We start from the raw sequence: 50504 nt of genomic DNA, 5'->3' as shown, positions 1-50504 counted from the left end.
ACAGAAAAGTGAAACAACTTGTCCAGAATTATACAGCTAAGCGGCCAAGCCAGGAACTGAACCCACATGGAGTATTTTTTTCAATCAATTTTATTCAGTTCAGTTCAGGCGCTCAGTGGTGTCCGACTCTTTGTGACCCCGTGGACTGCAGCATGCCAGGCTTCCCTGTCCATCACCAACTCCCGGAGCTTGCTCAAACTCATGTCCATCAAGTCTGTGATGCCATCCAACCATTTCATCCTCACCCACTCCGGTGTTCTTGCCTGGAGAATCCCAGGAACGGGGGAGCCTGGTGGGCTGCCGTCTATGGGGTCGCAGAGTCGGACACGACTGAGGCGACTTAGCAGCAGCAGCAGCAGCAGCAGCAGCAGCATCTCATCCTCTATCATCCCCTTCTCCTCCTGCCTTCAATCTTTCCCAACATCAGGGTCTTTTCCAATGAGTCAGTTCTTTGCATCAGGTGGCCAAAGTATTGGAGTATCAGCTTCAGCATCAGGCCTTCCAATGATTATTGGGCTACAGTAAAAACACTCCAGTATAGATATAACCATTTTTGTTCCCCCGAATTTTCTCTCTTGCCCTTTGCAGTTAATCCTCCTGGGCCCTGCTCCAGGAAATCTCTGATTTGCTTTCTGTGACTATAGATTTTTGCTTTGTCTGTTCTAGGACTTCATATAAATGAAACCATACAGTGTGTCCTTTTTTGTAACTTGCTTCTTTTTTGTTTAGTTTTATTTGTTGTTGCACTGGGTCTTTGTTGCTGTATGCAGGCCTTCTCTGGTTGCAGCGAGCCGGGGGCTACTATTCTTCATTGTGGTGGGCAGGCTTTCTCATTGCAGTGGTTTCTCTTGCTGAAGAGCACAGGCTCTCTAGGGCGCACAGGCTTAGTTGCTCTGCGGCATGTGAAATCTTTCCAAACTAGGGATGGAACCCGTGTCCCCCGCATTGGCAGGTGGATTCTTAACCACTGGACAACAAGAGAAGTCCAACTTGCTTCTTTTGTTGAACTAAAATGTTTATGAGATACCTCTACCTTGTTACATCTATTGGTAATTCTTTTGTAAATTGCTGAGTAGTATTCCACTGCATAGATATGATGTAAATCTTTTATCCAATTCTCCTGTTCAGTGGCATTTGGGTTGTTTCCAGTTTGGGGCTATTATGAATAAAGACGCTATGAACTTCATGTAAATGTCTTTGTATGGACATATGTTTTTTTGTTTATTTCAGGTAAATAGGTAGGAGTAGAATAGCCAAACCATATGGTAAGTTTATATTTAATGTCATAAGAAGCTGCCGAACTTTTCCAACGTAATTCTACCGTCTTATACTCCCACTAGAAGTATATGTGAGTTCCAGTTACTCCATATTCTCACCAACACTTTGTATCATCAGTCATGTTAATTTTAGCCCTTCCATCTGTGTGTAGTGTTCCTTATTGTGGTTAAAGTTTGTACTTCCCTGTCAACCACTGAGCATCTTTTCACATGCATATTGACCATTTGTTTGTCTTCTTTCAGAAAGTATTTGTTTAATTCTTTGGCCTACCTGGAGAAGGAAATGGCAACCCACTCCAGTATTCCTGCCTGGGAAAGCCCATGGACAGAGGAGCTTGCTGGTCTACCGTCCATGGGGTCACCAAAGAGTCAGACACGACTCAGTGACTAAACGACGACAAATGTGTCTTATACACTGGGCTATAACTTCCTTGAAATAAAAAACTACTCATTCATTTAACATATTTAAAAATAATAATAATTCTTTTGCCTATGTTTTATTGGGTTATTTGTCTTCTTGTTATTTAGTTGTAAGATTTCTTTATATATTCTGGATAGAGAAGTACTTTGTGAGAGACACACGTAATATTTTTGCTTAGTCTGTGGCTTACAGTTTCATTTTTTAATAGTCGTTTTTTGAAGAACAGAAGTTTGAAATTTTAAGTTCTACTTATCAATCAATTACTTTTATTGTTTACTCTTTTTTGTGTTCTAAGCAATTTTTGCCTACCCTTAGGTCACAAGTTTTTTCTTACATTTTCTCCTAAAAGTTTTTATGTATGATATGACGCAGGGGTCATAGCTCTTTTTTTTTCCTTCTGTGTTGATATATTTCAATACTAGCTTCCTTTTTCCACTAAATCATCGTGGCATTTCAGTAAAATAATCAATTGATTGTATATATGTGGATTTACTTTTGGACTTCATTCTGTTTTGTTGATCTATATGTGTATTCTTATATTAATACTACATTGTCTTGATTACTACAGATTTATAGTAATTCTTAAAATCAAGTAGCATTAAGTGCTGCAAATTCATTCCTGTTTTCAAAAATTGTTTTGGCTACCCTTTATTTTCATACGTATTTTATAATCTACTTGATAATTTCTACAAAAAAAATAAACTCTGCTGGAATTTTGATCAGGATTGTATTGAATCTATAAATCAATATGGAGAGAATGACATTTTACACATGAATGTGGTATATCTCTCCGTTTATTTAGCTCTTTAATTTCTCTCAGGAAGGTTTTGTCGTTTTCAGACTGCAGATCTTACATGTTGTGTTAAATGTATCCCTAAATATTCTTTATTTTTTCATGCTATTGGAAATGTTTTTATATATTTAACTTCTCAATTGTTTGTTACTAGTATAGTCTGCCCTCCTGTATCCATATGTTCTGCGGCTGCAAATAGGGAGAGCTGGCTGTATTATCTCATTTTTGTATAAGGGACTTGAGCATCTGTGGATTTCAGTATCCATGGGCAGGTGATTCCCAGAACCAGTCCCCCATGGATACCAAGGGATGACTATATAGAGAATTACATTTTTATATAGTTACCTTGTATCCTTTGATCTTGTTAAATAAAATGATTAATTCTAGTTTTGTTTTGTAAATTCTTTAGGGTTTTCTACACACATCATCATGTCATCTGCAAATAAAGATCATTTCACTTTGCCCCTTGTCCCTTTTTTTCCTTGTCTTATTGTCTTGGCTAGGACCTCCCAGTGTTGCATGAAGCGGTAAGAGCAGATATTCTTGCCTTGTTCCCAATCTCAGGGAGGAAAAATGAAAGTGAAAGTCACTCAGTGGTGTCCAGCTCTTTGTGACCCCATGGACTATATGGTCCATGGAATTCTCCAGGCCAGAATACTGGAGTGGGTAGCCTTTCCCTTCTCCAGGGGATCTTCCCAACCCAGAGATCAAACCCAGGTTTCCCGCATTGCAGGGGGATTCTTTACCAGCTGAGCCACCAGGGAAGCCCCCAGGGAGGAAAATGTGTAGATTTTCAGCATTATATACGTGAGGTATTTTGCAATAGGTTAAGGAGGTTCTCTTCTGACACTGCTCAAGTTTGTTTGTTTTTAAATAATGACGAGGCATTAACTTTTACCAAATGTTTTGTCATATCAATACCATGTAGTCAGCCACTCTGTGTGTGTGTGTGTGTGTGTGTGTGCGTGTATATATGTAAATTGAGATGAACATAAGATTAACACACAATTAACCTTTTATTTATATTTTTGGCTGCACCACACAGCATTCCAGATCTTTGTTCCCCAACCAGGGATCAAACCTGTGGCCCCTGCAGTGGAAGCATGGAGTCCTAACCTCTGGACTGCCAGGGAAGTCCCAAACAATGACTAATTTTAAAGCAAACAGTTCAGCGGCATTGCATGACCACCATCTCTCTCCAGTCTATAAAGACAAAATATCTTTAGTCAATACAAAAGGAAACCCTGCACCCAGTAAATGGTCGTTATGTCCCATTCCGTCTCCCCAGGGATGTGGTAACCATCAATTTGCATTCTGTCTCTATGGGTTTGCCTATCCTGGAACTTCATATAAATGGAATATCCGACCTTTCATGTCTGGCTTCTTTCACTTAGGACGTTTTTGAGGTCTATCCACATTGTAGCATGGTCAGTACTTCACTCCTTTTCATGGATGAATAATATTCCATTATATGGACCACCACAATTCTTTTACAATTGAAGTATAGTTGACCTATAATACTGTGTGAATGGCTTCTGTATAGCATAGGGATTGAGTTATATGTACATTCTTTTTTATATTCCTTCCATTATGGTTTATCATAGGATGTTGAATATAGTTTCCTGGGCTCTGTAGTAGGGTCTTGTTGTTTATCCATTCTATGTATAACAGCTTGCATCTGCGAACCCCATCTCCCCACTCCAGCCCTCCCCTAGTATCTGGGCAACTACCAGTCTGCTCTCCATGTCTATGATTCTGCTCCTGTTTCACAGACAGGTTCATCTATGTCATATTTAGATCCTACATATATGCGATATCATATATTTGTCTTTTTCTTTCTGACTCACTTCACTTGGTATGATAATCTCTGGGTCCATCCTTGTTGCTGCAAGTGGTATTATTTTGTTCTTTTTATGGCTGAGTAGTATTCCACTGTATATATGCACTACACCTTCTTTACCCATTCACCTGTCAATGGACATTCAAGTTGTTTCTATGTCTTGGTTATTGCGAATAGTGTTTCTGTAAACCTAGGGCTGCGTGTCTACCTAGACAGATTTTTATTTGTTATTTATTGGGTTGCATTGAGTCTTAGTTGCAGCAATCAGGATCTTCGTTGGATCATGAGGGATCTTTCACTGCGGTGCATAGACTCTAGTTATGGTGCACAAGCCTTTGTTGCTTTGTGGCATGTTGGATCTTAGATCTCTGACCAGGGATAGAACCCATGTCCCCTCCATTGCAGGGTGGATTCTTAACCTCTGGACCATCAGGAAGCCCCTCCCAGGTAGATCCTTAACCACTCTTCTATGCTGTCTCTCAATGTGCCAGGTGGTGTCTTTAGCTCTACAGTTATAGTGGGAAACAAAGGAAAGCCGCTGGTGCTGCTGCTGAGTCGCTTCAGTCGTGTCCGACTCTGTGCGACCCCATAGACGGCAGACCACCAGGCTCTCCCGTCCCTGGGATTCTCCAGGCAAGAACACTGGAGTGGGTTGCCATTTTCTTCTCCAATGCAAGAAAGTGAAAACTAGCTTTGCCCAAAGGGAGCTTAAGAATTTTTTGGAATTAAAAAAAAAAAAAAAGAATCTTCTGGAACGTAGTCCTCTCTGTGGCAATTATGTGTGTCCATCTTTGATCACACTGCGGGCCCCAAGTGTTCTTGCTCATTTGTCTCCATAGCCCCAGTGTCTAACCCAGTGCTGTCACCTGAAAAGACAAGTTTTAATCTGGGAAGGCTTCATGGAGGAAGCAGCTTTTGTGGGGAGTCTTAAAGTTTGAGGAGTTGAGAGGTTTCCTTCAGCCCACAGAGACTGATAATGACAGCCACTATTTGTGTGCTGGGCATGGTAATGAGCACATCAACCTCCCGGGGGGCAGCCAGCTCCTGAGGGGCAGAGGAGAGACTGGATGTGAACCCAGACCCCCACTCTTAATAAGTGCCTTACACAGTCTTTCCAAACCTGGTTCCAGATTAAGGCTGGGGTCTTTCTTCTCCATATTCCGTCCCCTCGTCTTTTCTTCTGGGGATACCTGGACGGGACTAGAGAGTGAGAGGATGATGGGCAAAGCCTGGACTTGGATCACCCCAAGTCCTGGAAAGAGTTCAGCTCCTACCCTTCCAGGTCCTTCGGACTTGGCGGAGACCCGGGTCCCCAGGAGACGGCACTGTCTGTCCCTGCCATGGCTCTTTCTTCCCCTACCCCTGTCCTCCTCCTTCCTTAGCCCCTCTAGCTCATCGGGCTGTGCCGGAATCTGTGGGGAAAGGAGCAGGATTTCAGCTAAATATAAACCAGGCTGTTCCAGTTTCCAAATAGAACAAAGGAGCAGGGTGTTAAGTTGATTTTTATAAATAAAGAGAGAGGGAGTGAGAGAATATTTTTTCGAGATGTTTAATAAGATCGCCTTGTGAGAGGCAGGAAAATCACTGGGCTGCGGTGGGAGGGTTTTTTTTTTTTGGTGGGGGGGATTGAGAAGGAGAACGGGGAATGCTTCCTCCTTCCTGCTGTGACACTTGCCAACTCCCGGTCCTTTTCCTGGGACCAGGGAGAGACGGTGGGGGAAACGGGGGTAAGATGCAGGGGAAGGACATGAGGGTCCCTAGGAGGAGGAGGAGGAGGAGGGCGAGGAACACTCATCATCATGATAGTGACTGCGTATTGAGCGCCCACTGTATGCCAGGCCCTGTGCTAGATCTATGCATCATCTCCCCAAAATGCAGACAAGCGTGAGGAGTTGGGATACTCGTCACCGCGAGCTCTGCGAACTAGCCCCTACCTACCTCTCTGACCTCACCTCCCTCTCTCCCCACCCTGGCTCACTCCAGTCCCACCACACAAGCTCCATACATCAAGCTTATTCCCTTCTCGAGGTCTCCCTGCCTCCTCTTTCCTTGCCTCTAGGTCTCTCAGCTAGCCAGGTCTCTAGGTCTTCTCATCATTTGGGTCTCAGAATAAACGTCACTTCCTGCCTGACCACGTTGCTAAATATGCATTAGCATATTGGCAAATGATTGAGGCTCAGAGAGGTGAAGTGACTTGCCCAAGGTCACACAGCTAGGAAGTGACAGAGACAGGAAGGAGCCCAGATTTACCTCACTGCCAAATGCGTGCCCTTTCTGCTATTTTATAAGGCTCCTAATATGGTGGGGGTGGGGGAATGGGGACTTAAGGAGATTTTTCTGGAACTTGGAGGTTTTGGAGGATGACCAGACAAAACCCTGGGGGATCAAAGTTAGGGGGTGGTGTCAGGGAAGTCGGAACGTCACCATCACCTTCATCCTTAATGTGTGTAACATATAAAAATTATTAAGCAGATAATCTTTTGGCAACCGTTAGGCAGAGAAGACTTTTATTCAGTATCACCCAAAGGAGGGCTAGTCCAGGCTTTGGGGAGGTGGCACAGAGATGGCTTCTCATCTCAGGAGGTGGGAGGGATGGTCAGAGAAGCAGAGATATCTTGCACCCCTGCCCACCTGCCCTTTTTCTTTCCCTTGACCCCTCCACTTCTGCTCACTGGCATATCACATGTGGGGTGGGCTAGGAGAAAGTGTCTGCACATGTCCCCAGAGTCAGAGGGGGCTGGGTAAGCCTTTCTGCTGACGTCAGATGCTGCCTCACCAGGGCCCATGGGGCTTGGACAAGTCATCCAGCTCTCTCTGAGTCTCAGTTTCTTCCTGTGTGACATGGAGATGGTGAAATTTGCTTGGTTATGAAGATGAGAGATACGGCATTATATGTCAGGAACCCATACTACAAACACCTGGAAGGTGTTCTGTAGACTAGATGAAAGCTGTCATTTTCTAATTTATTATTACCCTTCTCCAGATTAGAATCTAATTGAGCACAGCAACAGTCACTCCGTTAATTGATGGCCACTATGTGCCAGGCTCTGGGCTAGCACCCTATGTGGAGTATCTTGTTGAATTCCCCATATCAGTTCCATGAAGTAGGTGCAGTTATTAGCATCATAATATCACAGTAGTATTATTACCATAATACAATTACTGTTATTATTCCTCATTATTGAATGAGGAATATGGGGCTCCCAGAGTGAAGTGACTTGCCAAAGGTCATACAGCCAGGAAGTAGCTGAGTCGGGCCTGAAATCTAGGTAAGCCCAAGTGCAGATCCTGAGCTTTTAAATATTATACAATCCTGCTTCCCAGAACTAATGAACCAGTGGGCCTTCTGGTGCTCCAGGCAGGTTGAGCTGGGGTCAGGGGAGAGTGACAGGGTCAGAGAGAGTCATGGTAAAAAGCAGAGGCCAGGCCTTGATTAGGAGGTCAGCAGGGGAGCCTGGGATGGAACGGTGGGATCCAGGAGTAATGCTGCAGTTTGGGGGGCTGTGGCTCTGAGCCTCTGACTCATTCAGACTGAGCAGCTTGACTCCCAGCCGTAGGAGATACTATTTATAACCTGCAGGTTCTAGCAGCCTCCGGATCACGGAGCCCTGCAGCTACCTGGGGCCCTTGGCCCTGGCCTGCAGGGCAGAGAGGGAAGGCAAGTGGTCGGGGAAGGCCATGGCCCGGCCTCCCTTCTCCTTGCTCTGGACTCTCCAGTCAGCATAAAATACACCCTCAAGTGTCCTGTGGTTCACTCTGGGGGTGTCTGGCTTGTCATCAGCAGAGTGCCTGGTACCTAAGAGGCTTGAATGAATGAATTAACGAATGAGCAATCATCGCTTCAGACTTTTTTCTTGGGTCAGATGATGTCATTTCTCTGCCCCAGACTCTCCAGTGGTTTTCCATCTCATCTGGAGTAAAAGCCACAGTCCTTACCAGCAGCCTACAAAGCTCCTACCTGGCGTGGCTCCTTTCCTTCTCCTGGGAGCACGGGTGGAACGTCCCTGCCTTGGGGTCTCGCTCTGCTTCCTCCTCCTGGGACTCTCTTCCCTAGATCCTGGCCCGTCTTCCTCCCTCACCTCCTTCAGGTCTTTGCTTCAATGCCAGCTTCTTAGTGATGCTTTCCTTGACCCTTCGACTTTAAACTGCACCTACACAGAATACTCCTGATCACTTCTCCTGCTTCATTTCTCTCCGTGGTGGTTGCCATCATCCAACACATTACATACATTACTAATTTATCATTTTATTGTCTGTTTCCTTCCATTAGAACATCAGCTTCAGGGGAACAGATATGTTTGTCCATTTTGACTACTGCCGTAACCCTAGTGCCTGGCACATATATGGCATTCAGAGTATTCGTTGGCAGTATGAATTCACTGGGATTTTTCACAGACTTGCTGTGTGACCTTGGACAGCTAATTTCACCCCTCTGGGCCTCAGTCAGTAGCCCCCCAGTTTGGACAGTCATTGGGCTCTATTCCATCATCTTGGTTCCTGTGATATACTTTTTTTAAAAAAACAAGTGTGCTGAAAGGAGAGCTGGCCAAGGCCGGCTTGATATTTTTCTCCCAGACTAGGCTTCTCTCTGCAGAGCTCTGGGGCCTGGAAGCAGGCATACACCAGCACTCTTGAACCTACATTAGGGACTTTGAGCAGATGCATCTGTGTGAATGAGCCTCTACGTGTTTGGGCTGAGATGGGACATGGCAGCAAAATGTCGGCACAGGCTGACATCTTCCTGCTTCTTTTTGTTTTCCATGGAGCAAAAATCAGACATTTACAAGGGCATGTCAGCAGACCCGTCTGCAATTCACTGATGGGAACACTCACTTCTCTGGAGATGCAAGGGAAAGACCTTGTTGGTTGTGAATCCTCGTACGTGTAACAGGCTGTGGGTACTTCCTCAGGAGCCAGCTGAGAGGAACCCACTGCAGCGCTGCCCACTGTTGGATGGCGGAGGCCCACTGGTGCACGGCAGGCTTCATGGGGACTCCAGGGCCCGTTTAGATCTCATCTGTTCTTAAGGGGAAATGGATCCAAACTTGCCCAGTTTTCTTCTCTCATCTCCTCAGGTTTTATTTTTTTTTCTCAAATCCCAATGTCTCAGGAGAGACCTAGCCCTGACCCTTCTACTTAAAATCTTACCCATGCAACACACTCCTTATTCCCTCTCCTTGCTTCATTTTTCTGCATGGTACTTGCTATCGTCTAACTCACTACACATACTGGCAGAACCCCTTTTTGAAATTCATTTTTGGCTGTGCTGGGTCTCCGCTGATGCATGGGCTTTTGCTCTAGTTGCAGCAAGTGGGGGCTACTCCCCAGTGGTGGTGTGCAGGCTTCTCACTGAGGGGGCTTCCCTTGTTGTGGAGATCAGACTCTAGGGCACACAGACTTAGTGGCTGTGGCTCTCGGGTTCTAGAGCACTGACTCAGCAGTAGCTTTGCGCACGGGCTTAGTTGCTCTGTGGCATGTGGGATCTTCCCAGATCAGGGATCAAACCTGTGTCTCTTTCATTGGCAGGTGGATTCTTCATTCACCAGGAAAGCCCCCCTTTTTTCTGGCTACAGTTCAGTTCAGTCACTCAGTCGTGTCCGACTTGTTGCAACCCCATGGACTGCAGCACGTCAGGCTTCCCTGTCCATCACCAACCCCCTAGCCTACTCAATCTCATGTCCATCGCGTTGGTGATGCCATCCAACCATCTCATCCTCTGTCGTCCCCTTCTCCTCCTGCCTTCAATCTTTCCCAGATCAGGGTCTTTTCAAATGAGTTAGTTCTTCGCAGGTGGCCAAAGTATTGTTGTTTCAGCTTCAGCATCGGTCCTTCCAATGAATATTACACCAAGGGGCATTCAGGAATCTCTGTTTCCCAGCTAGGGATGAAACCTGCATTCCCTGCCACAGAAGCACAGAGTCTTGATCACTAGACTGCCAAGGAAGTCCCAGAGCCCGTTTCATATATTACTAAAGGGCTTTGGAGTTTAATAGCCTGTTCATACAATATCTCATTTACTCACCCATCGCTTCTGCTTTTTGCACACCCCGAAATTACCTAGCACAGTATCTGGCATCTGGTGGGTAGAATTCATTTTTCTGAGTAGTGGAAGGCAGGCAGGAGTGTCATTTTATAACAATGATGAGGCTCAGTGGTGACATGACTAGTTCAAAGTCATACAGGTAAGACATGAACCCAGGCAGGCAGGTGGCTCTGCGTTACTAGGGAAGGAGAGCAGGAACTCCTTCCCAGTGATGACCACACTTCAGGAAAACAACCTCTACTTTTGAAGAAGGAACAAGGGCCTAAGAGAGCTTGGGTGTTGAGGATCTAGAGAAACTTGGGTTCAAATCCCAGGACTGTCATTACTGGTGGCTGTGGTCAAGTCCCCCAAGCCACAGGAGCCTCATTTTCTCTATCTGTAAAACGGACACGTTGGTCCCTACTACACAAAGTCCTTGGGGCCATTTAGTGCAATGCCTGTCACTGGGCGGTGCTCACTACAGCCCAAGCCCACCCTGACCGCCTCAGTGACCTTCTGAATCTCTCTCCCATTCCAACACTGCCTCCTGTTTTCAATCGGACCAGGCTGAAATGTGCAGCGGCAACAACTGGGCGAGGGTTGCGAGATAACAGGGTAAGTCATCCTCTCGAGCACCCGCAGCATCCACAAGCCATGGGGCCGGAAGCCAGACGAGTCCAAGGCGCCGAGCCGGAGGAATGTTATGCTCCCCCTGGGGCTCTGGGCACTGTCGTGTTCTCCCCTCATCTCAGATCTTGGAGTGCCTGGGTATATGCCTGAGGGGAAGAGAGAAAGCAAACACCTTGTAGAACCTCAGAGGTGCTTTTGACCTTTTTCATTATCGAGGAATGCTTTGCCGGGCCCCGGGGACCAAAGGAAACCTGGGTCCAAAGAATTGGTAGAGAAATGGCCATCATCGGGCAGGGCAGGCCTCCTGGGTTCAGTTAGGCAATAACTGAGCATTCAGCTCTTCACTGGTGTTCCGATCTGGGGGTGCAGTGACACCCCCAGCTGGGGAGACACACATTCCCTGGCAAGTGTCAGGCGAGTGGAAACCGGACGGATGCGTCTCAGTCTGGAGGAGGGGAGAGGGAGGCTGCCGACAGATCTGGGAACAGAGCACAGGGCCTTCGAGTGGGGAGAAGCCGGGATGGTTGAGAGAACTGAGGCGGAACGGAGGCACGCTGAAGAATTTTGGACTTGATCCTGAGAGCAATGGGAAGCCATTGAGGTTGGGGAATAACGCAGTGTTTATGGCCCTGCACTGGACAATATTTCTGCCTTGTTTTCTCATTAAAAAAAAAAAAAGTAGATTTTTCAATTCTGTACCTGCCAAAATAATTTTTTTTTTTCAGAAGGAGAAAATAAGGGAATGATAGAATATGCATTTACCTCCAGGATTAAATGTGCTAACAGATGCAAATTGCCTAGCATTCTATGTGGTCTATAAATGGTAGTTCCCTTATCTTTCCTCTGAATTCCATTTCACAAATTCTGCTATTCCGAGAGCACGGAAGGAGACCAAGTCTCCCTACAGACTAAAGATAAATTTCATTTGAAGTACTCTGGATGGATGAAAAAAGTGGAATTGGTTCATAAGATCAAAGGGTGATTATTTTACAAAATGATTATTCAAATCGTGAGGTCCCCCTGATCCAACTTTATTACTTGATTTATGGAAATACAGTCCCTATTCAACTTTTTAGGAACACATTTGTTGCATAAAACAGGACCACATTTCACCATGTCAGAGCCCATGGCGATGTTATTCCTCACTGTGAGATTTCCATCTTTCTGGCCATGTAGTAGACATTTGAGTACTTGCGTGGTTGATTTAAATACTGGGATAAATCTGCTAAATCTCAAGTCGGGGGCATCAGTTCTATAGCTCTCTCTTTATAGTTGTTCACATGAATTTTGATGGCATGAAAAAGCTTGTTCTCGATTTATTTTTAGCTCATACAAACGCTACTGCACAATTATGTTGTAAGGAGGAATTAGGTTTTATCTTTAAGTTGTTATTATAGCGTTGTGAAAAGGTGAACATTGAGAATAACTATAAAGTAGTAGCATATTGTATTATTCATTTTGCTACTCTTTTTAAAAAAAAAAAAACAACTGTGGGCCTGGAACAAACTGACACGTGTGGTAGGTGTATCAGTCAGGTTCTGTATAAGGAGCAGATGGTATGTTCAAATTAGATAATTAGAGGAGGGTTTAATAAAGCGACTATTTACAAAGGCTTGGGTAAAGTGTAGGGAAATCATAGGGGTAGTGCAGTGTCCATAAAGCTGAGCACCAAAAAGCTGATCCTTTTGAACTGTGGTGTTGGAGAAGACTCTTGAGAGTCCCTTGGACTGCAAGGAGATCCAACTAGTCCATCCTAAAGGAAATCAGTCCTGAATGTTCACAGGAAGGACTGATGCTGAAGCTGAAACTCTTAATACTTTGGCCACCTGATTCGAAGAACTGACTCCTTAGAAAAGACCCTGATGCTGGGAAAGGTTGAAGGCGGGAGGAGAAGGAGACGACAGAGGATGAGATGGTTGGATGGACATGAGTTTGAGCAAGCTCCGGGAGTTGGTGATGGACAGGGAAGCCTGGCGTGCTGCAGTCCATGGGGTCGCAAACAGTTGGACAGTACTGAACTGAGTGCAGTATCCAGGGGGCTAGGAATAACTGGGGTCTATGGCACCCCACTCCAGTACTCTTGCCTGGAAAATCCCATGGATGGAGGAGCCTGGTAGGCTGCAGTCCATGGGGTCGCGAAGAGTCGGACACAACTGAGTGACTTCACTTTGACTTTTCACTTTCATGCATTGCAGAAGGAAATGGCAACCCACTCCAGTGTTCTTGCCTGGAGAATCCCAGGGATGGCGGAGCCTGGTAGGCTGCCGTCTATGGGGTCGCACAGAGTCGGACATGACTGAAGTGACTTAGCAGCTTACCATTCCTAGAGCTAAAAGTTAAAAGAGAGGGAGAAATTCTAGAACCCAGGAAGAGAGCTGTGTGGAAAGGGCTGCCTTGAGAGGGAGCAGTGACCTTTTATCAAAAGACATAACCAACCTGAGGCCACTGGCAGGGAGGGAAGCAAGGAAATAAATACATCACCCTCAGTGTCCTTCTGCCCTCCAGTCTGCTGCTGCCACCTCCCACTGGCTGTACTTAAATGGAAGCTAGAGTGTCAAGTCCATGGCGTCTGTACAGGGGAGCATCCCAGGTCAGACAGTAGATCAGGAAGGTCAAATGGAAAAGTATCTGGTACATACCTGACATTTAAATCTTGATGTCTTAGACAATGAAACCTTTAGGGATGGCCCTGTGGCAGGAGGTTCAAGGTTATCATGTGTTTATTCTTTGGATCTACTGAACATTCTATAAAAAGTATTAAGCTGGACATTTTGAAAGAAGCCCAGCTTTGACCAAAGAATCCCAGAAATGCAAGGGATTCTTCCCGGTGCACATATTTTTCAGAACACCTCCCCACCCTATCAAAGAAGCACTTGCTTAGAGCTTGGAATATACCTATGACCCTACTGGACTCAAAAGTAGATGCTGCTTCCCTCCCCAGAAGCGAGCGAGTTCAGTTCAGGCAAAGCGCCCAGGTTCTGAATCTCATGGCTGGCAACTGGCAATTATGTTCCTTGCGTGTTGGTACCTTTTAGGTAGTGGCTGAATAGTCATTTTTCAGGCCTGAGGACCAGAAGCGGGTTTGTCAGTGCAGTTCCGGAAACTGGACTTGCTCTTGTGAATGGAGTCCATCGTGGTCTCACATTTTCTGATTCTGTGAAATCATCCCCCTCTTTAATGAAGTCCTCTTGGAAGAGGAGGGAATGGGTCTCCTTTACTGACATGACTCTGACAAGCAAATCAATTTGTTCCATTTGTTTCCTCTTTGAAAACAGCAATCCTCGAGCATTACATAATCTAATCTTCATGCCTCGCCGGTTTGTTCTGTCCTCCTAAGGAATTGGCAGATGGTGCCAACGCAGAGACCCGCACACATGCCTCGCGAGCCTCATGGTAACCGGAGAGTTGCTCATGGTGTCTGTCTCTTTGCTGTGGGGTCCCTCGCTGGCATTTGTTTCCCTGGCTCAGTCTGCTCTTTAGCATTCCTCAGGCACCGCTGGCTTCTTGCCTGGGGCTCTCATTCCAAGATTAATTGGAAATACTGAAAGCAGATAAAAAGAGAACAGAAAGTGAAGTTGCCAGGGCAGAGACTTTGCCGCATCTCTTCTAAACGCCCTCCTCCATTAACGTCTGAAGCATCTTTGGCAATTTTAGCTCCAGACCTTCCTCACCCAGCCTGGTCCCCGGTCCATCCTTGTTGCTGGGTTACACATAGCCTGGGGATAGGGCTGGCTGTGTCAGAGTGCAGGAGAGCAGAGATCTGCTTGATAAGGTCTCTGAAATTCTTTTTTTCTCTCTCTTGCTCCAATGAGTCACATACCTGCAGGAATGATTGTTCCCCAGATAGGGCAGTTGCCTGGATCCGCCTTCAGGTCAGTGATGTCATCTTTGCTTAAGGAAAATTATCTCAGCACTCTGTAAGGGAAGGAGCTTCCCAGCAAGGCCCTGTCAGTGAAACCACAATGTTCAGATGTCCAGGCAAAGATGCTGCCCATGTAGCTCATCTAAAAGGGAACAAAGCCTTCTCAAGCAGCCTGTGGTGGGTACAGTTCTGCTGATATTAATACTTAGGACCGGAAATGAGCTGATATGCTCCAGTTGTGAAAATATTGAAATCCTTCCATATCAATTGGTAAATAGTTCTACCTCTGCGTTTCCAAGTGCCTCACATCCTTCTGCTAATTTTTAAGTCTGTTGAGAGGCTGTTATTTTAGGAGATTGCATGAGCAAGCTCTATCTTTCCATGCAGCACTGTGAGTGGCCATTGCTACTTCATTTTCAACCGTGCAGAACCAGGAGGTCTGCTCGGGTGTCGAGCCAGGCTCGACTCCAAGTGCCGCAGATGTAACCGCCCTGCTCACAGACCGCACTGTTGGCTGATTCGAATTTTGGGTGGAACCTCCAGGCAATTAAAGCATAGAACCCTCCTGCCTGCGGCAAAAACACGCCTGGTCCTTAAAAGGTCACGTGTACCTTTACGCTGGCTGGTCACTCAGGATCCAGGCTGCACATACAGACGACAGACACGATCTGTCTGATGGAGGAAAACAAAGCAAACCACGTGGAATCTTCTTCAGTTCCATTTCCCCACCACTGAGTCCAAACAGAGGGAACTAATTTCTCTAAAAACAACAAATGTTTTGCTGCTTTCAATTTGTGACTCGTTCACTCAATGTCAGGTGCGCACCTATGGTGCTATTATGTGTCGGCCACCTTGCTAGATGCTGGATGTCCAGTAGTGAATAAAACCCTGTCTCTGCTTTCATGGAACACACAGTCTAGTCGGGGAGACAGATAATAAAGGAGGCCAGCATGGTTGGAATGTCCTTAGGTCATCTCAACGTGGGCTGCATTTCAGCTGATGGAAACTGTATGGATGTAATGGTGATTTCTGGTGTGTTGTATATGGAGTGTTCGTGTCTGCGCAGTGTAGGGGTGTGCCAGGGGTGTGTGGCAATCGTATTAAAGGAATAACACATGGCAGGGCGAGGGTGGGGGGTGAGATCACTTCCTGTATCCAGTCAAGATCTCAGAGAGGCTGAGAACTGCTTTGGGTTAGGGGAAGACAAAGAGGAATGCTCTGAATAAGAATGTTGGTGATGATATGTTAATCCTTGGAGATCAGATAGGCTGTCCTTAAAAGAAAATGGTAACCTCTGACCAGTCATCTGTTCAGTTCAGTTCAGTTGCTCAGTTGTGTCCGACTCTTTGCGACCCCATGAATTCCCCTCATCTATGCTTTTTATCTCCTTTGCCCTTGAAACAAGGGAACAAGTAAACAAAGAATCTGCTAGCTAGGAGGAGGGGTACAAACAAACTGCACCCTCAAAACCATGCATGGCTAATGGCCTACATAGGAATCAGTTGGTGAAAACCCTGGCCTCACCGTCAGAGCCTCTTCCAATGGAATTCAGTCCCCCCTATTTTGAAAATCATAATTCGTGTCCCTAAGACAGTCTGGTAGTTGGTTCTACTTGTCAGTGTTAATTATTTTTGCTCTGTCTGTCCTGCTTGCTTGATTTTTCTCTGTATTGAGTTATAATTTATACACAGCAGGAAGTCTAGTTTCAAACATACAGTTCAGTTCTGCATATATATTCTTATAATCCACATCCCTTTTCATTTTATTTTAAAAATCTTGGAATCCTCTTAAGTGATGAACATTCGGGTGCAAAGGCAGATATCCAAAAAGGAATCCCCTATTCAGTTCACTGACTGTCCCTTCCCCGCCGACCTCTTGAAAAAAAAATTCTCATCTAATCCTTTCTCGAGTTCTCCAATCACCACAGAGGACTTAAAGCCATAAGAACATTTTGTAATCCCAGCTTTCTGAAACCTAACAGAGAGATTTTGTCATCTGAAAACAAGGGAGAGATTAAGTACAAAATTTGATTCTGACAGTGGCAGAAACGAGCCAGCTCGACAGGAAACGTCAGGGGAATTAATCCGAGCACCGCTGTCCACCTTTTTCATGACTCTCAACATAAGTTCTGGTCAGGACAGAACAGTTTTTAAAGGAGTTTGCTACAGGGACATGACATCATCAGACTGAGGCATTTTAAATGAGAAATTCATGTACATTTAAAAAACTTTGCCCTTAATCCTGCCTTACTCCTCTGAATGCATGCTGCTAGAAATGAGACACCAAGACAGCTAAACACACTGTTCTCTCTACAGTAATGTGGTCCCAGACCCATCTCTTTTTAACTGTCCTTTTGTCTTTCCAGCACTCCACAACAGCTCTTCTTTTGTATAACTTTCATCAAAGGTTATGCAGTCAAATAACATAACATATAATTAGTTAATAATTGCAATTTGTATAACATTTAAAGGCAAGTGAGAGGCTTTATGTGACAATGCTTTTAAAGCTATAAAAGTATGTATAATCCAAAAGGATTATTTAAAAAATTATTTCTACATGGCAGGATACTTTGCAGTAACTATACTCCCATTAATGCAAAAAAACAGAGAGGAAAGCCATTCTTATTTTCTACATCTAGAACTTGCCATGTCTTAACAGTGACATTTCTGAAATATTTCCTGAATCTGACCCAGAGTCTACTTTTAGTCGTTATTACCTCCCCATCAGACTCACAACCCATAAGGAAAGGCACCATGTTCCCTTAATTACTGCTCTGTTTCCAGTGCCTAGCACATGGCGGGGACTTGAGCATTTATGTTAAAGAAGTGGACCTAATTTCCTGCTTGGTCCTGCCTTCAGTGTCCTTTTAGTCTATTCCACAATGCATCATCATTTTCTTCAAAAACACAGTTCTGCTTATGTCCTATATGCACGCATAAAACCGTCAAGGCATCTGTCTTGTCTGTAGAATAAAGGACAGATTCTTGACTATATCACATTCCAGAGCCTTCACAGTTTGGTCCAATCACCTTTCCAGGCCTGTCTTCTAGCCCTTACCCCTCCTCCCCACAAACCATAGATAGTTCCCAAAGTCCCTCTGCAGGTTCACACGCCCAAGCCTTCACAGAAGCTGTCCCCCTTCCTTGGAATGACCTTCCTTTTACCTTCCTTATCCACCTGGTGGAATTTCACTTCTTCAAAACGCAGCTCAAATGTCACCTTCTCCGATGCTTCTCCAGCTCCCTTAAGGGTTCTGCTTGGTGCTCCCGCATAACCTAGCTTGTCCTGCCCTTAACGCAAGTTTCCCTTGATATTATAGCAGGGTTTATCCTTTTTTTTTGTTTTTGCTTTTGTGTGTGTGCAAATTCCTGGAGAGCAGGAACCGAAGCTTACCGTGATTCTTTATGAATCTCCTGACTCTGACCGCCCCTTCCTGCCTCCCCCATTTTCGGCCTAGTCCAAGCCACCCTGCTCCCTCACCTGCTCCACGCGACAGCACCTTGCTGGCTCACGCTGCCGTGTCTCCATCCGGGCGACGGACTTGCTGTGAAGCCACCAATGCTCCTCGAACAACCAGGTGCCTCGTCTCTACCACAAACCTGCTAGTGGTTTCCCTCGATACTTAAAAACTCCCAAAGCCCTGGGCTCTCCGGCCCCTGCCTTCCTCTCCAGTTTCATCTCTATCGCTCTCCTTTTTGCTCACCCCAGCCGCACTTGTCTCTGCTTCTCCGGGAAGTGCCAAGTCATTCCCTCTTTGGGACTTTCTTTCTTTTTTAACTTTTTGGCCACATCATGAGGCATGTAAGATCTTAGTTCTCTGACCAGGGATCGAACTCTCACCCCTGCATTGGAAGCTTGAATCTTAACCACTGGACCACGAGGGAAGTCCCCCTTCTTGGGACTTTTGACCTGTCTCCTCTCTGCCAGAAAACTGCCAGGGATATATATATCCCTGGCTTGCTCCCTTACTTCACTTCGATCTCTGCTCAAACATCCCCTCCTTAGAAAGCGCCTTCCTAACACAGTCTAAGGTAGCACCCTCCATTAAGTCTTCCTCTCCTACCCGCTTTATATCTCTTCACAGCACCGAACGCCACCAGTTGGTCACCATTACTTATCTGTGCATCTCCAGTTGTCCATCTGTTGCTAGGGATAGAGAGTTTTTGTTTACCACCATGTCCCTGGTACCTAACATGGTGCCTGGCAAACAGCAGGCACTCAAGTGTTTGTGGAATGAGTGGATGAATCTTTATATCCCAGGTGACTAAGACAGCACCTGGTTCTAGAAGGATTTGTCAAGTGAATGTCCAAATTAACACATTTGACAAATGAAATGGCATCTGGGCCTATATCCAGGATTATCTAGGATCTGAGGGCAAGTGTTTCATCCACTTGTCCTATGAACATAATCTTAATTTGTTTTATTTAAGATCATAAGTGATGTAACCAGAGTCTTCACTTTTTCAGAAACTGGTCGCTAACAGAGGTCTTGCCCAAGAATACTGAGGGAATTTCAGAAAGCTCATCAAGAGGGGGCACAGTGGGGATTTAAAATACCCTTCAGCCCACTGCTTTCAGAAGCTCTGGAAGGATTCGGATAAGGTACTTTATCTCCTGTGATTTATCCAGAATGGACATTGGTTGTTAATCCTGCCCAACACTGATTACTCTGAGGGCTGGAACAGGTAAGACACTGACTGATCTGGGACTCCGAGAGAGTGGACGTGCCAATAAGGCACCCCAGCCTGCACCTCAGCATTTGTGCTCCAGGAACCTGATGGTTTTGATGTGGAAATTCAGGCCCTCAGAGTAGGTGAAAGTGAACAGTGAAAGTGCTAGTCGCTCATTCATGTCCCACTCTGTGACCCCAAGGACTGTAGCAGGCCAGGTTCCTCTGTCAGTGGGATTGGCTGCGGGGAACAATTTGCTGGAGAACAAAAGGAATTTCCCTTGTTCACCTTGGTTTCTGGGCAAGGTGTTTTTCCCATCCTGTTTTTCTTAAATCCTTGCGTATGGAATGATGTTTGCATAGGCAGACAGTACAGAGAGGGGTGAACCCTCAGCAGGAGTGAAGTATAGCTTATTGGCAATCTGTCCATCTATCCTTCTGTGGAGTCAAGCTGTGATCAGACTTGCCCTGTTCTGCTGCATGGATGGGTTTCCCTGGTGGCTCAGCTGGTAAAGAATCTGCCTGTAATGTGGGAGACCTGGGTTCAGTTCCTCATTTGGGAAGATCCCCTGGAGAAGGGAAAGGCTACCCACTCCAGTATTCTGGCCTAGAGAATTCCATGGACTGTATAGCCCATGGGGTCACAAAGAGTTGGACACGACTGAGCGACTTTCACACTTTCCTGCATGGATGGCATCATCCATGTGATTTGGAGAGACCAGAACAGGGAGAGCCTGGGAGGTTCACACCCCATCCTTTCAAGTCTGGTATCCCATTACTAAACAAGAGTGGGGGATGGGGCCTTACCAGGTGCAGAGGGAAGGGAACTTCCTGAACTGCACTTGTGGCCCTGCTATGAACACTGGGCTAGGCCTTTTATGTGATAGTGTTATCAGATGTTACTGAGAAGTTAGTTATGATTATTATCTGCATTTTACAGAACAGGAAAACAAGGTTGAGAGAGGCTGATGACACTTGCCCAAGATACCCAGATGGTAAGTGGCAGAGCTGGGGTCTGAGATGCAAACCAGGCCTACAGGTCTTCCTGCCTGCCTACCAAGAGCAGAAATTTCTTTACCATCTATACGGGCAAGAGGGCAGGAGGAGGACAAGAGCTGGAGGGGCAGCAGATGGGTCCTACCTGAGACTTGAGCATCACCAGACCCTGCAAAGTCCAGGTTATGCGGGTGCCACCTGGCTTCTCTTCGGTTCTGAGAACTGTCATCCTGGTCCCATTCCAGGGTACTGGGAATGAGTGAAGCCCCCATAGAGGGGAGCCGTTCCTTCCAGCAGTGTCCTTCCAAGCCATTCTGGCTCCGGGGTTCGGGGTGGCGGTGTCATACACAGCCTGCCTTCATCCTCCTTGGGTCTCGAGTTTACTTCTCTCGTCATCTTTTCGAAAGTTGTATCCCCTGGACAGTGCACCCCGCCAGCATTTCTGGAGGTTCCGGCGGTTGTGGGTTATTTGGGAACCTCCGGGCGTCCTCCCGGGCACTGCCGGCGCCACCAAGGTCTGGGCGTCTTTGGGGCCCGTCGCCGAGCCCCTTCCCTCGCGCGTGCGACTCCGCGCCGCAGCGCCCCCTCCGCCGCCAGGGGCCGCCCGGAAGCGGGGCTACTCGAGCGCGGGGCGGGGCAAGGGGCGGGGCGCGGCTGTACCTGGGCCGCCGGGGAGCCGGGGGTGGACTCTTCGGGGACAGCCGGCGGCCCCCCCCAGATTCGCACCGCCAGCCGCCGGGGAGCTCGGGGCTCCGGGCGTAGAGGCTGCGCTGTCACATGGGCGGCGGCGACGGGGCCGCATTTAAGCGGCCGGGGGACGGCGCCCGCCTCCAGCGCGTCCTCGGGCTCGGCTCCCGCCGGGCGCCCCGCTCTCTACCCGCCGGGGGCCCAGCGCCGCGCCGCACCGCGCCGCCCCCGCCGGGCCATGCGAGCGCGGGCCCCGCCGCGATGAGCTCGCACATCGCCAAAAGCGAGTCCAAGACGTCTCTGCTGAAGGCGGCGGCGGCGGCGGCGAGCGGGGGCAGCCGGGCTCCCCGCCACGGCCCTGCCCGGGAGCCAGTGCTGCCCAGTCGCCGGCTGCCCGGCCCCTGCCCTGGCACGCCGTCGCCGTCCGGGGACCCCAGTTCGCGGAGGCCCCTGTGCCGGCCGGCGCCGCGAGAGGAGGGCGCGCGGGGGAGCCGGCGCGGGCTCCCCCAGGCGCACTGCAGGCCCCGGGAGGCGCTGCCGGCCGCGGCGTCCCGACCTTCGCCGCCGTCGCCGTTGCCGCCGGCCCGCGGGCGGGATGGGGAGGAACGGGGTCTGTCCCCGGCGCTCGGCCTCCGGGGCTCACTACGAGCCCCGGGTCGCGGGGACTCTGCTCCAGCCGCCGCGTCCGAGGCAGACCCGTTCCTCCACCAGCTGCGCCCCATGCTCAGCTCCGCCTTCGGCCAGGTAAGGGCCGCGCCTCCCACCCGCTCCCTGGAGAGGCGCTCGGGACCCTGCCGCGACTGCGCGCCCACAGCCCTCCTCCCGCTGCCCGCGGCCCCCAGGTCACGCTCCTCTGATCCTCCCGCCGCTTGGCGCCCTAGTCCGCGCGCCTCCTCCTCCCCCGTGCCTGATTCAGCACCCTGTGCGCTGTCCACGCTCCGGGCCTCTTCCGGGCCAGGCGCCACCGCTTAGACTCCCTCCACCTGCCAGAACGGGCCAGTCTTGGAAAGGAGCGACCTCCACAAACCGCCTGGAAATTTGCAGGGGTCAAGGAAGGGTGCTCCGAGCAGGTGGCCCCAAACCCACTCTTTTGGCCTCTGACCGAGAAGACCAATGAATGAGCATGGAGTCTGGGGGTCAAGAGAGGGGACTTTGGGGTACACAGCCTTGTCAGGCGATGAGGGACCGTAGACATTGCCTGTGGTGGCCCCAAAGACCTGGGAAAAGTTAGGAGAACTAAAAAAAATTAGAAAAGAGAAGTGTGTGGGTAGACATGGAGGGCTGTAAGAACTATGGCTCAAACTGGAACTTTGAGGGTATTTCAAGGAGGTTGTCATCTAGGAATGCCACAAGGATGGCAGCGGGCAGTTGTCGAGTTGTGGGACGTGGAAGAACACCCAGAGATCCCTAGTCTGAGTTAGTGTGCATTCTAGGGTCAGAAAGGTCGCTAAGGGGTCACGAGTGGCTCATTTTGTTTCTTTTCTCTCAAGAGCCCCAAGCAGCTGGGTACCTGCCCTTTAGAAATGGCCCTGTAGTCATAATCCAGATCTACAATTAGAGGCCGTGGTGCTGGGGAGAGGTTCAGCAGAAAGGGACCTGTGAACTCCCTAGCGAAGCCAGGATTTTGTCTAGCTCCAAGTCCATAATTAAGTCGAACACTTTGGCACGGCGTGGACACCGTTCTGCGGCAGCTCAGGAGGGGCTTAATGCATAGATGTGATCAGGGTGTTTGCATATGGTGTGTGTGGGGGATGGAGGGTGGGGGCGGGCCTGTGCGTTTCTCTGCTGGGATGTAGCGTAAAGAAGCCGTTTCAAGCTCCTGGCTTGCCAGGCTGGATCAGAACTCCAAGGAGGCCTTGTGTGTTTTGCTTCAGATGTGCACAGTTCCTTTTCAAAATACTACTCCGCTGCGGCTGATGCCGGTGGAGGTCTGACATGAAGGCGGCTGCACGTAGGCTCGGGTTGCGCGGGGCTGCGGTGGTGGTGTGATAGGGCAGCAGTCTGGCTTTGTTCCTGCCAGGAGCCCTCGTTAGTTGAGGCAGTTGGAAGCAGTTTCTCCAGAGTAGAGATGTGGATGCAGAGCTGTGACAGTATGACTGAGGGGGTGTCAGGTGTTAGGGCAGGAGTGGGCTGGCTTGCGAAAGGGATACCGTGCCAGTTGAATCGGTGACAACTATCGGTTGCATTTATCAAATATCTTTTGATCACCTGCTTTGTCCAGATGTTTGCTGGGCACTATGGAGATGAAAGTGGAGAGGGTAGCGGGGTCCTGACTGTTTTGGAGATTAGCAGTCTAGAAGCTTGGAAGGGTAGGTCACTGAGGATCACACACTTTCTGGTTATTTAGTTTGCCAGTGATCCGACTTCGTTCTTAGAAAAGGAGCCCTTTCTTTCCAGCCTTGCAGAATTTGCCTGCCTGGGCCCTTTGTGAACACAGAGCATTTCAGCTCATGTGCTTTTCTTTCTTCACTTTCTCAGTCATGAAATGAAGGCTGTTCTCCAGTCCAGTGTTCTGAAATGTCACCAGGGTCACCTGAGTCAGGAGGAGCTGGAAGGTCCCATCAAATATTTACTACCTCCCCCTGGAAGCTCTTGCCTCTGGAGCTGCCGACTTTCTCTTTAAAGCTGGGCACATCCAGTCTGGGCTTCTTGCTGATGGCTCTAAGACATCTGCTCCAACGACAGTGACAACAACAAAACCCAGCCTGGGACTTTGTGTCAGAGTCTCCAGTCTCCTGCAAGAATTAGTCTTTCTGTCCCTTCTCTCTACATGGAGATTTCTGTCCTTAGGTCAGAACCAAGAGAAGGGAAATGAGGTTCAGAATATAGAAACTTTCAGATAGGATCTGCTTTGGGCAAAATATAGCCCTGGGGAAATATATTTTTCATGTCTCCCAAGTTCTTTTTTTTTTTAACCTTTGGTGAATCGCTTAACCTCAGTAAACCTGTTTCCTTATTTGCATATTTGGGATAATCATATTATCTCAGGTGGTGCAGTGGTAAAGAACCCATGTGCCAATGCAGGAAACTCAGGTTCAATCTCTGGGTCGGGAAGATCCCCTGGAGAAGGAAATGACAACCTACTCCAGTATTCTTGCCTGGAAAATTCCATGAACAGAGGAGTCTGGCAGATTACAATCCATAGGGTCCCAAAGAGTCAGACATGACTGAACACACACACACACAGTATCTCAATGGGTTTGGCGGGGGAGGGGGGGATTAAAAGGGATATGAAGATATATGCAGAGCTTGGCCTAGAGCAAGGGTCTGTGGATGTTGTTATTGTTGTTGTTGACTCACTACCAAGGGCTGTGTCAGAACTTGTTTCCATTTGTAACAGAGTCAGGGAGGGCCAGGGGCCAAAGTGACACTGAGGGTATCAAGATAGACTCCCTCACTAGGGGGAACAGGAATTAGGGTTCTCCCAGTGACCTCACAGAGCGTCCTTACTGCCTGCAGGGAGAGCATGTGGTTTTGAGGCTAAGGCATGGAATGGTGATTTGGGAGCTAGAGCTGAAGATTCCTACTCCAGCAATGTCACTTCCCACTGCTGTGACCTTGGGCCTGTTATTTTCTCTCTCTCGTCTGGGTTTCTTCATTCAGAAATGAGACTGACCACAGCAACAACAACAAACTACCTTGCGGAACTCTTATGAGGGTTATATAAGGGTAAGGATGCCAAATGGCCTGGCTCAGAGTGGGTGCTGGGAAAGGGCTCAGGCTTCATTCATGTTATTGTTATTATTATTATTAATAGAATGATTGTCAAAATGAGGGCCTGCATAACGTAGTCTGAAAGCTGTCTCTGAGCCAAGTGAGGAAGGCCACTAAAGGAAGGAGCTGAACAACCAAGGACCTTCCCTGGTATCCTCTTTGTGGCCAGCTAACGGCGCACCACCCAACTGCCTAGAGAGAAGTTGTGGTATCAGAAAGTTACTCAAAACAGGCAACTCTTGGCATTGGGTCTTGGAAAACTAATTAAAAAAATTTTTTTCGGCTGTGCAGCATGTGCGACATTAGTTCCCTCACCAGGGATCGAACCTGCTCCCCCTGCAATACAAACCACACAGTCTTAACCATTGAACCATCAGGGAAGTCCAAAAAGCTACCCAAAGAATAGTCTTTCTGTTCCTTATTGTAAGTTTGGGAAGAAACACCTCTTTAGAGGAGGCAAATATGAATAAAACCCATAGATCCATCCCATCCCTCCCCTTTCTCTAACTATAGGGACCTCTCTTCTGATTCGAGTAGGCCAGCCCAGTTCCTAGACTGCTTTGTGCATAACAGGAACAAAGATATTTAATGTATGAATGAATGAATGATGGGACTTTAGAGTTTCTTAGTTCCCATAGTTAAGATGAGGGAGACAGACCATGACAATTTGGGTCCTAACAGATTTAAGTTCACTAGGCCTGTGTGCCTAAGATGACAGCTTGGGTGTATTACTTACTCCTTCCCAGTCAGGTCACTTCCCACTGCTCTCTTAGAGGACTGGGAGCCCCTGTGGCTTTTCTCTGGGGCCTGGGAAAGGGGAAGAGAAGGCCCATTTGTGGTTGACATAGATTATAGATGATACGGGAGAAAGCAATGGCAACCCACTCCAGTACTCTTGCCTGGAAAATCCCATGGACGGAGGAGCCTGGTAGGCTGCAGTCCATGGGGTCGCTAAGAGTCAGGCACGACTGAGCGACTTCACTTTCACTTTTCACTTTCACGCATTGGAGAAGGAAATGGCAGCCCACTCCAGTGTTCTTGCCTGGAGAATCCCAGGGACAGAGGAGCCTAGTGGGCTGCCATCTATGGGGTTGCACAGAGTCGGACATGACTGAAGTGACTTAGCAGCAGCATAGATGATACGAGTGTCTTGGTGTTAGTTTGTAGGTTTTGCAGAAGCAACATTGGCACTTTAGATCTCTGTTTAGAGCTCAGTAAACAATGGACAAAGCATCTTCTCATAATCTTATCTCCATAGCAAACTGTGAAATGTAGCATCATCTCCCCTCATTTTAGAGACGAAGAGACAGGCTCAAGAGAGGGGAAGTAGGTTGACTAAAGGTCACAGAGAAAGTAAAAGGCAGGACTTGTGACATGCTGTGTCTCTCTCCAGTCTGCCAGTGCCACATCGTACCGACTGGTAGAAAGTCACAGAAGTGTGTTTCCTGTTTGTCAGAAGCGTCCACAAAGCACCTCTCAGGTTACAACCCAGCTTTCCCCAAGTGTCTTAACACTGGGCTGCCATCCCAAGTTCAAATGCTGGCATTAGGACTGCTCAGGGCTCAAAGCCACCCTCCCTCCTAATCAGGAATAATCAGCAATGGGTTTATCCTTCTCATCCCTCTGATCCTATTATCCCATTCCAGAACTCTAAGTGTGGCTTCCGAAGGCCCAGGCCTGCTGCCACAGTGCATAGGGATGGGAAGGTGGGGGCCATGTGATGTGCTTTGCTCCTTAAGGAAGCCTCCACCATTCAGCCCTTTATAAAATTTTCTGTGGAAGATCAAGCCATCTTCCTCGTCAAGATCAGTAGCTACTCTTGTCATGCAGAACCACCACCACCCCATCTGTCCAACCTAAAATAGCTTAAGCGAGCTCTGGGTTTGAATCCCGAATCCCTTTCTTCTGTTAAGCCCCCAGGCTACTTTTGGCACCCCCTCTGCTAAAGAAGGATGGTATTTCTTCAAATTAGGCGGACTTTTCCATAGGGGGAGAAGTCCTGTCTCCTGTCTCCAAGGACAGAAGCATATCCCAAGGTTGACAAATGGGTGCTGTGCCCAGGACTGGCCTGCAGGGGGCAGGAGTCACCAGGTCTGACCTAGTGGGGTCCCTGCTAGACCAAGGCTGCTGGGCAGGGAAAGGGGCACCTTCTAGGTGCTGGGCACTATGCCAAGCCCTTTGCAGGCGTGATCTCATTAACTCCTCATAAGTCCTACCAGGGAAAGGTTATTAGAGTACCCGTTTTATAAATAAAGAAACCGAGGCTCAGAAAGATGAACAAGTCTTCAAGGTCACATGGTTGGTAGGCAGCAGGGCAAGATTTGAACTCAGGTCTGTGCAACTCCGCATGCTGAACTCTTTACCTCTAGATCAGTGGTTCTCAACACTGGCTGGAGGTTAGAATTACCTGGAGTATTAAACAACACCGGTGCCCGGGGCTCACCTACACCTATTCCATCACCATCTTCGGGGAAGTTCCCTGGTGATTCTAGTCTGCAGCCAGCACTGAGAACGCACCTGCTTCACCCTGTCCAGTCTTTTCACATATCCATCCATTTAGCTCATACGAATTGGGTTTGTACCTTACCTGGAGCCTAACTCATCTCCCCTCTGGGGTCCGTGGTAAGCCCTAGCTTTTCAAAAGAGTCTGCAGGACTCTAGATTTTGTGTGCAAGTCTTTCCTGATCCCCCAACACTAAGATCCCTCTGGCTCACATTCTCAGAGTGTTTGTGTTTCCCCTTCATGGCATTGACCTGAACTGTGATTCAGTAAGTTGATAGCTCTTTAGTATCTCCTGCCCTCCTGCTAGAATGTAAGCTCCCTGCAAGCAGTGAAAGTGAAAGTGTTAGGTGCTCAGCCGTGTCCGACTCTTTGTGACCCCACGGACTGTAACCCTCCAGGCTGCTCTGTCCATGGAATTTGCCCGGTGAGGTTACTGGAGTGAGTTGCCATTCCCTTCTCCAGGGGAACTTCCTGACCCAGGAATCAAATCTAAAAACAGGGACTGTATGTATCTTGTTCCTACCACATTTCCAGAGCCAAGCACATGGGACAAATGCTACTTCCTCCTTCCATGTTAATAATTCCTCATTCTAGTACCTGTTCTGTGTCACGCACATCTTATAACCAGGTGAGGGAACTGAGCCCTGCCAGGTGAGTGTTTAGAAACCGGCAGAGCCGGGACTCATCCTAGGCCTCCAGACCCTTCCCTTTCATCTGAGTTTATTGCTCTTCTCACAACCCTGCCTTCACGCTTTGCTTCCAAGAAACAGGTCTTTGAAGAAGGCATTTTTGTTGGCTCTTCCCATACCAGCTCCCCCTCCCCCAAGTATCTTCACTCCCTTTTCCTACCCTTTAGATGTCAACAACCTCTCCCCAACTCCAGGCTTCTCCTGTGTCCTCAGGGGTGCCCCTCCTCCTCCATATCCCCGTCTGGAGGCCAAACGGGCTGCTGAATGACCCCTGACTAAGCCATTCCATTTGTCAAGAGCCACCCAGGGACCTGCCTTCCCAGTTTCCTGGGAGCTGGCCTGTGGCAGCTTCTGGTCAGCGTCCCCACCCATCTATCCCTAACGGGAGCTCTGATCAGCCGCCCAAAACTGGACCCCCCCCCCAAAAAAAAAAATCCTTCGAAAGGACCCTCTCTGGACTGAAACTCTTAGAGTGATTTGCGGAAGGGTTTTCGCATCAGGGCCTGGAAGGAGCTTGGCGTCCCAGCTTGTCTCTGGTGCCCCCTGCTGAGAAAAGCAGGGGTGCAGGGAAACGTGGATATAGACTCTCCTGGGTCATCTGGCTCCGGGCTGTAGGTCTCGATGGTGACATCTGAGGCTTGAGATGAATTCACGTCAAAGCTGGAACCCGGAGGGACGAGGACGTGCCGGCTACCTAAGAAGTTCCATTCGTGGGACTGTGACGACCCGTTTGCAAAGGGCGCCCTCTCTGCTCTGCGGCCCAAGGGAGCCGATGAAAGATGCTCTATCAGGGTCAGGCAGAGGGTTTGGGAGAAGGTTCGTCGCCCTCGCTCGCTCACGCCTGCTGGGCCAGCACTGCCTCGGTTAGGACCCCCTCAGGGCCGGCTCTTGATTTCCCCTGGGTCGGAAAGACCGCACACGGTGAAGGGAATCAGCGGAAGGAGCTGCTGTTGGCTCAACTGTGCTTCCAGCCCCGAAGCCTCATCCCATTTCAGTGAGGAGGCAAGTGTGAAAAATGGAGTGTGATGGAGAGTCGTCATAAGATCTCCAGGGCCTCGACTGGAGCCGCCATCTCTGGATCTAGCTGCGATGGCCGGGGGGCGATTAAGATGCCTGTTCGTCCTTGGGTGTGTGTGTGTGTGTGTGTGTGTGTGTGTGTGAGAGAGAGAGAGAGAGAGAGAGAGAGAGAGAGAGAGAGAGAGAGAGAGAGAGAGAGAGAGAGAGAGAGAGGGAGAGAGGGAGAGAGAGACTGCACACATAAGGTTGGGAGCTGCGAGGCCCCGTGGATTTGGGGACCCAAACTAGCCTGCTTCCCCTTCTGGGTCTGCTGGCCTAATTCCCAGCTGCAGCTGCCATTCTGGGCTCCCCTCCCCGAGGCAATCTCCCTGCAGATTTGACAGCGGGAGGGGAGGGGCCGAGGGAAGGGGAGTGAACCGGGAGAGGACTCGGCTGTAATCTCATGTAGCTGATCCCACAGCCTTCTCCAGCTCGGCTGCACTCTGCCATCAGCTCTCCAGGCGATTTTCTCTGTGCCTGCACTCTTCCCTCCTGCCTTCATCTCCTTAAGAAAGTGTCCAGAAAGTTAAACCCACACACACGAACACACACACAATCCACCAAAAAAAAAAAAAAAAAAATCAGGGAGCAGGAACAGGCAGACGAGTAAGAGAGCACGCGCGCAGGAGAGAGGGCTCAGCCGGTCTTGGAGGAAGCACGGCGCAGGCAGAGGGAGGCTGGGGTTGTCAGGGACCGGGACTCAGGTCTCTTAGCCCCCGGGAGCCTCCTTCATGGACCCAGGGATCCGGAAAGGGGCTGCCTCAGCTTAGGATGGGCAACTGTGTCAAGTCTCCACTGAGAAATCTCTCAAGGAAGGTATGTTTCTGGAGTTCTTAAGACCTGGGGTGGGAGATTCGGGCATCCTGCCATCTGTCCCAGAGGTTGGGGGCGGAGAGGGTGGACGTCTGAAGCTCGCTTCCCTTCCTGTGGGTTCTATCTTGGGCTGCTTCCCTGTTCCTGCCTCTGCATTCCCTCCTATCACAGTCGTCTGTGTCCCGGGGCTCTGAGCTGAAGTTGGGACTTAGAGCTGCATGGGGGCCTGTGTTTGGGAATTTGCAGAAGATTTAGGAAAGAAACCAGGTAGGGTCCTTAGGATGTGCATGGACAGAATGCCTCAGGATCTGTAGGATGAGAAGAGGGTTAAGCTGGACTTTGACCCTGCCGCTGCTGGTTCTTTCCCAGTAGTGGAGAAGGGGTTCGTTATTTTCCTCTGAGGGACTTTGACCCTCTCTGGTGGTCTCTAAAGTCTTCAGAGTTGTGGGGTTTGAAGTAGATCCCATTGTTACTGAGAGGAAACAAGCCGGACATCCCCTTCTACCCTTGAGAATTCTTGAGTCAGGTCAGAGACTCACAAATAGGGCCAGTCTGGCTCAGAGCCCCAGGGTTGTTTCCATTGAGAAACGGAGTATACAGCAAAGGTGTCTGTCAATTGCGTTCTGTAGTGGGTGCATTGCTTATACACCGGGATAATATCCTTTTGCAAGAATCCCTTTTGGAAAGCAAAGAATCACCTTCAAAGCATCTTTCCTGCAAGCCTGGGCTTACATCTGTAGGATGTTGCTTTAGGTGGGCTCTGCCTGTATTTCTGGCCCTCTGTAGTCAGGCCATAGAAGAAATCCACAGATATTTCGTAAAGGAAGAAGAAATATGAGGGATGGTTTCCTCCAATTCTTTAATTTTCCAGAGGAGGAACTTGATTGCCACTCAGGTTAAGTGACTTATCCAAGGTCTCAGGTTAGCTAATGGCTCCTCCACCCCCAACCCGTTCCTACCCCCTCTGTTAGTTTGACAGCCTCTCAATTTAGGACATTTCAAGCTTTTCTGCTCATCTTCTTCCTCATTTAGCTAAGCTGCTCACATCAAATTCCTTTTAATCTTAGCTGTTCCTTGGATCTTTCCTAGGGTGGACTGTTTCTTCTGTGCACATCCCCCGCCCCCAGTCATCTGTCATCTTAAAGGAGAGTTCTTTGCATCAGACGTGGCCTCCACACTCTTGCAGAGAAGTAGAAATGGATCTGAATTAGTCTAGAGGACCTTCGGGCGAATGCCCTTTCCCTGAGTTCTGTCCAGACCTTCAAGAGGTGAACTCAAAGAACAAGAGCTGTCCTTCTGTCCTACCCCACCCATGACTCAGACTCCTTAGGTCTCCTCTTTCTAGCCATGTGACCTTGGATAAGTTATTTGACCCCTGCTGGGTCTCAGTTCCCTTGTCTATCAAGTGGAAATCCTAACATCTACCTCCTAAGGTGATTGTGGAGCCTAAAGAAAGAGCTGGGATCACTGCCTGGGATGGAGTACTCAGTATATGTTAGCTAGTGTTAATAGCATCATAATCATAATTTTATGATTTGCAATCATAAAATCATATCATCACAATCATAATCATAAATTTTCTGAGAAGGGGGATGAGGAAAAGGAAATAAGAGAGGTTTTGAGTCCGCGGAATAAGGCAAAAGATCATAATAGATATTACATCAGTTTCATTTCTTAAAAAAAAAAATAGTAAACATTGCTTTTTCCTGAATATCTACAAGATCTCCAACATCTGTTATCTCATTTGCTCTTTTCCACCTAGTGGTTCTCTTGCCGATTTTCTAGAGAAAGGAACAAGACTCAAAGATAAGAGTGTTCTTGAGATGCTACCGCTGACTGGGAGCCGGGCTGAGGTGTAAACCCTGATCTGTATGAATCTAGAGCAAGGGTTTTGCTTTTAATTTTGCCTCTTTCTTTCTCCTGCTGTCAGAGCTGTTATTCATAGATTCGTGAACCTGACCTTACAGGTCATCTTAGTCCAAATTTCCACTCACTAGGCAATGCCCTCTCCCACCACATCCAGCGCTTCCTCACTCAACTCCTCCTTCTGTGAATACCTTTGATGAGAGGGAGCACAGTCTTGGCTAGCTTGTGTTGTTAGAAAGCTGTTAGTTCAGGAGGCGTGCTGGTTCCTCCTGTTGCCCTGCCACACTCAAGAGATGTCCCCTTGGTGCCAGGAAACGTTGTCATCCCATAGGCCGCTGACCACTTGGCTTCCTGTGTGGTGACCGGGAATTCGTGATGGAGAGAGGTGGCCTCTTCCAGGCTCTGAGCTGGGCAGGACTGGGCTGTCAGGTACCATCACTGGCCAGGGAAGAACAGCTGCCTCCCGGGGCAACTGGGTGCCAGACTGGGTTAAGATCAAGATATTCAGTGGAAATTCCCCAGCCATTGCTGGTTCTTGCTTCGTGGGAGCAAATTTTTCTCTGTCCTCCTCACTTCTTTCCTGATTGGCAAATATTCTTCCACTTCTTCTGCAGCCAGAAGTGAATGCCTTCTGGCGCCCAGCATCTCTCAAGTTGCATCATCATCGTCATCGTCATCGCCATCATCATTGTCATCACCATGGCAACTCCACATATTCGGCTCTTGCCATGCTCTAAGCACTGCGCAACGGCTCATTTGCCTCTCACAGAATCCTGTGAGTGGCCCTGATCATCCCCCATTGGACAGAGAAGGAAACCAGAGGCCAGAGAGGTGAAGTGACCTGCCCAAGGTCACACAGGAGCAAGTGGCAGAGCCAGAATTTGTCCCCAAGACTGTCTGAGTCCAAAGCCAGTTATACTTAAGCTCCTCTCTGAGTTCCCTGCCGCCTCCTGCCTCCTCCTCCTGGGTGTGCTCATCTGAGCCAAGTGAGTGAGAGTCAGCCAGAAACAAAAAGGCTGATTCTCTGCAAAAATCTCCTGAGATTACTTCCTGGGGCTTAACCACAGTTGACTCCCTGGCTCCCTCTGTCCAGAAGGTCTCTCTGGTCCTGCCTTCGCTCTAGCCAGGTCCCTGTAGCCACTGTGAGTATGGCCAAGGCTCTGAACCTCTTTTGGTCATCAAGCCAGAATGGACCCTGATCACCCCTCAAGTTCTAAGACTACCCAGGGTGACCCTTATTGCACTCCCTGGACTCAGGCCTTGCACTGAGGTCCCGTACCTTGGGTCTGTGTGGCTGCTTGCCCTTAGAGGAACAGAATGTTGCTTCTTCCTCTCTAGGCCTGGAAGAAGCGTAGAAGTTGGACGAGAGTCTAGACTGCAGCCCCACACTGTGGGGCTTTGAGGAGAAGGAGCATGAGGACAGGGTGAGATATGGGAGACTGCTCTGCTTGTCCACCTGGGAGGACAGGCTACCCCTTAGGTCTTAGCATCTTCTCCTGAGTGTGATCTTCTTGGAGCTGGAGGAAACTGGCAGGAAGAGAATGTAGCAGAATGGATGTGTAGGACATGCAACTCTGAGGTCCTCGGACAGAGGCAGCCCTCTAAGTTTTCACTGCTCTTTCCTTGGAAGGTTTGGCTCCAGCTCCTCACTCTGGGGGTGGAGGCATCCGAGCTGGGGGCTGAAAGCAGACCACCCTGACCTAGGGGGATGCTGGGCATCCTGGCGGGGAGGCTGGGCTAGGAGAGAATGTTGTGTCTGGACGCTGCTGTTGTCCTAAGGGGACGGTCTGTGGGCAGTGCTGACTTTTTATAGCTGCATGGGAACCATCAGGGAGGAGGATGGGTTGGCCGGGGCCAGGGAGCACGGCTATATTTGGTCAGCACAGAGGGCCCCTGCCTCAGCCTCCAGAGGTCCCTGGACCAGGCACGGAGCCAGCAAAGGCGGGAGGGACGAGGAGGATTGCTCATGGGAGACAGCATCTAGTCTTGAGGCCACAAGCTGGGTGGAAGCTGACCGACAGAAGTGCTTTGTTTAGCCCACCCAGTGCTTTAAATCGGAAGGTCTGGCAACACCAGGCTGGAGTTACGTCATGCTGTCCCTTCAGAGAGGACCCAGAGCATCCATCTTACCCCAGGCCCCGCCTCTCACACCTGCCTGCTTTATTTCTGTTTGCTGTGGCCTCTGTGTCGGCAACCTCCGGTCTCACAGACTAGCTGAGCCCACGCTCTGCTGCCAGCTCTGATGGTCCTCACTACCCTCCAGTGGGTTCCAGCAGGGGTAGGATCAGAGGTCTGTTGGGGAGCTTAGCCCCAAGGATTGTGCTGGGATGTTGGGAGCATCTTAGGAAAAGACATTATTCCCTGAATGAACAGAAGCCTCCCTCTGCCTGCTCCTCTCTGAGCTTCTGTTTGCACACAAGGGTGTGTTTCTGTGCACGTGTGTGTGTGTGTGTGCAGGTGTGCCACACAGTGGATATCACACCCAGCTCTCTCTGCAGCATCCGTTTTGGCCAAAGATCCGGGACTCCGTCCGTTGGACCAGTTTGCCGCCTGCCCCCCGTGCATCCTGAGGGCTCTTTGCACCCTGGTGTTTGCCTCTCAAGATCTTCTCTTGAGAAGAGCCCCTTCTAGGACCGGGAGCCAGGCTGGGGCCCGGAGGACTCAGCTAGGCCAGAGAGGTGACACCTTGCCTCTGTTTTGTATTTGCTCGGTGCTGGCTGAAGATGCGCCAGGAGGAGACCAGCTACACGGTGGTGCAGACAAGCGAGGAGGGCCTGGCGGCCAGCAGCGAGCTCCCCGGACCACTCCTGATGCTGGCTCAGAACTGCGCGGTCATGCACAACCTGCTGGGCCCAGCCTGCATCTTCCTGCGTAAGGGCTTCGCGGAGAACAGGCAGCCTGTACGTAAGTTGGCCCTGGTGGAGCCGCATTCGACTTGGCTTCACGGGGCATGAGGAAGGAGGTGCTGAGAAGAAAAGGGGCTCTGTACACAGCAGTGTGCATCCCCCGGCAGATGCACCTCACATCCTCAACTTGTGAACCTGACCCCCAGAATTTCCCACTTATGGCTGCAGAGCCCTGGTGAGTCCACATCCACCAGCAAAAAAATGATAATAGCAGCTATGGTATTGTTTGGGGTTTGGGTTGGTTGTTTTTTTTTTTTTTTTTTGAGCACTTTATATGTGCAGGCACTGTGCTCAGTGCTTTGGTGCTTAAGCCTCAGAGCAACCCCAAGAGGTAGGTACTATTATCCTCCTCATCTGCAGATGAAGAAATTGAGTTGGAGCATGTAACATGTTCACAGTAACTGCTGGTGGGCATTAGTGGTAGGATTCAGACTCAGGGAGCCTGCGTCAGGGGCCCCCTGTGTTCTGAACAACAGTACTGAATACACAGCACCAACCACTAGAACTTTCTATGATGATAGAAACATTTTTTCCAATTAGTACGGCCCTCTCCAGTAGCCACTAGCTCTTGAAATGTAGCTAGTGCAACTGAGGAAGTGGATTATTAATTTTCTCTGATTCCAATTCCAATTTAAATAGTCACATGTGGCCACTGCCTTGGAGGGCCTCTTGTACATATCTGAACAGTCACAGAGAGGAGGGTATTGATGATGTTACAGATTCAAACATCGTTAGGTTTATTGAATGGTGGTGGTTGAGTTGCTAAGTTGTGTCCAACTTTTGCGACCTGATGGACTGTAGCCGGCCAGACTCCTCTGTCCATGGTATTTCCCAGGGAAGAATACTGGAGTGGGTTGTCATTTCCTTCTCCGGGGTTTATTGAATGCCACCTGCTAAACACTTTATGTATCTTGCCTCACAGATGCTAACAAAGACCCTGTAAGGTGGTTTCTGGTATTAACCCATTTTACAGATGAGGAATCTGTGGCTCATACAGTGGAAATGACCTGTCCATGGTCCTACATCTAGGAAGCAGCAGATCCGGGCTTTGTCCTTGAGTCCATCTGACTTTAGAGGTCAAATTCATCCCTCAACTGCATAAGCTGGGGAGTGAGGGCTGTGGTGGGCTCTGTTCCCACCTGACTCCCTGAATTGGTGTTCATGGTTTCCCTGTCATGTCAGTGAGCATCCCTGGCTCTGCCCCACATCCCCTGCCACTCTGCCCTGGGGAGCGTGTGATTCAGGGACCAGCCACCAGGACTCAGCTGGACCAGCTCCCACCACAGGCACATGGCCAAGGGGTATTGGCTTTTCTGCACCCTGGTTCTGGGTTTACAAGAAGCAGAGAGGGGGCTGCAGAGCTGATCCTGGAGATGTGAGAGGCTGCAGGGTGGGAAGGGACTTGTCGCCTGTCCCAGGGAGCATGTCCTGCATGTGGGTACATGGGTATTCTTGCTGATGCTTTCTCTTACAGGGAGCATTGTAAAAAGCACCCTTTGTGGTCACTCAAGATCCCAGTCTGACTAAGAACAGCTAGTGGGTGATAGAGGTAGGAATGGGCAGGCGTTAGAAAAGAGTGACAACCCCTCCCTGTGCATGGTTTCAGGCTTTTTAAGTGGAAGTCCTTCCAGTCATCTCACAGAGACAGGCAGCTTCAGCCAGAAATGCTGCTGGCAGGCCCTGGGAGCCTGCACACTACTTGTGCCAAGCTCATGCACACTCTCAGCATGGTCCTGCCATGTATGGCCCCTTCCAAGAGCCGAGTCCTTCCTGTGCAGCTGGTGGTCCTGCAAAATGTTGCTCAACAGCCCCTTTCTAGAAGATTCCTGGGTTTTCTGGCACTGGGATCCCTTGCCCTAGGGCCAGTTTGGAGCAGGTGGGCAGCAACCTCTCACCTGCCGTGGCCCAGTGGGCTAGGAGAGCCTGTGTGCACAGCTATGGCACGCCCACATGTCTGTGTCCCGACTGGTTTACTCACACCTGGTGTGAGCTTCCTCAGGGCGGGTACACCCTGCCCCTTTGGGCAGGGAGCTGTGACATATGGGCAGGATGAGCACCATGGACCAGTTTTGGAGCCTTCTAAGCATCTCCAGCTGGGCACCGCATCCATTTCATGCCAGTCTGTTTCCCTCCTGGGCAGGCCTGGGGCAGCTGGCACGTCACCAGCCGGAGCCTGCCCCCTGCTCCCTCTGGGCCCGCTCTTTGGAGACTTCTCTGCCATCTGTTCAGATGCCTCACCCTGGGGCTTCCTCGACTCCCCAAGGAGACCTGGGCACTGCTTGAGGCTGGAGACGTGTGCTTTGGACCCTGGCAGCCCCCAGGGTCCTGTGCTGTGTCCTGTGACGGGGCGAGGTCTGTGATGGGGGCCCACCTGGAGAAGGTGGGGCAGTGCCCAGGAAGCAGGGCGCAGCCCTAATCCTGCCTCCACTCCCTCTGCCCCTTCTTGTCCTCCCTCTTGTGCGCCTGTCTGGACCCTGCTTTCTCTCTCCAGCTCTTGCTTCTCCCATTGCCCCCCTCAGCCCCCCTTCTCCCCCACTCTTCCTGGTTTTATTGGGTGTGTGTGTGTGCATGCTCAATTGTGTCCGACTCTTTGCGACCACATGGACTGTAGCCCTCCAGGCTCCGCTGACCATAGAATTTTCCAGGCAAGAATACTGGGGTGGGTTGCCATTTCCTTCTCCAGGAGATCTTCCCGACCCAAGGACTGAACCAGCGTCTTGTGTCCCTGCACTGGCAGGCGGGTTCTTTACCAGCTGAGCCACTGGGGGAGCTCCTGGTTTCACTGGGTAGAGTCCTCTACTGCCTGTTGGGATCCTCCCAATAACCCTATTTTATTTACAGGTTTTGGCCTCCAGATCAGCTCTGTTCCCTGACCACATGCTTGTGTCTGGAATAAGGGCTTAGGGGTGCAGAGGTTCTGGGCCCAGGTTGGAAGGGGCTTCTGGCTCCCTGACCTCTCCCATGTGTGTGGGACAGGGGGGGCTGCACTTTTCCCCTCCAGGACATGGTCCAGGCACACCTCCGCTGCTACCCATCACCCTCAGCCAGTGCCTGCTGCCACTGGGATGGCCCTCAGCTGGGCACCGGATGACTTCCGGGCCGCTCCCGACTGCTAATGGCACATCTTCTTTTGTTTCAGGACAGATCTCTGCGGCCAGAGGAGATTGAAGGTGAGACCTGGCCTCTTAGCGGAGGGTGTTGCTCAGCCATCCAGGAAGATGAGGGGAGGGAGGTGGGTGGGAAGAGGGCCAGAGACGTCTCTGCTTCCTGCGAACAGGGTCTGGTGCAGGGCCGGGCATCCTCTGGGGAGCCGGCGTTGGAGGAATGCATGAGTCGATGGGCCCCTCAGGGCTGCCTCTGCCCTGGAGGCTCTGCTGGTCCTCCTTCCGCACCACGTCCACCTTCCTTCTCTTCCCCAGAGCTCAGGGAGGCCTTCAGAGAATTTGACAAGGACAAGGATGGCTACATCAACTGCCGGGACCTGGGTAACTGTATGCGCACCATGGGCTACATGCCCACCGAGATGGAGCTCATCGAGCTGTCTCAGCAGATCAACATGAACCGTGAGTCCCGCTGCCAGGCACCCCCTTCCCTCCCTGGCCTCACCCTCGCTGTCCTCTGCTGGTGTTCAAGTTCTGAGCTCCCCCTTCTTCCTAGCTCTGTGACCTGCAGGCAAACCACTTACCCTCCCTGTACCTCAGTTTCTTCACCTGTAAAATGAGGGGTGGAATGGAGAGTTAACTGGGAGTATGTTTGTTTATTTATTTATTATTTTTCTTGGCTTATTTATTCATTTATTTTTGGGGGAAACAGCTTTATTGAGATATAATTCATATATCATACAGTTGACTCACTTAAAGCATTCCCTTCAGGGACTTCTGTGGTGGTCCAGTGGTTAGGACTCTTATCCTCACCACAGGGGGCATGGGTTTGATCCCTGGTTAGGGAATTAAAGGATAAAATTCAGTGTCTTTTAGTATATTCAGAGTTGTGCAACCATCACCCCAATCAACTTTAAAATATTTTCATGCCCCCTCCACCAAAGAAGTCCTATACCACTTTGCCATCACCCCCAAGTCCCTCCCCAGCCCTGGACAACCACTAATCTACATTTTGTCTAAGCAGATTTGCCTATTCTGGGCATTTCTTTTCTTTTTTTTTTTTTTTGAGTTGAAGTATCTTTGTTTGGAGAAGGAAATGGCAACCCACTCCAGTACTCTTGCCTGGAAAATCCCATGGATGGAAGAGCCTGGTAGACTACAGCCTGTGGGGTCGCAAAGAGTCGGACACGACTGAGCGACTTCACCTTCACCTTATGGTTGATTTACAGTATTATATTCGTTTCAGGTGTACAACATAGTGATTCAAAGTTTTTATAGATTAGACTGTATTAAAAGTTATTGTAAAATGTTGGCTTTGTTCCCTGTGCTGCACAATATATCCCCGTGGCTTTTTGATTTTACACAGAGTAGCTGACGTCTCTTAATCCCCAGCCTCTATGTTGCCCTTCCCCCAACCCCCCTTCTCCTCACTGGTGACTGCTGGTTTGTTTTCTGTATCTGTGAGCCTGTTTCTCTTTAGGGGACATATATATTTTTTAATTTATTTATTTATTTTGGCTGTGTTGGGTCTTTGTTGCTACGCGCGGACTCTCTCCAGTTGCCTTTAGCAGGGGCTACTTTCTGGTTACGATGTGTGGGCTTCTCATCGCGGTGGCTTCTCTTGTGCAGAGCATGGGCTCTAGAGCGCGAGCTTCAGCAGTTGTGGTGCACGGGCTCAGTGGCCCCACGGCAGGTGGGACCTACCCAGACCAGGGATCGTGTCCCCTGTATTGGCTGGTGGGACTCCCAACCACTGGACCACCAGGAAAGAAGTCCCGAGACACTGTTGGGCTGTAATATTCTAAACAGCCCAATAATCGATACCTAGCACTCAGTAAGAGTTGAACAGAGGACACTATCATTATTGTTTTTCTCTGTCTCCCTTTGGGTCCTCCCAGGAGCAGACCAGAAGACAAGGGTTTGAGTGTGGAGTTTACTTAGAAGGGGAAGGACAGAGTCTATAGAGAGTAGGGAGGCAGGAGGGTGAAGACAGGGCGCCAAGGCAGAAGGCACTCGAGGAGCTGCCACTGTGGGTGATGGAGCTCAGGGTGCTGGTGTCGAAGGCCCACCATGGAGCTATCTCTCGGGCTGGGTATTTATCCCCCAAGCTCAGTCACTGGCTGAAAGTGTTGTGAGCAGGCCCGGGGGCAGGTCTCCTGTATTTCCACCCTCTGAAAGCTGGTTGGAAGGTGAGTTCCACTTGCACAGTGAGGGAGAAAGGGGGGCAAGTGGGCAAGCGGGCCAGGCGCTCACGACTCCTGCTCCCCTCTCTGCCTTTCTGCATGTTTGTCTCTGTCTCTCTCCTGCTCTGAAATTCTTTGCCTATCTCTGTGACCTCATGTTTCTTTCTCCCCTCTGTACCCCTGTCCAGTTCCTGACTTGTTCCCTTAGTTAGCCCCCGGCCGCTCCTCTGAGCTCTTTTGTGATAACCCCCCTGTCCGTGGTCTCTTCTCTGTCCTCATTCGGCCTCTGCTTTTACCCTAGGCCTGTCGCTGGGAAGGTCAGGGAGGGCTGACAGCTTCCCCGGTTGTCTAGTTGGAGGTGGGTGGTGGTTAGATGGATGACCCAGCCTGTTCCTCTGTCCCCAGTGGGTGGCCATGTGGATTTTGATGACTTTGTGGAGCTAATGGGACCTAAACTCCTGGCGGAAACAGCAGATATGATTGGAGTAAAGGAGCTGCGAGATGCTTTCCGAGAGGTAAGTGGTGGACAGCGGACAGGCAGGGGCGGGGGGACTTGTTAGAATTCCCAACCTGAAAGGAAACTGGACCTCTGGATCCCACCCCAGGGGAAGAAGCTTGGACAGAGAGGCGCTCTGGGGAAGGGGTGGGGGTGGGCAATGATGCTGAAGAAGGGGTTCAACCTTGGGATCTGCTTCTGACAGTCTTCCTGTTGCAGCTACTCTTTCCTCCTCCGTGCCCTCTCTAGTTTGACACCAACGGTGATGGGGAGATAAGCACCAGTGAGTTACGAGAGGCCATGAGGAAACTCCTGGGTCATCAGGTGGGACACCGAGACATAGAAGAGATTATCCGGGATGTGGACCTCAATGGGGATGGACGAGTGGACTTTGAAGGTAGGCGGGTCTTGAGAGTGGAAGAAGAACCAAGACAGGAGTGGGCATCCACAGAGAGCATCCCTCCACATGTGGGTCCACCATGCGGTCATCAACCCGCCCCAACTTGCCATCCCCTTACCCTTCCATCCTTCCACCCCTCTAATCCATCGTCTGTTCCTACACCCACTCATCCATCCATCTTTCCAGACCTCTCTTTCCATGTGTTCATCCATCTGTCTATTTTTCTGTCCAGGTGCCTGTTTATCCGCTAACAGAGCTCCAGATAATTATCCATAGAATCGTTTACCTATGGCCTTACCTACCCATCCAGGCATCTATTCGTTCTGAACATTCACCCGTGCCTCCATCTACCCGTATACCCCCTCCCGTCTACCCATGCATCTGCAGCTCTCAACATTCGTTCACACATTTATCCTCTACCCATCCGCCTGTGTCTCCACCCGTACTTCCATGGATCCGTCAGTTGTGTGCACAGTCCTGTCCCCATCTGTATCCATCTAGTCACCCATCTAGCCACTCCTGTCCCTCTGCCCGCACCCACTGTGTTCCATGTCTATTGGTCCACCTTCTCCTGTATCCATCCATGGAGGTATTTTCTGAACACCACATTCCTCAGCCTGACACTCGGACCCCTTAACATCTGTCCACAACTCGCCTCTCTGGCCACGGCTTTCACCATTCCTTCACTCACACGCCGCCCTAAAACCCCAGGTGATCCAAAAGCCTGCCAAGCTCTCATTTGATTACACTATTCTTTTTGTCAGGATGCCTGTATTCTATTCTTCCCTGGGGTTAAAGTCTATTCCGTCTTTAAGACCCAGCAGTGGGGCCACTTCCCTCGGTCCCCAGACTGAGCTTCCTCTTTTCTGGGCTTTCAGAGCACCTCAGGCTTACCCTCGTTCTTCACACCGGCCCCTAAGTGCTAGTTATATCTCCACTGAATTCTGAACTTTCGGAGAAAAGAGGAACCCTACTTTCTTTATCTCTGAGATTCCCACAGAACTCAGTACCTGACACATAGCGAATGCGCAGTAAAAGTGTTTTTAAAATAGTAATAATCATAATTAGTGATCAGCTCTAACTGCACATACTCTATGCAGTCAGCAAAAACAAGACTGGGAGCTGACTGTGGCTCAGGTCATGAACTCCTTATTGCAAAATTCAGACTTACATTGAAGAAAGTAGGGTAAACCACTAGATCATTCAGGTATGATATAAATCAGATCCCTTACGATTATATAGTGGATGTGACAAATAGATTCAAGGGATTAGATCAGATAGACAGAGTGCCTGAAGAACTATGGACAGAGGTTCGTGACGTTGTACAGGAGGTAGTGATCAAGACCATTCTCAAGAAAAAGAAATGCAAAAAAGCAAAATGGTTGTCTGAGGAGGCCTTACAAATAGTTGAGAAAAGAGAAGCAAAAGGCAAGGAGAAAAGGAAAGATACACACATTTGAATGCAGAGTTCCAGAGAATAGCAAGGAGAGATAAGAACGCTTTTCTCAGTGATCAATGTAAAGAAATAGAGGAAAATAATAGAATAGGAAACACTAGAGATCTCTTAAAGAAAATTAGAGATCCCAAGGGAACATTTCATGCAAAGATGGGCACAATAAAGGACACAAATAGTATGGATATAACAGAAGCAAGAGATATTAAGAAGAGGTGGCAAGAATACACAGAAGAACTATTCATAAAAGGTCTCCATGCCCCAGATAACCACAGTGGTGTGATCATTCACTTAGAGCCAGACATCCTGGTGTGTGAAGTCAAGTGGGCCTTAAGAAGCATCACTATGAACAAAACTAGTGGAGGTGATGGAATTCCAGTGGAGCTATTTCAAATCCTGAAAGATGATGCTGTGAAAGTGCTGCATTCAATATGCTAGCAAATCTGGAAAACTCAGCAGTGGCCACAGGACTGGAAAAGGTCAGTTTTCATTCCAATCCCAAAGAAAGATAATGCCAAAGAATGCTCAAACTACCACGCAATTACACTCATCTCAACACACTAGCACAGTAATGCTCAAAATTCTCTAAGCCAGGCTTCAACAGTACATGAACCATGAACTTCTAGATGTTCAAGCTGGATTTAGAAAAGGCAGAGGAACCAGAGATCAAATTGCCAACATCTGTTGGATCATGGAAAAAGCAAGAGAGTTCCAGAAAAAACATCTATTTCTGCTTTATTGACTATGCTAAAGACTTTGACTGTGTGGATTACAACTAACTGAAAAATTCTTAAAGATATGGGAATACCAGACCACCTTACCTGCCTCCTGAGAAATCTGTATGCAGGTCAAGAAGCAACAGTTAGAGCCGGAAATGGAACAAGGGATTGGTTCCAAACTGGGGAAAGAGTACGTCAAGGCTGTATATTGTCACCCTGTTTATTTAATTTCTAAGCAGAGTACATCATGCGAAATGCCAGGCTGGATAAAGTTCAAGCTGGAATCAAGATTTCCAGGAGAATTATCCACAACCTCAGATACACAGATAATGCCATCCTTATGGCAGAAACTAAAGAGCCTCTTGATGAAAGTGAAAGAGGAGAGTGAAAAAGTTGGCTTAAAACTCAACATTCAAAAAACGAAGATCATGGCATCCGGTCCCATCACTTCATGGCAAATAGATGGGGAAACAATGGAAACAGTGACAGACTTTCTTTTCTTGGGTTCCAAAATCACTGCAGATGGTTACTGTAGCCATGAAATTAAAAGACGCTTGTTCCTTGGAAGAAAATCTATGACCAACCTAGACAGCATATTAAAAAGCAGAGACATTGCCTACAAAGGTCCATCTATTCAAAGCTATGGATTTTCCAGTAGTCACGTATGGATGTGAGAGTTGGATCACAAAGAAAGCTGAGTGCCAAAGAATTGATGCTTTTGAACTGTGGTGTTGGAGAAGACTCTTGAGAGTCCCTTGGACTGTAAGGAGATCCAACCAGTCCATCCTAAAGGAGATCAGTCCTGAATATTCATTGGAAGGACTGATGCTAAAGCTGAAACTCCAATACTTTGACCACGTGATGTGAAGAAATGACTCATTGGAAAAGATCCTGATGCTGGGAAAGGTTGAAGGCAGGAGGAGAAGGGGATGACAGAGGATGAGATGGTGGGATGGCATCACCGACTCAATGGACATGAGTTTGAGCAAGCTCCAGGAGTTGGTGAAGGACAGGGAAGCCTGGCGTGCTGCAGTCCATGCGGTCGCAAAGAGTCAGACACGACTGAGTGACTGAACTGAACTGAACATTTATTATGTACCAGTCACTGTACTAAGTAACTTTACATGTATTATCCCATTTAATTTTTACAATGACTCCAGGGACTGCACAATTATTACCTCACGTTACAATTGAGTAAACTGAGCCTCAAAGAAGTAATATAACTTGCTTCTCTTACAGAGAAGCAGAGCTGGGTCATAAACTCAAGGCCTGGAATCTCAGCTATTCCATACATTACACTGTCCATGACACCATCCGAGGCACCATGGGATACAGGGGGAAAAAACCACAGCAAAACACTGATTCTACACTCCATAAACTTGCGTGCTGAGCAGAAAGGCAAGATAAACATGAGCTAGACTGTGAATACATCCAGAACCCAAAGGCTGGGAGGCCTTTTCTGGGGCCTTCAAGATCCCAGATCTTCATCTTGATCTTTTAGGTCAGGAGACTGTGGCAATGGAGAGGCTTGGCTACCAAAGGCTTGGCTACCACCAGAGCTGAACATTTCAGGTACCCCGTGTCCAGGTAGTAACCCCCACAGATGACAGCTCTTTCCTGAAAGCCCAGTATCTCCCATTCATTCTACCAGCATGTGTTGTACACCAGCTGTGTACCAAGACTTGATCCCCACCTTGAGGAGCCCATGACCAGCAAGGAAAAGAGAAGCCGACAGTATAGTCCATGCCATTTGGGGGGGAAGTACAGCAGGCTGTTGCATACAGTGGGGGCACCTTTGCCAAAGTGGCAAGGATTAAGGAAGGCTTCCTGGAGGAGGCTGTAAGTAAGCAGAGCCCTAAGAGACAAGTAGGAGTCACCAGGTGAAAAAGAAGGAAGAGATATTTGCCCCATGGAATTGAAAATTCATATCTACATGAAAACCTAAAACAGATTTACTTATAATTGCCAAAATTTGGAAACAACCAATATGCCCTTCACTAGGTGAATACATAAATAAAACTATGGTATACCCAGGCAATGGAATATTATGCAGCACTGTAAAAGAAATGTGCTATCTAGTGATGAAAAGACATGGAAGAAACTTAAAAGCACAGTAAGCAAAAGAAAATCTGAAAAGGTTGCGTACTCTGTGATTCCAACGATATGACATTCAGGGAAGGGCAAAACTATGGAGACCGGAGACAGTGCAAAGATCAGTGGTTGCCAGGAGTTGCTCGTGGCAGGAGGGATGAATAGGGGGAACACAGAGGATTTTTAGGCAAGTAAAACTATTCTGTGTGATACTATAATAGGGATACATGACATTATACATTTGTCCAAACCCACAGAGCCTCCAGGCCTTCCCAGGTGGTGCTAGTGGTAAAGAACCTGCTTGCTAATGCAGGAGACTCAGAGACGCAGGTTCGATCCCTGGTTGGGGAAGATCCCCTGGAGGAGGGCACGGCAACCCACTCCAGTATTCTTGCCTGGAGAATCCTCATGGACAGAGAAGCCTGGGGGACTACAGTCCATAGGGTCATACAGAGTTGGACACGACTGAAGCGACTTAGCACATGCACACACAGAGAGTCTCCAACACCAAGAATAAATCCTAATGTAACCATGGACATGGGGTAATAATGATGAGTCAGCATAGGTTCATCTATAAGCAACATCCTACGCTGCTCTGCTCGGGGATGTTGGTGATGGAGGAGGCTCTGTGAGTGTGTGTGTGTGTGTGGTGTGTGTGTGTGTGTGTGTGTGTGTAGAGGCAGGGGGTAGATGGAAAAATCTGGACTTCCTGCTCACTTTTGGTGTGAACTTAAAACTGCTCTAAAACACAAAGTCTAGTAAAAAGAGAAGGGAGCAGGACAGGTTGCAGGAAAGCTAAGACGGGAGAGGAGCGGGGAGTCAGCTCCATCTGAAGTGCTGACACCGGGATCTGGGATTCCTGGTGGGGGGTGAGTAGTTACAGGTGAGGCTGGAGCCGTCAGCTGGGGCCAGAACAGGAAGGCCTTGGGGTTGTGCCCATTGTCCTGTGGGGACTGGGAGAGGTTTCAAAGGGGTCACACCTACAGATAGAAAGATCCTGCTGGCTGCTGCAAAGAAGAGGGGTTGGAAGATGGGGACTTCCCTGGCGATCCGGGTGGCTAGGATTCCGCGCTTCCACTGCAGGGAGCCTGGATTCAATCCCTGGTCGGGGAACTAAGATCCTGCATGCCACGTGGTGGGCGAGACCAAAAAAAAAAAAAAAGCCGGATGGACACTGGGGACCAGCACCGGTCAGAGGCGGTGGTCACAGACGGGGAGGGAGGCATCGATCTGAGGAAGGTGGGGGGCAGTGTCCTGGACCCTGACTGCTGCTTTCTCCCCACCCGCGCCCGTCCCCCCGCCCCTCCCGCACCGCAGAGTTTGTCCGGATGATGTCCCGCTGAGGCCGCCAGGGCCCCTCCAGGACCGCCAAGCTCCGCGGGGCGGGAGAAGAAGAGCCTGAGCTCGCCTCACCCTGCCGCCGCCGCCGCCGCCGCCGCCGCCGCCGCCGCCCAGAGCCCAGGATGTACTGGCGGACGGGGCCTGCCTGCACCCCGGGGAGGTGCCCACCCCGGACCCCCACCCCTCCGCACTGTGAAAAAGACTCACGACTCCTGCAACTGGAAAGGGGGGGCGCCCGCCAACGAGGAGGCCACCATGCCAGGCCGGCAGAGGTCAGGCCGGGCGCCGAGTGCCACGGACCCAGCCGCCGCTGGCTGGGGTGGGGGGGCCCACACAGCATGTCTGCCCCAGGGCAGAGCCTCTCACCACCTTCCTTAGCTCTGTGCCCGTTCCAGCTCGCCTCAGCCCTGTTATCTCAGAACCAATAAAAATATTTCCAAGAGGAAGGCGGCTCTGGGGGTTCTTTGCTTCTCCTGCCTGGTTAGATGGATACATGCATTTCCTCAGTACCAGCTGCACACAGGGAACTGGCTGAAAAACCTCCCTGCACTCCCCTTGTGCTGAGTTCCATGAGGTCCCCAGCCTCTTCCACACTCATCTCAGAAGCCAGAACCTGGCACCTTTAACTGAAAGGGAGACTGGGGCATATACATATGTAGCTGGACTCGCCTCTGTCCGAGTCAAGTTCTGTAAGGAAAGGAGACTGGATACGGCTTGTGCAAGCCCTGACTCTGCCTCACTTCCCGCCTCCCTGGAGCTTTCACACTGGTTGGGGAGACGACAGGAGATAATCACATCCATATGTGATAACAAATTGTAATCCTGCTTTTAAGGAAAAATGCGGGGACCTTCGGTGGGGTAGAATAAGGAGGTCTGGACTACTCTCCCGGGAGGTCAGGAGAGGCTTTCCTGAGGAAGTGATAACAGGGTTTTTGCCCAGGAGGAAATCCCAGTGTGTGTGAAGAGACAGATGTAGAAGCAGCCTTCATTCTCTCCGCCAAGCGAGAAGCAGGATAGTGTTGGGTCCTGGATTTATTATGCTCATTGTGTGACTTTGGGCCAGCCACATCTCCTCTCTGAACCTCAGTTTCCTCATGTGCAGTAAGGGGATAATAAAGTCCACTGTAAATGATCTTGGGGTATTGCAGTGCCCACCTCCAGAAGCCTCGAAATAGTGCAAGGTGGCATTATTAAGCAGGTTCCACTGTAATCACTGTCATTGATTTCTATAATTGAAGGCTTAAAGAAGTCTGAAGGAGAAGTTTGTGGGCAGAAGTTGCCCAGAATCTTTTGATAGGCTTGAGGCATAATCTGACTGGAGTGTGGGATGGACCCATGGACTCCAAGCCAGGGGTTCTCAAACTTGAGTTTGCTCATCAGGAGTACCTGGAGGGTTTATTAGGCACCCCCAACCCAATGATTCAGATCCAGTGTTTGGGACAGACTTCGTGAATTTGCATCTCTCACAAGCTCCAGGGGATGCTGATGCCCTCAGAACCTCAATGGGAATAACACGGCTGAGCATCCCAGACACATGGGACGTAGCTGATGGAGGCTGTAGGCTGCAGGCTGGAAGCGCAAGGTAAGTAGACAATCCCCTGCCTTTCTGTAGACACACACAGAGGATCCGTGTTATCAGATCCATTAAAGGATGGTGGGCTCACCTGGGCTCCACCTCCTAGAGGCCTGGGTAATCCCCAAATCCCCAGAGCCAGGGGGGCTGGGAGTTCCAAATTCTCTGGAATAATCCAATTCTGAGACTAAGCCCTTGGCTTTGTGTCCTGGTGGGCAGATCTGCAGCCTTGCCTGCTCCTGTACCCAGCTCTGCCCAGAGACTCCAGATCCACACTGTTTCAGAAATCCAATGGCCCAGAGCCACTTGTAGAAAGAGTGTGTCTGGGGGGCATCCCTGACAGCTGACAGGGATGAGCCCTTGAGGGCACCACAGGGAGAAAATAGAGTTAGGGTGTCTGTCCTCAGTTCTGTGGTTTGCTAGAGTCACAGACACAGCAGCTATGATAAATGGACTTGAGAAGGTGTCAGGCCACTGTTCAAAGGAGCCCTCATGCCCAGGACCAGGGGAACCCCAGAGATGGGGCTTCTGCCTCCTCCAATGCTGAAACCCCTTGAACTTGTATATCTAGGCATTCCTAACAAGATCATTTGAAGAAGAGGTTCTCTTTCTTTCCAAGAACTGAGGCTCATTTTCCTAGATGAACCTTATCTCAGGCAGGAACTCTTTCTATATCTTCTCCCCAGGCAGGTGTATCATCTTAGAAGAGTTCTCATTGTCTGTGAGGTCTGAAACCGAGCCTGGATTTGCCTCCTTGGACCTGTAAAGTCCAGTTCATTCACTCATTTAAGCATGCATTCAACCGATTTTTATTGAGCACCTAGTCTGCACCACGTCCTCTGCCTGAGTCCTAGACGCTCAGACTCTAGTAGGGGAAACGAATAAGAAGGCAGACAAGGCTAATGGACTGGTAGAAGTGCTATTTACCAGCTTACTTATGAGGTTAGCCTAGGAGAAGTGAGTGCACTAGAATCTACCCACCAATCTGGTGGGGCAGAAGGGACAGGGTTGCTAGGACCTGAAGGATCAGCTGTGCTGAGTCAGAGGAATTGAGGTGAGGAGTGGAGTGTTTCTAGTTAAGGGAACAGCAGAAGCAAAGGCCCAGGGATAAGAGAGAGTGTGGCTTCTTTGGGAAATGAAGCAGAATTCCACTTGGCTGGTGTACAGGGCTGGAGGAAGGAGCAGAGATGATGCTGGTCAGAGAGGCAAGGCCTGATCCCACCCAGACCTTGGAGGGTGGAGTGTGATTGGGACAGGGCTCGGAGGGACTTATGAGGGGCAGCTTCCTTGTGTGAGCCAGGCCCACGGCAACAGAATACCTGGTGCTTAGAAAGGGCTCATATTTAACAGATGGGTCCAGAGCATGGAACAAATTCACAGGGCAGCTTGGGGGCAGCCAGGGGCTGCCAGGAAGCATCCTTATAGCAACATGGTTGAGAGTCTGGTTCTGACCAAAAGAAGGAGAAAAACAGACATCCTGTGCCCTTAAAAGAAGAACATACCCGTTGGGGGTGTTGCTGAGAGGAAAGAACCCAAGCCGAGCCGAGCCGGAGTGTGCCTCTAGTTCCAGCAGGCAAGTGGCAGGAAATTCGGAGTACGGAACACGTTGAGACATACCATGAGTATTCCATCAGCAAAATTCAGACCTGGGAAGCTTCACAGGTCAAAGGGCTCAAAAGCTTCAACATATAAATGACAAGAAAAAGAAAGGGATGGACGGAGGACTTGTAGATGAAAAGAGACTTAAAAGTTGTCAAGTTTTTTTTTTTTTTAAGTGGGTCTAAATAAATGACAGTGTTTAGAGATGTGCACTTGAGTTGGAAAAAAAAAGCATAAACAGAAGAGAATTATTCCTATAAAAGTCTAAATAGTGGTTCCTTTTAGGGAGAAAGAATGGGGGGTGGACTGTGATCAGGCTTCCTTGGTGGGTCAGACAGTGAAGAATCTGCCTGCAATGCAGATGTGTGTTCAATCCCTGGGTGGGGAAGATCCCTCGGAAAAGGAAATGGCAACCCACTCCAGTATTCTTGCCTGGGAAATTCCATGGGCAGAGGAGCCTAGAGGGGTGCTAGCAGAGTCCATGGAGTCGCAAAGAGTCGGACATGACTGCCCAACTAACACACTTAGGGAGAGTGAGGGAAGGGACTGTGATTGGGACAGTGTACAGAGAGGGGCTTCTGGGGAGTCTGACAAACTTCTATTTTTTCAAAAATACTTATTTATTTATTTGGTTGCTCTGGGTCTTAGCTGCAGCATGAGGAATCTAGTTCCCTGACCAGGGATCAAACCCGGACACGCACTGGGCCCAAGGAGTCTCAGCTGTGGACCACCAGTGAAGTCCCGCAAAGTTCTATTTCTTGATCCATATGGTAGTTACAAGGTTGTTTGTCTCTCACTTAGTTG

At 49.3% G+C, this 50504-nt stretch overlaps 1 protein-coding gene across 3 annotated transcripts; it reads left to right on the top strand.

Moving 5' to 3' along the window:
• CABP1 (calcium binding protein 1) lies at positions 21201-46971 on the top strand. Of its 3 annotated transcripts, none has more exons than XM_018061124.1 (7): positions 21201-21941; positions 34562-34738; positions 37884-37914; positions 38164-38307; positions 40434-40543; positions 40774-40921; positions 46505-46971. In XM_018061124.1, exons 1-7 carry the CDS (start codon positions 21288-21290, stop codon positions 46528-46530), a joined length of 1290 nt encoding a protein of 429 aa, XP_017916613.1. In that variant the 5' UTR covers positions 21201-21287; the 3' UTR covers positions 46531-46971. The 3 variants fall into 3 exon arrangements, with proteins under 3 accessions (XP_017916613.1, XP_017916614.1, XP_013826253.1); XM_013970799.2 differs by lacking the exon at positions 21201-21941 and adding an exon at positions 29330-29975; XM_018061125.1 differs by lacking the exon at positions 34562-34738 and having other exon boundaries at positions 21222-21941.

The sequence above is a fragment of the Capra hircus genome, chromosome 17 (assembly GCF_001704415.2).
Source record: "Capra hircus breed San Clemente chromosome 17, ASM170441v1, whole genome shotgun sequence".
In the NCBI taxonomy this organism is placed as follows: domain Eukaryota; kingdom Metazoa; phylum Chordata; class Mammalia; order Artiodactyla; family Bovidae; genus Capra; species Capra hircus.
This window is presented reverse-complemented; position numbering and strand designations above follow the sequence as displayed.

What these genes read in the sequence shown, in the direction of transcription:
- CABP1 (XM_018061124.1), top strand. Translation starts at nt 21,288, where the DNA reads ATGGGCGGCGGCGACGGGGCCGCATTTAAGCGGCCGGGGGACGGCGCC. An exon ending in GCGGCCAGAGGAGATTGAAG is followed by an intron (nt 37,915 to 38,163) that starts GTGAGACCTGGC and finishes TCTCTTCCCCAG; the next exon opens with AGCTCAGGGAGGCCTTCAGA. An exon ending in TGGACGAGTGGACTTTGAAG is followed by an intron (nt 40,922 to 46,504) that starts GTAGGCGGGTCT and finishes CCCGCACCGCAG; the next exon opens with AGTTTGTCCGGATGATGTCC.